Source organism: Pantherophis guttatus, chromosome 1 (assembly GCF_059756535.1).
Source record: "Pantherophis guttatus breed Tessera chromosome 1, ASM5975653v1, whole genome shotgun sequence".
Lineage (NCBI taxonomy): Eukaryota > Metazoa > Chordata > Lepidosauria > Squamata > Colubridae > Pantherophis > Pantherophis guttatus.
Window position 1 is genome coordinate 318268520 of NC_142063.1, and position 60948 is coordinate 318329467.

The following is a 60948-nucleotide window of genomic DNA, read 5'->3' on the forward strand; positions in this document are numbered from 1 at the left end:
TTTCCCTCTCTTAAGCAGGAGAAGGGGTCAAGCACTCTTAAAAGAAATCAGAGAACAAGGATGCAGTCTGAAAAATACTAAAGACTGGGGAGAAAGAGAGGAACATCTGAATTATCTTACCTACAGAATTTTAGGATTCTCTAGTTTCCTCATTCAGTGCTGTAGGAATGGTGAACTTTGGCTGTTCTGTTGGATATTTGTGTTTTGAACTATCTTGTGATTTGGCAGATAGACAAAAGGTTGGAAAGCATAATGGGATTCAATTACTAACTCACTCATTCAGTGGATCTACTGTAATTAAGGCTATGTTTGGATACAAAAATAAATATTTCAAAATATCAACAAGCTCTCACCTTCTCAATGTATGTGTTGCTTTCCATTTCTTTTGTTTATAAAATTGTCAATTGTTGATATTCTGTAGTTTATAGAGCAGGTGTTTTTCAGAGCAGATATTTATAGAATAGAATAGAATAGAATAGAATAGAATAGAATAGAATAGAATAGAATAGAATAGAATAGAATAGAATAGAATAGAATTCTTTATTGGCCAAGTGTGATTGAACACACAAGGTCTCAGTGTACATAAAAGAAAAGATACATTTGTCAAGAATCATAAGGTACAACACTTAATGTTATAGGATTTATTCTCATTTCTCTACTGTTCATTGTTCTGTTTCCTATAATTTCATTTGGTCATATCCTTTCACTCCGTATATTTTAAGATATGAAGAGAGCAGGATAATTTTTTACAATGTGTCCTAAAAACAGCCATAGAGTAACCTTCATCTGAAATTATTAAACTTAGCTGCTACAAAGTGCTTTCCAATTTAACAGCAGGATATTATTCAGAATTAATAACTAGAAGGAAAGCCCCCACACCTGTTTTTCTGATCAGGCACTGATGCTACATTGGCTCATTTGCAAAGGTGGGGCCTTATAAAGGATTGTAGAGGTCACTTTGGGAAAGATATGAAAGAGCTTTTAAAGAAAGGCTTGGATAAGAGGTTGAAGGAAGAGTAAAAAACTAAAAATAACCCCATCTTGATTTATTTTATTTATTTTGTTTTAGTGTGACATACACATATAAAAACATGAACAGGTTTTCAAGATTATGTTATGATACCATACAATAAAGTAGCATTCCTAAAATCTCTGATAGGTCTTTTTTTAAAAAAAAACTGTCTTAACCTGAAGGACTGACAAGTGTAGGGACACTTATGAAATAGTCTGTTCGTGAATTTGAACCCCCCCACTCCCTCCCCCCCACAAATGTCCTGGCCCAAGCTACCCATTGAGTCAGACAAAGCACAGTGGTAAAGAGATAATGGTAACAGTGACAGACATAGCTGGATTGAAAAAAAATCCATATGATCACAAAATGGCAGCAAACACAGGCATCTAATTCTTCACTGCCATCAAGTGATTTTATGAGTGAGATTTGTAATCTAAGATACAGTACTTCTACAGGAGAAGAAAAGGAAGCCTAGGAAATTTTTAAAAAGGAGGGGGGGAAAGCGAGTCCACCAGAAAATGGAAGTGGACTGAAGGCAAACTTTTTAAAAATCCAGAATGTCTGGCATAATTCTTAACATCTGGCTACTCTGGTTTCCAAGATGCAATGGCTGATTGCACATAGACTGCTTAGACCAGTGTTGGCGAACCTTTTTGGCACTGAGTGCCGAAATGGGGACACAAAGGCGCACGTGCTGGAAACCGGAAGAGCAGCAGCCCGGTGCACATGCATGCGCAGGGAAGATGATCTTCCTGTTTTTGGTGCATGCATGTGTACTGGCCACCTGGGCTTCTGGTTTCTGGCATGCGTACGTGCGTGAAGACCAGGTGGCCGGAGCACATGTGTGCACTGGAAACAGGAAGATCATCTTCCCAGCACACAAATATGCACCAGGCGGCTGCTCTTCTGGTTTCCAGTGCTCCCACGTGTGTGAAGACCAGCTGACCAGTGCGCCAGAACCCGGAAAAACAACGGACGACAGCTTGCGTGCCTGGAGAGATGGCTCTGTGTGCCACTTCCGGCACTCGTGCCATAGATTCACCATCATGGGCTTAGACAAATACTTGTGCAGTGTTACAGTAGCTGCTTTGACTTGTAATATTCTGAATGACTGTTCAAAACTGTACAACTTGGCACAGTTTAAATAAAGTATAAATAAAATTTAACAATAGCTCTGATTTGTTCTGTTATCGACAATTTAATGGGGATTGAATAATGAAGGGTATTATTAGGGTAGACGACCTGTAGAGGTACAAAGTAGTATTTTGGGGGAAAGTTGTGGGCCATTGTGTGTATGCCACATGCAATGACATCCCCAATTGACCTATGTGCTGGTATGGGCAGTGTTTCTCAAACTTGACAACTTTAAGATGTTAGCTGAAGAATTCTGGGTATTAAAGTTCACACATCTTAAAGTTGCAAAGGTTGAAAAACATTATTCCAGGGAGATGTTTGCAAATTCGATATGTTTGGATGTAGTTCTTTTTTTTTTTTTCAAAAAACTATACCTCCATTAAAAAAAAAAGTTCTGAAAACTATAAAAAAAATAGAATCTGGGCCATATGCATCCTATGAACTAATGGAACAAATTCTTGGTTAATGAGCATCATCCGTTTTATGTCTAGATTACCTAAAAGACAACTCAAACCATAACATTCACAAAATCCCAATCCAAACCCTAATCTGTGGGCCGGATCTGCGGGGCCTCCCTGGAAACAGCAAAGGACCAGTCCGCAGTTCCTCTGCCAGTGAAAATGGAGCCTAGGAAGGGCCGCATATGGCCCTCCCAAGCTCCATTTTCACTGGCAGAGGGCTGCAGGAGGCTGTCGCAGCCAAAAACGGAGCCCAGGTAGGCCGCATGTGGCCCTCACAAGGTCTGTTTTCACTGGCAGAGAGCTGCAGGAAGCTGTCGCAGGTGAAAATGGAGCCCAGGTGGGCCACACGTGGCCTTCACAAGCTCCGTTTTTACTGGAAGAGAGCTGCAAGAGGCTGCTGCAGTTGAAAACGGCCCTCACAAGCTCCATTTTCACTGGCAGAGGGCTGCAGGAGGCTGTTGCAGCCGAAAACGGAGCCTGGGTGGGCCACATGTGACCCTCACAAGCTCCATTTACACTGGCAGAGTGCTAGCAAAACAAATTACAGTACTAGCAAAAGTGGCATTTGATCATATGAGTGATGTCGAGATGGCCACGCCCACCCTGGCCATACCCCCCCCAGCCCCTCAAGGTCAAACACAACCCTGATGTGGCCCTGGTAGCGCAGCAGACTAAAGCACTGTTATTAACATCAGCTGCCTGCAATTACTGCAAGTTCAAATCTCACCAGGCTCAAGGTTGTCTCAGCCTTCCATCCTTTCTAAGGTAGGTAAAATGAGGACCCAGATTGTGGGGGCAATAAACTGACTTTGTATAAAATATACAAAAGTATGAAGGCTATTGCTTAATGCATTGTAAGCCACCCTGAGTCTCCGGAGAAGGGCGGCATATATATCATTTTTTTTAAAAAAAAAAAATGAAATCGAGTTTGACACTCCTGCCCTAAGGGATCAAATTAGCTTCCATCTGCCCAGAGCAGCAAGTGTCCCCCTATTACAAACCAGGCTTATTCTCTGTGCCCAATCAAGTAAAGACTGAATTCTCCTAATAATGCAGTTCTTCTTTCTATTATTGAAAAAGGGAAGCAGCATCAACAATGCAGTTGCTCAATCTAAAATTAGGATATCAGATACAGAGCAAAACCAGCAACCAGCCCCAGCTTTTTCCACATTACTGACTGTTTCTCCATTCAGTTTAATATCTGCATAGATCTGCAGCTGACACTGTTTATGGATTGGAGAGAAACCACCATCCAATGTGATTTGTCTGCCGTAGGTCCCCTGCCAAATTAAGTCACCTTGTCAAGAAATCATGTGATCCATAAGCAAGTTGACAGCAAAACCAATTTTTATAGAAGCACTAGATGCCAGGACAATTAACTAAAAAGACATGAGAGTTCAAAAGTTTTACTGTGTTTTAAAATCCAAATTCTGCTTTGCAGACATAGTCTAATTGATCTCTTGGGGATCTATCTTCCCTTGATCCTTTATCTAGAGCCCAATTAAACCCAGCCCATTTCTGCAGAAGTAGCTGGTAGGAACAGATGTTTGAAAGAAGAATAGAGATGACAAGACATTTACAAGAAGTCTTCAGATGTTGAAATGTTGATCCACTTCAACGTCTGCAGAATTCTTGTAAATATCTTGTCATTTCTATGACAATGAAATGTATGCTTGGATTATTATTTTCTTGGGCTGTTTCAGTTCATATGAGTAAAGAGATGAAAGTGGTCCTGTAGTCTTACTGCAGGCTAATCTCCTTCATTTTATCCAGTGAAATCACAGACCATTTTTGATACTTAGGATCCAATTTACATTCTTATATATTGGACAATTGTTAGCCATAGTCCAGGAGTTCATAAAAGTTGGCAACACAATATGAACAGTATGGAAATTTTTCACTCTTCCAGGGGAAATGACTCCAAAGCAAACTAAGAAAATGGGCCTGGTTCATACAAAAGACTAGATTTCCCAAGGAATGCCCCCCACCTCACTTTCTAGCCATGTTTTCTCAATTGGCCACCCCTCTGCCTAAAGTATCCACCACAAACTCCTCAAATCCCAAATATACCCGCTGTTAGGAAAGGCTGGACAGCGTCCATTAAGGGCTCACCCACACATCTGGCTTGCTGCAGTGAGAAGACAACTCTACCAATCATTTGACAAAGGCAAGACTTTTGACAATTGAGGGAACTGTCAAAGGCTCCATGTGACCAAGGCTCCCCCATCGTTCACACATTGTTACTTTCACCATGACAATTCTATTCTTCTGGGACTGAAAAATCACAGAATAGAATTTTAAAAGAAGATGACGTTCTTAGAAAACTAGACCTTTAAAAACATGATACAATTTCCAGACCCTGGAGGAAATGAAGGGACTATTTATTTCCCAGTCTAGGACTAGCCTGAGGATGGGGAAACACTCCACCAAGGGAGCTGCTTTTTCCCTTGGAGAAGAAGATATTCAGAGAGATAGCTCACCAGCTCACCATGTGGTATGTGGGTCCATCAGTTCAGAGGCTGTAAGCCTCCCTTTCCAGCAAAGCTGAAGACAACAATCTATCTAGTTGCAAAGTCTAGTTGCAAACAAAGGCAAAAAATAATGATGATGAACAGCCAACCCAACTCCACATTCAGTCAGGGAGTGATTGGCTATTCATCTTTCCACAAATAGATGACAAGGATGGGAGGGAAACCACAAATTATTGCCTTGAAGCTACTCCACATTATATGGAGTGAGGATCACAACAGCAGCAGAAAAATGTAGGTTATGGATTCAGTGCTGCTTATATCACTGTCTCATCTCAAAGATGGGAGGAAAGCACACTGAGGAGAGCAGAAAGTGTCACCCATCAAATGTGGCAGAATAAAGTCTCTTTTATTCATGTTATGGTTAGATGATGCCACAGGATACTACAAGTGCAGACAAGGCCTTGATTTCTTTGGTCACATAACCCAAGAATACCTGGGTTCACATAATACGCTAAGCCAAAACCAAATAGATAAAAGATGAGACCCTGCTCAGAACATGTACCTATTGACATATATACAGTATATGGGGTAAAAGATGCAATACTTTTAAAAAAGTTTGGATTAACTTTGCCTTCTCGTGGGAAACAGCTTTGCAAGCAACCAAAACATAATTTGTTTTCTGTTAGGAGTTCAAAAAGCAACCTATCAGCCATTCCTCATGAAATCATGCCAATGAGTTCCCATATACTAAACTTAGCTTTTGATATTGTGTGAAGCCATGATGTTCCTCATCTGAATAAACCACAATTGGCTGGCTTTATATAAAATCCTAAACTTTAATTCATTACCCTCCACATTGTAAAGTTAGAATTTGACAAGTTGATATGAGTTGCTAAGCGAGATCTAAATAAATCAAACTGTGACTTAATACCATTATTATCCAAACTTCTATTTAGAATTAAACCGTATTTCATTTTAAAAGATGCACTTCTTCAAGACTCTGGCTGCACCTGGATTTTGACAGGCATGCTGGTGACCTTATTACAAAATTTGTAATAAGAACAAAAAATCAGTACATTTTTTTTATTTAGTTCCATTTAAATTCAACAAAATACAATTCACATGATTATTCCCAGTTAAACAATTAAACTGTGTTTAATATACTTTTATTTCAGTCATATTAAACATTACAGCTCTTTAGCAAAGTTCTGGTTGGTTCAGCCTCTGGGGAATCATAATCAAAGTCAGGGATCTTGAGTCATGTGCCCTTTGACTTATATGTTTAAAAGATATGCTGCCTCACAAGGTGGCTGACATTGTAAAAGTATAAGAAGAAAAAGAAGAAGATAAGAAGAAACCAAGCAACACAATAGCATTTTTTTTAAAAAAAAGAATGAAGTAATTCCCAATCAAAACAAAGGCAGAATTGATTGAATCTGGATCTTAACAGTAGAAGAGGCATCAGGCAATGGACTGGGAGATAATATTACAAAATATTCAATCATGTTTTTCCTCAGACCCAGCTGAAGTATCATCAAAAAGATAGTATATTTACACACAGCTTTTGTATAGTCAAAAAAAAAAAAAAAGGTCATTGATTGAACAAAGCCAGAGTGTCCTTGTAGTTCAACACATTATGTAAACTAAAAGTAGACCTAAGTATTGAATGGCACAACAGGATACATTAACCAGGCTGGTGAGCAGGCATTGCTTGAAGTTCCCTAAACCTATAGCCAGATGCAGATGACAGGCTGAATAAATGTGTACAGGCTTTTTGTAGGCATCAGATTTACACCTAAGATTTTGGGACAAATGAACAATATCTGACTTTTTTTTTAAGTAATAATCTGGGAGCATTTCACTTATCTGTTAATTAACAAGCCAGTGACCACACTCCAAAAACTACGAGGAGCCAGAATATAGAAGTGGTTGTAGCTAGATTAAAAACGAATGTAAGTCTGTTTTAATTTAAAATGAATTTAATAGTTATTTTAATTATTGTCCCTTGCATTTAATAATTCCCTCCATGTATCTTAATTTTAAATGTGGCTTCTTTAGGAGACCCCTGGAATCTCAGGCAGGGCAATTTTGTTCTAGCCTTAAATAGAATTACAGATTCTCCTTGACTAGGCAGAATAGGCCGAAGTATAGAAAACTGCTCCTTATATTTTCAAAATATTGTACACTTCCCAGGTTTTCCTTCCCAAAAAACATGGTTGCAATAGAAGCTTTTGTTTAGGTCCTTGTAAAATCTCAGATCTCGGACAAGGAAATTGTGCAAGGAAAGCTTCACTTAGCAGTGATACAAACTGTGGTTGGAAAACATCCAGACTGACGAAGAAAGCTCTGAGTAGTTAGGGACTTTTCTTTTTCTTTTCTTTTCTATTTTCTTTTTGACATTTTGGTTAGTCTTAATAAGGAGGGCCTATGGACTCAAAAGTAAGTACTGGACACAGATTTAGAAACCCTCCAATAGCATTCAAAAAATTTAGGATCCAATTCTCTATTCAGCTGACACAACAGACAGGATTACCTTAGAACAGGGATGTCAAATTCAAGGCCCAGGGGCCAGATCTGGCCCATGGGGCCACCCTGAAAACAGTGAAGGACCAGCCCGCAATGCCTCTGTCAGTGAAAACGGAGCCATTTTCGCTGGCAGAGAGTTGCAGGAGGCTGTCACAGCCGAAACGGAGCTCGAGAGCCAGTTTTCGCTGGCAGAGCACTTGGGCCACCACAGGCACTCCCGACTCGAGTGATTATCGAACTGGCCACGCCCACCCTGGCCCCCCAAGGTCAAACACAACCTTGATGCGGCCCTCAATGAAATTGAGTTTGACACCTCTGCCTTAGAAAGTCCCAAAGGTGCTTTTTCAACAGGCAAGTGGACTTTCTGGTTTTTCTCTGAAGACGTTTCACTTCTCATCCATTCAGCCTCTTGGATGAGAAGTGAAACGTCTTCAGAGAAAAACCAGAAAGTCCACTTGCCTGTTGAAAAAGCACCTTTGGAACAATCATGACCTGGATGACTGAGAATCTCCATAGACATTTACTTTAGAAAACCATTGCCTCACACCCCAATTTTATAAGGTTGTTGTGAAACTAAAAAGGCAGTTCCAGCCATGTTTACCTGGGAATATATTACTATGAGAGTCCTTGGTGCTCTTTACCCTTGGTTGTTTTCTTGCAGACCTTGCAATTCTCAATCTAGTTTGGGTAATGAAATGTCTGCAAGACAACAACCAAGGTTAGAGAGCACCAAGGACTCCTCCTTTCAACCCTGAGCTACAAATATTCTCCTTTATATATTAAGGTAGGTTAAATTTAACTGCTACTATGTCTAAACTAATCTGCTTACAATTGCACTTTGACAAAAGAAAGAAAATTCAGGAAACAAATGATTCCTGGGAAAATATATATATATAGTACAAACAAATAAGAAAGTTTATGTATTTTTTGCAGGAAGGTAACACCGTGTATTTATCGAAGCAGTCTTGGAGGAACGGGGTTGTCAAGAAATGCAGGGATTGGAGCCATAGGATGGAATTGATGGGGCTGCATCACACACGGGGGGTTTTTCTTGCCTTCTTTTCATTAAGAGGTTTTTGAAAAACGTTCGTTGGGATGCTTACAATACCGAGTGTCTGTGGGCTGCGACTTTTGGCAACACGGCAACATTTGGCAGAAATCAGACAGCGCTTCTGGTGGTCGTACATATTTGTCGCTGCCGCTTAAAAGGGAAAATCCACAAATCCCGAAAGGTTAGGTAAGCATCGGGACAAAATTGGGTTTTTTCCCCCCTAAAAAATCCCAAAATTGCAAATCGGCTCACTCTTGGGTTTTGTTTTTTTTAAAAAAAAGAGACACTAAAAATCCTAGGCCGTCTTTTATTCCCGTGCAAACGTCGAGAGGATCGCAAAACGCAGAGAAAACCAGAAAGCCTGAAACTGCAGGAAGAGCTTTGCTTCCGAGTAAACCGGAGCCCGATCTCAGCCGCCGCATACCGGGACGCCCTGCCCAGGGCAACGGGACTGACCTCTAGATTTGCATCGGTCCCAACCATGGCAAGGTGGAAAGCACCACGGTCGTCCACCCCCACCCTCCCCTCCGCTCCACCCCACCCCCGGCGAACCACCCGAAAACAGATTTGCTGGGGGAAACGGATCAGGTGATTCAGGGGAGTGGGAGGGAATCACGTGCCCCGGGATCAGGCGCTGCGGTTGCAGCTGGCGGAGCGGAGCGGCCACGTGGGGTGAGTCAGCGCGGGGAGGAGCGGCGGAGGGCAGGGCTGCGGAGACGCGGCTTTCGGGGTGGTGGTTGGGGACCGTAGATAAGGCGGGCAGAGCCGGCGGGCGAGCTGCTGAGGCCTTTGGTGACTCCGCCAGTGCTGCTTCAGGTAAGGAAGGGCTTTGTTTTTACGGGAAACCGTAATCCAAGGTTAAACGGGAGCTAAGGGTCTCACACTTTTAGGAAAGAGAGAGAGGGCACAGCCGATTCGGTGGCTTCCCCCCCCCACCACACCAATCTGCCCCTTAGATAAATTGGGGGGGGGGGGGAATGGAGCCCGTTGTCATCCAGAGCCAGTCGTTGTCGACGCTGATTTTTCAAAGGTGGCCAAAGGGATGGGCCGGCTGCGCATGTCACGTTTCCCTTGACTTTTAAAATTTGTTGTTATTATTCTCACCATCGACTCCGCTAAGAGGACTTTGGTTTGCACGACACTCGCGGCTAAAAATGAATAGCTGTCTTTGCCCGAATAGAGCTATTTTCTGGGTGATTTGCTCGAAAAGGAAGTTCTTTGATTTCTGCTTAAAGAGGAACAGAGGAATTACGAAAAGATTTCCTGCTCCTAAGCCAGCTGTGACGAAAGAGTCTGCTTGAACTGCGGATGAGATCGATTGTGGATCTTGCAAAATCATGGTCAGAATCTTGGAAACAGCCTGTTTTTGTGAAGGGGGGGGGATTTTGCATAGTTGCCCACCAATTTTGCCCCAGATTCCACTTCATCATGGGCCTTGGCTGTGGGTTTATGTTTGTGGGTGTGAGCTTTGAAGTTGCTTCCTTTCTACCCTGTTCAGATTATTTCAACCATATGGATTGACTCATGGAAAGGATTTCAGTTCAGGATAACCATCCCCCATCCTGACCTCTTCAGATGGGAGTAGAACTCCTGTAGTCCCAAATCAGCACAGTAATTGGGTGTGGGGAATGGATGAGGAACAAGTTCATTGCTATGATGGACTCAAAATTGAAATCAAAACCAGCCAAGATTACTTGTAAGGAAATCCCCAGTGACATTTATATGCTGGTAAAGTAGCTTACATTGAATTAGCTGAAAAATGTAAGATGCCTCATTTATCCAAAAGGTTCTGGATTTTTGGGGGATCAGAAGTACAAAGGGGGAAGGGGAGATTGCATCACTTCTTCATGGTATTTCAGAAAGAACTGACCCCATTTGTGGGGAAGCTTTCATGCATCCTTAAACTGGCAAAAAACTATATTGGGGGGAGAATTTGCTTCCTCACTTATCCTGCTTGGTGCCAATGGGATCATCCTTATTTACTATATGTGCAGAACAGATTTAAAAAAACCATAAATGGCCGCCATGGCTTTGCTTCCCTCTCCTCCCCTCCCATCAAGTGCTACCAGCCAATGTGAAACCATACATCAGCTGACCAGCTCAGTTGGGGGGAGGGAGACCTGGCTTTAGAGCAACCAAAGGTTGAGGGCTGGTCAGCTACTGTTCAGTTTATTTCTGAGTCAGATTTGGTGCAGAGAGTGAGTCTGGTTTACAAGAGTTTCCTGCCCTAAGGACTGCTAATTGGAAGTTGGATTGATTCCACCACCCCATCTAGGGATCATCTGACTGCTGTTGACAAAGCAGAGAAGTGTGTCAGTTTGTATTAGGTGTAAACACTATTAGGAGAACAGTGGGTAATATTACTTCAACACTGGAGCAACTTAACCCTTCAAGTGTGAGTTAAGGATTAGATGGGCAATGCCAGATGGATGTGCAGGGAAAAAAGCTGCTCAGGCATGCTTGTGTTTTGGTTAGGTGCAAGTAGCAAGTAGTAAAAGGAAAAGTCCTTAGGATGACTCTGATAACAGAAAGAGACTCTTGTGTTTTGCTTTTCTATAGAGACTTGAATTAGAAATGGAATTGGTGCTTTGCCATGTAAGCACATTCTAATGCAATTTCCCTAAAACAAGAGGCTCAACAACAACAGGAAGACAGGCTGGATGGATGTTTTAACAAAAGTTCCTTGTTGAAGTAATTTCCTATTAATTTATGCAAATGTGTTATTGCTTTAAAATGAATAATTACTTCTATATTTTTCAGTTTTTATTTATTTATTTATTTTATTTTATTCGGCTTATATGCTGCCCTATCTCACAATGGACTCAGGGTGGCTCACAACAATAAAACACAAGCCACAATAAAAATAAAGACTAAAATCTAAAAAATTTAAAATTAACCCATTAAAACCCTTAAAACCCCATCATCAGACCAGGTCAAGGGATTTGAAAAGCCAAGTTTTTAATTCCTGGCGGGAATTTTGTGGACGCTAGAATATGTAGAAGTTATGGATGTCCTACTGAATGGGGAAATAAAGGGAAATTGAGTTAGGTGCAGTGGTGGGATTCAAGTAATTTAATAACCGGTTCTCTGCCCTAATGATCTTTCAGTAAGTAAGTGTACTACAGTGATGAATGCGTTGCATGCCATAACTGGTGCATGGAGCCATGTCTGATTACAGTTGGCAAGAAACAGGTGGCATTTCCCTCCCCCCTTTCTTTTTTTGAAGTAAAATAAATACAACAGGAGGGATTCTGTAATAGTTTGCAGAATTGTTAGGCCCATTTTCTGCTGTTTTTAACAAGTTAAAGGGCTTACAATAGCATCTAGTTTCCTTTCATGTTCCCTCTCCACTCAACACCCACTTCATTGTGTTTTGAATCATTGGGTCTATCTTTAAAGAATTCAAGCAACAAGAATAAGTAGAAATTGACATTTCACCTACAAAAGAAGAAGTGAAGGAAGTAAGCATTGTAGCAGCATTGTAGCATTTTCCAGTTTGTTACCCATGACTTGTTTACTTAACTGTTGGCAGGATTTTATTTTAGGACAGTTTGGGTATAGTTTGTTTTTTGTATCAGCTGACACAAAATCAATAAATTTCAATATCTTGAAATGCAGGAATTTGGTAGAGGGTTTCATGACAAGTTTCTGAATCAAAGAGTTGATATAGTTGTTTGAAATTCTACAAGAGAAATGAAAAGCAAATATTGGGAACATTTTTCTCCCAGCAGTAAGATTTTGTGTTGAACAGAATAGAGTTGTTTAAAATAGCTTGAGGATCAGCCAAATCGTATTTGTTTTCTGAAACAGGCTGCCTACTTCAGAGAGAGCTAAAACTTGGACCATATGTTGTACAAGTGAAGACTGATATAGCAATACTTATAATGCCCTGATGCTACAGGTAGACCTTGACTTACAACATTTCATTTAGTTACAACGGCATTGAAAAAAGTTACATAAGGCCATTTTTCACACTTATGACCATTGCAGCATCCCCATAGTCATGTGATCAAAATTCAGAACTTGGCAACTGGTTCATATTTATGATGGTTGCAGTGTCCCGAGGATCATATGATCCCTTTTTGTGACCTTCTGACAAGCAAAGTCAATGGGGAAGCCTGATTCACTTAACAGCCATGTTACTGATTTAACAACTGCAGTGATTCACTTAACAACTGTGGCAAGAAAGGTTGTAAAATGGGGCAAAATTCACTTAACAAATGTCTCACTTAGCAACAGAAGTTTTAGGCTCAATTGTGATCGTACGTTGAAGACAACCTATATAATGCAATATTTAGACATGATATGTAGCATGCAAAGCCATAACCTAAATAACCTTTATTTACTGAGAAAGACTACAAATGTCTGTACTTTCATGGCGTGCAAAACCATGAGTCATAGTTTTACAATGTGCACTGACCCGGTATGTGCAACTTATAAGCCTCAAAATGCCAAGTTTGGTTTCACAGTTTGAATAAGATGCAACATTCAGTAAGTTCTTGGTGCACTGCCATAGTGTGAATGTTCCATCTTCCTGGAGTAAAAATCATTCTCATTGATTTCCGGGGGGGGCGGGGGCGGGTGTCATCAAATTGCTGCTATATGTTGCACAATTCTGTTTCAAATTCTGTAGTTTCAGCCTGGAAAGGAATAGGTATACATTTCTCTCTATCCTGAGTCATATCAAGAGTGAATGTAGCAATTTTTCTTTTATGTCTAATTATTCTTTATTTCCTGGTTGTGCGGATGTTTAGCTGATACATTGGTAAGATGGGCAGAATATAAATTAAATAAATAAATATATTGCATTTCCATCTTGGCTACGTTTTTCCCATTGGGTTGTATTCAACAGTGTTTTTCTAAGCTTGTGGGCAGTCCAAATTTCTATACTGAATCTGAACCAGGGGAAGAGAGGACAGGGCCTCCACCACCTAGCTTTTAGGATGCAGATTTAAAGCATTGGACCTTCTGGCAGTTGAAAATGGGGTGGGATATCTTTCATTATGAACTCTAGAGTAAATTGGAATTGGAATTGGACACTTCCATGAGTTCACAGCCTTTTGTGTATTTGTGGAGTATAACATTAGACAAACAGACATAGATTGGTTCATTCTGTGCTGAAAACCTGGCAATTTTCTTGTTCATATAGACATGGCAGTGCTTGCACAGAGCTGGATTTGAAGAGCACATAGTGTTTGTCAGGAATATATCAAGTCAGATAGATATATATTTCCTCAGAACCAACTGCCAGTCATAGACGGCAACTGCAGAAGCCCAGGAAAAAACATGACTGCTTTATTCATGTTCCAAATTTGGATCTCTGTATAGGACTAATTTTGTCAACAATGCAACTGTGTAAGCTATTAATCTCTGTTTTCCAGGTAGCATTTTAAGCATCCATTATCAAAATGTGGTGCCCTGTGGTAATTCTCAGCCTGTTTGTGGTCCTCACAAGTGCCCGTAATGTTCCATACTTCCCTCCTCTCTCTCCTGACTTAGTGAACTATATCAATAAACTCAATACCACATGGAAGGTGAGTAAAGTTTGGGGTAAGGTCCAGCTATGCAGGGTGGTGGGAATTGGTAGCTGTCTGTCTTCCGAGTTACAGCTTGGCAAATTTAATATTAATGGACTGATTTCACTTACAAAGGCCATTTCACTTACAATTTGTTGACCTAGCATGAAATAGATAAGTTGTTGCATTTTCCTTTCTGGGCGATTTTATTAACTCCCCACCCCTCACCATCCTACAGTTGTAGAAGCAAGACCCTAGTTGAGCTGGTACAGTACAGATGCAGCTTGCTGGGTTGCTATTCTGTGGTCAACTTCTTAGGAAACTATCTCTTGGCCTTGAAACTTCAGTTTCTATATGGCCAGTAGCCTTTTGTTAGAGCAAGATTTTTAAACTGCAAGTTGGCTGGCAAATACTATATTTCCCCCCGACTCCAATGTGCCAGCTGGCAGGGGACTAGAAGATGGGCCTTTTCACAGTAGTCCCTGCTCTGCTGAATATTCTCCCCTCAGAGATTAGGAGGGCCTTTCATAAGGTTTTAAAATGGGTATCTAACCTTTGTAGACTTCAAGTCCCAAAATTCCAGGGGCAGCCATGTCCATAAGTCTTAAAACTGCCAAGGCTGAACATCCCTGCTTTAAAAACTTAGCTATCTACTTAAGTTTAGGGCTCTGAATATATTAAGGACCCCTTTTTTGGCTTTACTGTTAATTATCTCAGTTGCTGTATATATATTTATTTGGTATATATTTAAATGCTTTTTTAAATTATTTTTATAGTTTTAGAATTGTAAGCTGCCCAGAGTCATTGGTTATGGCCAGTTGTAGAAATTGAATGAATGAATGATTAAATAACAGATTACTCTGAAATTAAGGCAAGTCCCAAATTAATTAAGGAAAAAATTGAAAGCAATGTTTAATAAAGATTTGATTTGATTTAATATTTAGAGCCAGTTTGGTCTATCTAGCAGGTAAGGCAGAAACTGGAAGACTAGAAGCCAGGAAACTGAGTTCTAGTCTCATCTTTCTTAGACATGGAAGCTGGCTGGGTGACTTTAGGCCAGTCACCCAGCCCAACTCTCCTCATAAGTGGTGGGCATGGGGAAAATAGGAGAAAGGCATATTAAGTATGTTCACTGCCTTGTGTTATTTATTAAAAGTAAACCAGCAGGGGCAGGGAGAGATAGTCTTTCATCCAAGTAAAGGCAGTATTTACTGACGCATTTATCAGACGTATATTTTATCTCTGCCTGCCATAAAGAAATAGTATAAGTATGCAGATTGTGGAACCATGAGTTCATTTTTAGGCACATGTATAGTTATGTTTTTAATTAGTAAAAGATAGTTGTGTTTGGCATGAAAGGTCTAGATTATACGGTATTTTATTGTTATTTTTACTTTTTTTTAAAGGCTGGACACAACTTTGCCAATGCTGACATGAGTTATGTGAAGACGTTGTGTGGCACCTTCTTGCATGGCCCCAAACTGCCAGAGAGGTGGGATATTTATCTGCTCTGTTTCTAATCCTGCTGCATATGTGTTCTTGAACTTTTGGACTCTGCAGATAATGACTATCTTGCCTTCTGATCTCGGGAATGGTTTCCTGGTAACAGTTTTATTAAAGTTACTATTGGCCATGAAAGAAAGAGCTTAATTTAATGATGAACAACTGTTTTTATGCAGAAAGCTTAATAGCTTGTTGGGATTGGGAGACACCACTGCTGAATTTCTGAACTGTTGTTACTACTTTTATATTTAAATATTGATGTAGTTGAAGGCCAGTTTGGTGTAGTGGTTGAAGCATCACACTAGAAACTAGGAGACCTTGAGTTCTACTCCTGCCTTAGGCACAAAGCTAGTGGATGACCTTGTGTCAGTTACTCTCAGCGCTAGAAGGAGGCAATGGCAAACCAGTTCTTGCCAAGAAAACTGAAGGGACTTACCCAGGCAGTCTTCAGGTATCAGATACAATTGAACAGGGAGAAAAAAATTGAGCTAAATAGATCCAGCAGTGTGAGTTGATATTAGAGAGCTTTCCTATGTTTTTATTATTTAAAAATAAAAGACCCAGGAAATGAGATGTCTCACATTAAAAAAAAAAAAAGTAGTTGGCATTTATATACAGGCAATCATTTTCAGAACCTGAATTCTACAGTAATGATCTGTTGATAGTCTTGCTTCCTAGTGGAATGAATCAATCTGGACAGAAGTAGTTCCAGGTCAAAATATTAATACATTCACGAGGGCTAAACTTTGAAGTTATTAAATAGATTCCATTTATATACAGTGTGAACTCTGAATCATATGCATGCTAGTATTTTGTCAACATGCTGGAAGCAAAATTGAAGCTCTGACATAAGAGATTAAATCCAAAGACTTTGACTGACAAAGACATTACTTAATTAGAGCATGGTTCAGTCTCTGTTTCACTCAACTTCTTCCCTATTGCTTGAAAGGTTTGAATTTGCTGGTGAGTTGGTCTTGCCACAAAACTTTGACTCAAGGCAACAATGGTCAAACTGCCCAACCATTCGTGAAATCAGAGACCAAGGCTCTTGTGGTTCCTGCTGGGTAAGTAGAGAAGTGGTATACCCATATTACCTTTGCCATAGGCCAGAATTCAGCAGATCTGGTAGTTCATACCCAGTTCTCCATCTTTAATAGAAGCTTCCAATACATGAAAAAAATGCACATTGGCTAAATTCATGCATAGCACTACTATATTTTTCTGAGTATAAGATGTACCTTTTCCCCCCAAAAAAGAGGGTGAAAATCTGGGTGTGTCTTATACTCCGAATGTAGCCCCGTCCAGCTTCTCAAATGGAGGTTTCAGAGGCTGAAAAAAGCATCAGAAATGAAGCTTCAGAAAAGAATCCCCCAAACAGAGCTTCAGAGGCTTTTTTTCTGAAACTCTGTTTCGGAAGTTTCAGAGGCAGAAAAAAAGCAAAAAAAAAAAAAAAAAAGCAAGGTACAGAGCTCACAACCAAGGAACCTATTGCTAAAATTCACCTCTGGGAACAGCTGATTGGATGTATTCCTGGAGGCTGATCCACCTGCCAATCAGCTTTTTTTTTATTTTCCTCCCCAAAAACTAAGGTGTGTCTTATACTCTGAAAAATACGGTAATTTATGCATGGCATGAACTGGTTCATTATGGCTTATATGTGATCTTAGTTATTGTGGCATACTCAGTAAATTACAATTAGGAGAAATCATCTCTTAAGTTAACACAATGCATATATGAGTTCTTATTCAACCCTATGACTCTACTTGTGTTGGAACCACCTATCCATTATAAAGCATCAGTGTACATATCCCCAAAGAAGTCCAGAAGAGTTTTCAATGAGAAAGAGAGAATGATGTAGTAGAGTGGTAGTAGTAGTGGGGGCGGCAGCAACAATACTTTTGCTTGGTGGTGGTTGGACCGGGGGTTAGGACAGTCTACAGATCTCAACAGTGCCACTGACAGAACTTTTGGATTGTCTTTTGTAGGCTTTTGGTGCAGTTGAAGCCATGTCAGATCGGGTTTGTGTCCATACTAATGGCAAAGTGAATGTGGAAATTTCTGCTGAAGATCTGCTCTCTTGCTGTGGGTTTGAATGTGGGATGGGGTAAGTTACTTCCTACCTTGTCAATTGTCTTTTCTGTGAATAGCTTTTTCTCCTGCTAGATAGGTTCACATATTCAGGAATGACACCAGAAAGTTCACACACATACAGTATGTTGAGATCAGAAGTCTTTTTGTTCTGGAAGATTGATTTCTAAGAAAGCCCTCAGACCACTCCAGAATGGCTGGAATAAGGTCGTCTGAGAGTAAAAAGAAATGTCTAATATTTTCAGATCGTTCTATTCTCAACACAATTTGTCTTCTACTTCATGGTAGCCAAGTAGTCACTAATCAGGAGTCAAGCTCAACTTGAAAGTTTTTTTTTCTTCTGAGACTGTATGATACCATGAGTACAAGATCACCACGAACACTTTACTTGGTGCATGTCAAATTTCTTCCCTATTTCCTTAAAAAAAATCCTTTAATTAAAAACATTGCAGAAAGCTGTTTTGCCTTCTAGTTTTAACTTTTAGCATTATTTTTATTTTAGGAATGCTTCCAGGCCCTATAGAAAATTTAAAAAGTGGGTGCCTGCTGTACAGTACTTTATGGAGAAATCATTGTAGAACAAAAAGTTGCCTTTCCCATCTCTGTTAAGTACTTCTTTGGGTATCACAAAGAATAATCATGTGAAAAGACTCTTCAGTCTTTCAGATTGTAACCCTCAGTTAAAATGTATTTCCCCTAAAGAGTTCTTTTGTGATAGTTGTGCATCATTTTCTTGCAGTTGTAATGGAGGTTATCCTTCAGGAGCATGGAGATACTGGACTGAAAAGGGCTTGGTGTCTGGTGGCCTTTACGACTCACATGTTGGTGAGTTTTCTTCTGAGCAAGATGCCCGTGACCAGCAATGAAGGGTGAAAATCCCTCTTGAGTGGCATATTGCCCTTGACTTCCCCTTGCAATTAGGTTGCTCACTTGGATTCCATCATTATTTCTATTTACACACAACCTGGATTTATTCAAAAGATCTTCACTAGAATAATAAGAAAGGGGAGCTTGATGACAGATGGAAGAATTGGAAGTAGCAGGAAGACAACTTGGGGGTTGGACATGGGAATCCCTGTGAAATACAGGTAGCCTCAACTTATGACTTTCAAAGTTACAAGAGAGTCCTCTAAAGCTAGTTATGACCAGGTTTTGAAGTCCTGACAGTGCCTTCCCTTCCTCACATCATATTTTGGGTGTTCAGCAGTCAGCCCCCATTTACAGCTATTTGCAGCACTTCATGGTCATGTGACTGTGATTTATGACAGTTTTGCTGGGACCTGGCATTTACTTCGGGTTTCCAGTAAACCCAGCCCAGAGGGAACAATGTGTTCACTTTATGATTGTTATATTTGCTTTATGAGTATCACAAACTGCTCATAAAATTGGGCCAGTTGCATGATAACTCATTTTACAGCTGTCATGACTTAGAACTGTGGTTGCCAGGCTCAGTTATTCATAAGTTAAGGATTACCTGCATATTAGTTCATATTTTGGACTGAATGCAGAGAGCCTGGTTCAAATTCCCAATCAACCATGATACTGACAGGTGACTTTGGGCAGGTCACCGGTTCTTGCAATATATTTGATCCCAAAAGGTCACTGTGAAGATAAAATGGGTGATAGAAATGGGAGTTCTCAAGGGAAAAGCAAGATGAGCTGTTATCTGAATTAGTGGTTTATAATGTACAAGTGCAGGGAACTACAGAATGAAATATTTTTGCATGTAAAGTGAAATTCTGTAGCTTAGTATGATTTATTTTGATTTGAGCTTAGACTAGGGACTTTAGCCAACTGCCTCTTAAAAGATTCTTTTCTGCATTGTATCCAATAGGCTGTAGACCATACTCTATTCCACCCTGTGAACATCATGTCAATGGGACTCGGCCCCCATGCACTGGAGAAGGTGGTGACACCCCTGAATGCGTCAAAACATGTGAAGCTGGTTATTCTCCTTCATACAAGAAAGACAAACATTATGGTAATGCGTATATTAAACTGCATATTCTGGTTTATAGGAAACTCACAGGCTTTTAAGTTCAAAATATTGAAATGATAAAAGTTTAATATTCTGTTTTAGATACAATAGATTTCCAAATGCAGTCAAAGATTAGAAATGTAACTTAAAAATTAGCAATGCAAACAATAGGATCAGGATGAAATGTTATTATTATGGTTGGCTACACAGGCAGCTACATATTATTTATAAGAGGAAACAAAGAATTAAATTATCTTCTGTTGTGGGGAGAAGAGGCATAGCTTGGCATGTAGGCTTGCATATGGATATTTTGAGTAAAGTCTGCAGCCAGGATGTAAACCCTTTTCCAAGCTAAGTGTTGCATTTGATTTTTCAATAGCACAAGTAGGCAGGACTAAAATTATTTCTCCTTTTGTACACTTAGAAAATAAAATAATTTGTACATTTTTATTTTAAGTACCTCCACAGGGACTTAGTAATTTCCCTTCTGTCACATTGTTACAGTTCTGTAACTTTTTGAAGATCTCTGCCCAGGAATATACTCAAGGCTTTAATGGATGGTTATTAGGCTGAAAGCTGTGAAGCCGTGACGGGGGGGCTGTACGTGTTTATAACTAGCTAAAATTTTATAGCCAAGTTAAAGATTCCCTATTGCCACCCTAGGTTGGTGTAGGAGAGATGGGTGGCATATAAATTTAATAAATAAATTGCAAATCAGTATATCTACAAAAATCAGCTGTAGCATAAAAAGTACAATGTGCTTTACAGGCTGGATTCATATATGGCACTGCCAAAATTGGTAAACCAGGGTTTCTTAAGTGGCAGTTGACTTTCAGAAAACTTGGATCACTTTACATAATACACTAATTTAAATCAGACAAATTATATTCTTGTCATAAATTATTTTAAACCTGTTCTTCTCCGATTCACTGAATGACGGTTAGCATCATATTTGAATTTTGTGGAAACATGCTTGTAATCTTTGTAATGAAAGAAACTAAAGAATGCATGTTAGAATACGCAGCAGATGCATTGCTTCTCAGTTATAGTCAGGAGTAACAGAGGATCATAATAAAAATAATGTGGTGAAAACTCATCAAGTTTTGAAATAAGCAATTGGAATACTTTCTAACTTAAAGATCACTTCCCATTCCCCCTGGCCAGGAATAACTTCCTATAGCGTCCCTGGAAATGAGAAAGAAATAATGGCTGAGATTTACAAAAATGGACCAGTGGAGGCAGCCTTTACAGTTTATTCTGACTTCCTCATGTACAAATCAGGTAAGTGTTTTTTTCTGTAACTTCTTTTTTTTTTTTTAATTTGATTTATATGCCGCCCTTCTCCGGAGACTCAGGGTGGCTTACAATGCGTTAAGCAATAGCCTTCATACTTTTGTATATTTATACAAAGTCAGTTTATTGCCCCCACACACTGGGTCCTCAATTTAACTACCTTAGAAAGGATGGAAGGCTGAGTCAAGCTTGAGCCTAGTGAGATTCGAACTTATAGTAATTGCAGACAGCTGGTGTTAATCACAATGCTTTTAGTCTGCTAAGCCACCAGGCCCTAAACTTCTTTAAAAAGACATCTTTTTTTAAAAGAGCAATTTTCATTGTTTAAACTCTTGAATAGCTAAGTAAATTACAATTGTATGGTTTTGTTTTGATTTCCATTATAATGGTTTGATCTGATAGAACTGACATCATTTCTGATTAAATGTGATATTTGGAAGGTTTCAGGCATAAAAAGTTGCTTGAATTTAGCTTATGTTTGCAAGACTTAAAGCTTCAAAATACGCTTGAGATCTCAAGTATTCCCAAAGTTGACATTCAGAGTGGGATTTGGGAAAAGACCTCAAAATATGTGTGCGTATTATGTATGTATATACATATATATATTACAAACTATTCTAAAAATACGAGTTCCAGGTATATATATGTATATATTAAGTGTTTTTCTATCGAGACACCTGGTCGTCTTGCTTATTTCTTTATCAGCGAAATACAAATTATATATAGATAGATATAGATAGATATAGATATAGATATATAGATATAGATATCATAATGGAAATATCAGCAACATTATGTCATTGGTGAGTGAAGCCCAGCTTACCTTTGTTAAGGTTCTTCTTAGATCATGTCCTCAGAATGTGTTAAGTTTATCTTTAGTAGGTATTTGTTGAATTCACATTTTCCCCTTCATAGAATTCTAGAGTTGGAATGGATCTGGGAGATTAATTAATCCAATAATTTGGAACAGAATTATTCTAAGACTATTGGACAGATGAGTCCAATAGTCTTCTGTTTGAGGACCTTCAGTGAAGGACAAAACGATTAGTCCTCATAATTGGGAGTGGAACTTTTGTTATGTGAGACAGTCAGTTGCACCCAATGTTATGATTATTTACACAGCGGTTATTAAGTATATCACAATTAAGTGAATCATGCAATTGTTAAATCTATCCGGCTTCTCCCATTGACTTTGTTTGTCATGAGCCAGCTGAGGAGGTTGCAAATGGCGATCATGTAACCCCTGCAATTGTTGTAAATTCATGGCAGTTTCAAAGTGAATTTTGATCATGTGACTGCAGTGTTGCTGCAACTGGCTGTAGGTGCAATGACCACTTTTGACGTGGGGCCTAATCAAGGCAAAGTAGAGGTAGTCCCCAATTTACAACAGTTCATTTAGTGACTCTTCAAAGTTAGAAAGGCATTGAAAAAAGTGACTTATGGCTATTTTTTGCACTTATGATAGTTGCAGCATCCCCATGGTCATGTGATGAAAAGTCACACTCTTGGCAATTGACTCATATTTCTGACGATTGCAGTGTCCTGGAGTCATGTGATCTCCTTTTGCGACCTTCTGACAAGCAAAGTCAATGGGGAAGTCAAATTCACTTAATAGCTGCGTTATTAATCTAATAACTGCAGTGATTCATTTAACTGTGGCAAGAAAGGTTGTAAAATGGGGCAAAATTCATTTAACAAATGTTTCACTTAGCCACATTTTTGCTCAATTGTGGTTGTAAGTTGAAGACTATCTGTAGAGTAGACAGTTACTTCCTGTGAGTCTAACTCTGTTCCTCAACACATCCCCAAGTTGCATTTGCCTTCTTAGCTGCATGAATCCTTTTCATGATATTCCTATGACTCTGTAAAAGCTAGGAATATGAAATGAAACGAAAATCCATTATTTTGAATTCAGAATAGATTTAACAATTCCTGAATTTTTCAAGCTTAAATTGGCTCCATTTTGAAGCAGCCCATTCTGCACCTGAAATATATATTTTTGAGCTGCCCTTCACCGGCTACAGCTCTAGTCTGAAATGTGAACGTTGGGATTCAAATAAAGTTGCTAAGCAAGACACGCTCACAAGCCATGATATCTATGGTTTCTTCACAAGTTTAAATTCCAAGCAGAATATTAACTGAGTGGTGATCTTAACAGGGAAATCACAGCGTTTATATTTGGGCATAGTTAACAGTTTTTCTCCTGCAGGTGTCTATCAGCACGTCTCTGGTGAATCAGTTGGTGGCCATGCAATCCGAATTCTTGGCTGGGGTGTTGACAATGGCACGCCTTACTGGTTGATAGCTAATTCCTGGAACACAGACTGGGGTGAAAATGGTAGGTGATCTCTCTTCCTTTAGTGCAGGGGTCTCCAACCTTGGCAACTTTAAGACTTGTGGACTTCAACTCCCAGAAAGCTGGCTGAGGAATTCTGGGAGTTGAAGTCCACAAGTCTTAAAGTTGCCAAGGTTGGAGACCCTTGCTTTAGGGGTCAATTATCTTTCAGGGATGCCTTTGCTGTAGAACTGCCAGGAGCTGTGGTTGAGTAACATCTGGAGGTCTAACATGCTCCTTTCTGGTTGACATGTGACATCATGTTCTTTGTCATGCATATCAGTACAGGTAATCCTCGAGTTACAAATGTAATAGAGCCTGCCAATTACATTCGTAACTTGAGGATTCGTTAATTGGATCACCTTAAATGAATGCGATCCCTCCCTGCTTTCCCCAATGCATTTGTTGATCGAATGCTGTTTGTTAAATGCACATGAGGTATCTCAGGGTGGGGATGACTATGGGGGAGGGGTAGTGCTGGAATAGGCCACCTACTTCTGACCACCCAAGGCCTCCCACCCACCCACTGAAATATCTCATGCTACGCTTACAACCCCTTGGGGTTCCCATAGTTGCTTTCCCCCTACTCATCCTGCCCGCCGGGTCTCCACAGGCACTGGGCCTGCTTTGCTAGCCCCCGCCCCCCCCAAAGATTACACTTGCTTCTTCCCACCCCATTTCCAATCACTCACTTACCTTTCAAAGATCTCCAGAGTTCAGAACAGGTTGATCCACGTGGCAGAAAAGAAGCCATCTGGTGAAGCTATAAGAATGCAAGATCCAAGGAAAACGGCTTCCCCAGCATCTGAGTAAAAGATGGCAGCTTTTCTGGCATCCTTGCATCTCTGGCCGGCAACACAGGCACCTTCTGCTTGTTGCTGGGGAGCTGGTTTGAATGAGCAGCTTCAAGTATTGGAGCATTGAGGTGACCACCAATCAACCTGGAGCTCATTTCCTTTGTCTCATTGCCCAATGAAATCCTCCAACTGCAAGCCCAATGAGACAAAGGAAAGCAGCTCTACATTGATTGGCCACCCGTTCTACTTTCACGCTCCTGTCCCTGAAGCCGCTCATTTTCTGCTATATGGGTCAGCATGTTCAGGAACTGTGGAGATTACTTTGAAAAGTAATCAAGCAATTGGAAACAGGATGGGGAGGAGCAAGTATAATCCTGAGGGCTAGCAAAGCAGGGCCAGTTCCTAGGGAGACCCAGTGAGGTAAAATGAAGAGTGGGGGGAATAGGCAGAGGGCACATTGCAATGTCTCTAAAGGCTACCATAAGGGTGAACCAGCATTGTGGTGCTGCAACATACGTAACTTTGGAAACAGGTTGTAAGTATATTTTTTGGGGAGGTGTCGTAATTTTGAACCATTGCTAAGTGAACTGTCATAAATTGAAGAATACTTGTACACACACACACACACGGCTAGGGGACAAGCCGGTTGGGCTAGGTTTGTTTCATTTTGTTTAGTATTGAGAATTTTTTGCAATATTTTTCTCTCAATATCTTCTAGGCTATTTCCGAATCCTCCGTGGGCAAGATCACTGTGGAATTGAGTCTGAGGTTGTAGCTGGTATCCCTCGCACAAGCCAGTACTGGAAGCAGCTGTGATCATCCTGCCAGCTGAATGGCACATAATCATACTTATAAAGATAGAAGACATGGTGGCAATCCTTTGCTCTAAGACATTTTAGACATCAGGATTTTTTTTTAAGCCTTTAACATTTTTTTTAAAAACAATACAATACAGATGTCTCTAGCAGGCTCTCTTTGTGTCTAAAGCATGAGGCTTTCTAATTTTCGCTCAGCAATTTTTCATGACTGGCAAAACAGAATGGCAAGGAAGTTGAGATGAAACTGTCTGTTTTAAATGAAATACCTCTAAAGGAATCAAAGTACATTTCACCAACAGAAGGCATGATTAGAAACAACCAACTCCTGATTAAGATGTTGAGGTTGCAGTTTGCAGTGGTATTTTAACTTTACCTTCCACATATTGATGGCACCACCCATCAGATAAGAGTGTAGGATCATGGAATCTCAGGGTTGGATTGTTTTGAGTTTAATCCTTAGTAAACATTATTGTGCAAAGTGGTACAGAGGATTCCCCCTCCCTCTTCTTTTTCACACACACACTCACTTTCAGAAAATAGAAAGGCTAAAATAGGCCCTTATTTACTATATGGATGGTTGAGGTCTATGCCTATATTTCAAAGAAATTTTAAGAGGATGTCCTCATGGTAGCGGCAGTCCTAATTCTTCTTTTCATAAATTCTCAATGTCAATAAATGCCTCAATAGTGAAAAGATAAGAAGTAGAGGGAGAGTCCTTCTGAAACTTGACCAAATAGTCAAAACAGACAAAACTCCCGAATCTGTTGTAACTCTATGCATTGAACTTCAGTTCCTTGATAAACTTGGCTAGGTGAGATTATGGGACCATGAAATTTCAAGTTAAATTTAAATTAAATTGAATGTTAAATAGTTGCAGAAGCAGGAACACACATGCAAATAGTTGCAGAAGCAGAAACACATGCAAATAGTTGCAGAAGCAGAAACACACGCGTACACATAGAGGTTTTGTGTGTGCCTGTCATTTAAGCTTGATTCCTGAAACTATATGGACAATTGCACTAACTGGTCCTGCACATACGCATGAATTATTTCATTTTTTATAATTGTAAATAATGAGGACACATAAGCAGCAAGCATAAAAATTGTGCACGTAAAGGGGCTATAAAAATGGTTCAACACTAAATCAATCTCAAATTAAAGGAACTTCAGTTTGCTACCATTAGTCTTACTGAGTTCGGTGGGTCTAGCCTAGACATGATTGAACTGGATTTGCTGTTATTAGAAGCCATAAAATGGTTTGCTTTGCCTAGGTAGGTGACCAGTCTGTTTCAACAAACTATTTAAAACAAACCATGGGTTAGATGAACCCAACCTAAAATTGAATCTGACCTATAGGCTTTATGTGATTGGTTGCTGGCTTCAAATACAAAGTTATTGTTAAATGCAGAATATTTTATACACTTAAGACTTATGACCAGAATTTCATCAGTGTACTTCCAATTCCTATCTCTAGTAAAGTCTCTCTCTCTTTTCTACAATGTATGCGTTCATTCTTCCCCCTGGTGGACAGAAAGGATTTTATTTCTGGTTTCTTCTATTGGGGTAGTGGGAGGCAAAACACATTTGAGTCGGTATGTTTTATAGCATATCTTCAATACAACTGCCTGCTTCAGTTTGGAAAATAGACCCAATGCATGTTGTGCCATAGCTAACTGATAAAATTTTAGCAGGTGACTCTTTCACACACCAATACATTTTATTGATCTTTGAGGTTCTGGTTCTGTATTCGAATTCATGAGGATAATATGGGTTGCTGAGATTAAATGTAATGGCTTTGATATAAAGCCTCCCTCCCACCCCCACAACTCCAGTGGTGGGATTCAGCCAGCTCATACCACTTTGGGAGAACCGGTTGTTAACTTTCTGAGCAGTTTGGCAAACTGGTTGTTGGAAGAAATCATTAGGGCAGAGAACCAGTTGTTAAATTACTTGAATCCCACCTGTGCCCCCCTCCCTCTATATATGTGGGGGGGGGGGGTGTGTGAGAGAGAGAGAGAGAATGGATGGTGTGTGGATCTTGTGCTACAGTATCTTCACTATGTACCTTGAACATTTGATTTGAAGCAATAATGGCTTTATGCACGTCACAAGGTTTTAATCCACATGTTACAGTGACACTAGGAGTAGAGCTCAACTTGGATGTATTATCAGAATTTGCGAAAGCTCTACATCAGGCCTCATAACTATTCCTTACTACCATGGACATATACTTTTCTAGATTGATTTCTTCATTTTTGAGATTTAACCTCATGAATCTCATTCTAAACCAGAGATGTCAAACTATTTCATGGAGGATGGATGTGGCCAGCTCAATGTCACTTTTATCGGGGGCACCTGTGGTGGCCTGAGAGCTCTGCCAGCGAAAACAGACTCCCGAGCTCAGTTTTCGGCTACATTGGCCTCCTGCAACCCTCTGCCAGCGAAAACGGAGCTCCGGAGGGCTGCACCTGGCCCTCCCGAACTCCATTTTCATAGGCTGAGGCACCGCAGGCGAGTCCTTTGCTGTTTCCAGGTCGGCCCCGCGGACCAGATCTAAGCACCCCACAGGCTGGATCCAGCCCACGGGCCTTGAGTTTGACATTCCCTGTTCTAAATCATTTGAACAGATACTTTTTTAAAGCTCCCTCCTTGGGCTTCTTTGGGACGTGGCATTACGGTTTGCATGGAGACAACAGATCTGATGGGAGAGCCAGCAAAACAAAATTGCAGGCCACCTGCTTAGGCAGGTACCTGGGATGAATCTGCAAAAGGAAGCTGCTATGTGAAGATATTGGAAGGATGTTTTGGCCTGCACCTTCCAAAATTCTCACAACCTTACTTTGCAACACAAACTAGAACTTCTCCAAGGCTACAGAAGATGTTAAAAATATTCTGATTCTCAGTGCTGATCTCTGCTTCAGGAGTGTAGAAGAAGAAGAGCTGTAGAAGAGCCAGTTTTGCCCTATCTCAGATTTATACAACTTCCCTCTCTATTGGCTCCCAAAATCCCCTGCATATTACAATATAGAAACCTTTTCCAAGAGGCACAATAACATTTATGGAAAAGAAAAAAATAACCATGTAATAAAGATAACTATCTCCAAAGTTAATTCCTAAATTAATGCAACGTAAGACATAGTACAAGGCTTTGGAAGTTTTTTTGAACAGAAAATGCAGTGCCTGAATTACAGCAGGACATAGAGAAGTGGTTTTATCACCACATTTTTTACTGTCAAAATTCACAAACACTTTGAAACATCAGAGTTAAAAAACACCCTACATCAAAAACAAATGCAGAGCCAACCGCAGAAAAGAAAATATTAAGTAAGACTCAAAACAAAATTGACTGTAGCTAGTTTAGCTGGGGAAAAAAAGGAAATGTCTCCATGGGAAACTGTTAGAGGCTTCAAAACCAGCAGCAGATGCTTTTAACTGAAGGCTTCCAGTTTAGTCAGCTTGCAGTGAAACATTCACAGTCCTGTTCCTTACATTCCTGGGACTCCAAAAAGTTCTCCCATTTCAAAATATTCCCCTTCCAAATGCAGCACAAGAGATCTCCGCCCTCACTTCTCACCAGTGTGCACATATTCCTCTGCTGCTTTTGAAACAGTGTTCAGATACTGCCAGCTCAAGGCAGCTAAAATCATAATGCAGGAAAAATAGAAGGGTGAATAATGGGTCCGGGAGACCAGGGTACCACTGGGTGAGCTCATGGATTGGACAGTGTTGATGATCTGTTGAGTTTTGGCAGAGGAAGGGTCTGTGCTTGGGACCTTCTGGTAGATCTAATGAGACAGACAGAAATCATTTAACATACCATAGCTAAAGAAAGATAATAGAAATCACAGATAAAATAGACTAATTGGTAAGTTAAAAGAAGTATTAACTTCAGCAAGACCTCAGTCGTTACAAATACAGTCATTACAAATACCACATTACAGATTGATGGAACGATTCCATGTGGCTTTTCTACTAAAAAGATATTTATGGATCGTTTGACTTTCTGCCAGTTGATGCCATCTCACAATCTAATTTGTAATACAATATTATATTTGGGCTTTTTAGATCATCATTAGAGCCCCATTTTTTGTTTCCATAGGATGAGCTTGGCATATCTGTAATTTTGTTAAAGAGAAGAAAAGGAAATTGCACTACTAGATAAAGAAGGGCTCTGTGAATTTGTGGTACTCTGTAGTTTTTTGTCAAGCCAGAGCTTTTGCTGTGTTTCCATTACACACCCGTGAAACAGTCACTCCCCTCTCTTTCTTACAAACAATTCCCATGAGAAACCAGCAACCCTTTTCCATTCCTTTCTTTTTTCTCTTCCTCTCCTTATTAGCTAGTGAAAAATATGAGAAGCCGCATCTGGAAGGAAAGGACAGATAGCATGGAGGGGATTCATGGGAGAAAGGACTTCATTATACCAGTTCAGTCCTTTCTGCTCGATGACTTTTCCAAATCCCTTGTGCTCTACATGTTGAAATATTACACATTTTAGTTTTTCTTTTGAAGGAATTCATAGCAACAAATATATAGAATATATAGATGGTCCTTGCTTAATGACTACTTGTCAGCACTATTCAAACATATAATGGGGCTAAACAAATGGTGGTTCTTAGCCATCTTCATACTTATGTTGGTAGCAGAGTCCCTGCAGTCACATAATTGCCATTTGCAATCTTTGCCAGCTTCTTACAAGCAAAAGACGGTGAGGAAGCTGGCAGGAGGTCACAATAATGGCGACTACATGACTCCTTAATTATCTGCAATGATGTGCTTAATGACGGCAACTGCAAATGCTCAAATTTCCATTTACAACCATGTTGAGTTATTTTCCCCTACCCTAGATTCAGTCTTAGCATGTTTTTGAAGCAAAGCCATCTCCTGGATATCAAAGCCAGATTATCCTAGACTAAATCCAACCTCCGAAGCTTTACATCATGCTGTGCAAAATTTGCTCTCCCACTTTACAGAGTTTCAAAGTGAAAAGGCAAATGCTGGTGACTGCCATATATCTGTACAGGAATTCATGCTAACTCAACAATGTTTTCCCACTAAAAGGCATTTATTTATTTATTATTCAAATTTCTATACCGCCCTTCTCCTTTCGGACTCAGGGCGGTGAACAGCCAAGATAAAAACATCTATACAAACATCACAGTTAAAAATAAAGTTATAATAATTCATAAATTTGGCCCATAATTTAAAACTTGTCAATTAAAATCAATATTAAAATTTTAAAACTAACCCTAAAATCAAGACAGACCGGCTAACTGAAAAAAATAAGTTTTTAGGGCCCGACGAAAGATCCGAAGGTCGGAGATCACTCGTATCTCTGGGGGTAGATTGTTCCATAGGGTAGGTGCCACCACAGAGAAGGCTCTCCTCCTGGGGGTCGCCAGCCGGCATTGTCTGGCCGACGGCACCCTGAGGAGGCCCTCTCTGTGGGAGCGAACCGGCCGGTGGGAGGCTATTGGTGGCAGAAGGCGGTCCCGTAAGTACCCTGGCCCTAAGCCATGGAGCGCTTTGAAGGTGATCACCAACACCTTGAAGCGCACCCGGAAGTCCACCGGAAGCCAATGCAGCTCACGCAGGAGAGGAGTCACATGGGAGCATTCCCCACATGGGATTTACATCAGGAACTGAATATCAAGGCTCTCCCAACTCACCTCTTCCATATATTGGTTCATGATGGTTTTGACAGCATGTATGTTAGTAGCATCCATCATCAATGTGACTGCTTGTCCTTTTCGAATCTTCACCACACCTTTGAAGATCTGTTGGTTGTTGTAAGCGGCTGCCAAGGTGGCTATAGCCATCACCTGGGCAGGAAAGAGGAGATAAAGGGTTTATGATCAAGCGCAGCAGGTGTTCGTGCAGTTATGCACAACCAGACTCCAAAGAAAAACACAGAGCTATTTTTTAAAAAGTAGATTGTTATTTATGAAGATTAATATGCTGATTAAAGGCTTTGAGTTTTATAAAATAATCTAGAAAGTCACATATGTGAGAAGGGCAGCTATATAAATGTGGTAAGTTTTTTCCCTTCTGTCCAGTTGTGTCCAATTGTTGAAGATTGCCTGGACAAGTCCCTGTAATTTTCTTGGCAAAGTTTTTCAGAAGTGGTTTGCCATTGCCTCCTTCCTGGGGCTGAGAGAAAATGACTGGTCCAAGATCATCCAGCTGGCTTTGTGCCTAAGGTGGGAGTAGAACTCAGTCTCCTGGTTTCTAGCCTGATACCTTAACCATTACAACAAATTGGCTCTCTATATACATACATACATACATACATACATACATACATACATACATACACCCAATAGCCATGGCCAAAGAACAGTGAATGAATAATATAGTGTTCACCGCTACCACCTACAGAAAGGAGTGCTATGTTCCGGGACAGATTCCTTAGGGCCTACATGGACATCATCATCAAGTGTCTCAAGAGGAATGCACCTTCTTACAAGAAGTCTTAGTGTTTAAGGTTGTTTTGATATAACTTCCTAAGTAAGGCAAAACCAAGCGTTTTTCTTCATGTTGGAGGAGTCTAGCCACTTTTTTAGCAAGTTACATGAATCAAGTGTTACATTATACCGTAAGTACATTTAGGCCTAAAAGGTTTATATACACAGCAGCTATTTTTAGTTATCTTTACAAGGGTAATCCAAGCAATAGTTAAAAGCAGAAAAGATAATCTACAAGTGCCATACAAAAACATATACACAATGACTTTTTCCATCCTTTTTCATTTTTTTTAGACTTAGAATGACAAATGAATAACCCAATGTTTTTTTTGTCATACCGCTATGACAATGGGTACCCATCACATGATGAATGTCATCGGGGTAGGTTCTACTTACTTTTACTACCGGTTCGCAACAGGAGCGTGCACACTTCTGCGCATGCACAGATCACCCGTGATGACATCGTGGCGGGTGGGCGAAGCCTCCCACTGGTTTTACTACCGGTTCTATAGAACCGGATCGAACCAGGGGCAACCCACCATTGAATGTCATTTATCCAAGTCTATTTTAAAATAGCCTAATTAAACTTCTAATCCAGTGATGAACAAGTTCATTATCTACTTCATGTATGCTTATCAGAGTTAAAATTATTTACTGCCTTTTTCCAGGATATTTTCTAGTCTACAACCCTAACCTTTCTAGCAATCTCTCAACCAAAATATATTAAATTTGAAGTTCAAAGCTTTTTAAGATCTTCCAGGTTAGGCTTGATCAGGCATTCTAGGAGGGATTGTTGACTGGGGCTCACTCATTTGAAAATCAGATCAGTCCCCTTTTTTATTGATGATCCAGAAGATGGTTAAGACAGAGTTCTTCCAAAAGGCATTTAGTAATTAACTTTGCTATTACTCCTAATTATTATTTTATTTACTGTGAATGTTTTAACTGAGTTTTTGAACTATGGTTGCTTTGTTAATTGCAAACTTCCAGGAATCCTTGATAGATTTGGCAGGATGTAAATGTAATAAGTACACAAAAGTAAAAAGGCAACTCAATTTACCTGTGGAATAGCACAGAAATTGAACACGCTTTGATTCTTCAAGCGGGACAAATATGTCAAGACATCAGGAACATGATGTAAGGCATTGGTAATGAGCTCATTCAAACACTGGACGGCTTTGTCAATGTTCTCTGGTTTAGCCAGATCTGACAGCTTCTTCACATACTTGCTCCAAACCTAGGAACACCAAGAGATCAAGGTTGTTGAGGCTACTTTTGCAGAATTTCAAAATTACTGAGCAGCTGAGATTTGCTGGTTTTCACACATTAGTTTTGCAGGGATTACACTTAGCCAACATGTCTTGTCCTGAAGGCTGTTTCAGCAAATCACCGATGCCTCCAACTAGCAATGAAGATTTCCAATGATGTCCCACCATTATGTAAAGTACAAGATTAGATCATAGCAACACAAAACCATCCTTGTCATGTCTAATTAGCTATTCCACTCAATTAAGCTCAAAATGCTATGCTTTATCCAAGAGCAAAGTTACTGAATCTTTTGTTTACCCTCTAAAGCTTGCATGTTCTGAGTCAGGGATCCCCAATCCCTGGTCCCCAGTCCATTGGGAACCTGGCCATGTAAGTGGCGGGCGAGTGCACGAAGCTGCATTTGTGCAAGCTAAGTGTATGCATGCAAATCATCCCCTTTTCCCACCCACCCCTTCCACCGTTGTTCCCAGAGCCTGAAAGGTTGGGGACCACTGTTCCAAGTCAATATTTCACAATTTCTTCAACTTTGAAATGTGTGGATTTCGCTGGCTGGGGAATTTTGGAAGTTGAAGTCTACACATCTTAAAGTTGCTGAGACTGAGAAATACTGTATCAAGTTGTTATCTTCCCCTGGTAACTGAACCATCAGTAAGCAGTCCTTTCTTTATATTTTAAAATAAGAATGCCAATTCATATTTCTCCCCACTTGTTTCCATATGCCAGACTGCTCATTATTTTTCTTCCCTTTGATCTTTAAAATATAGATAGTCCTCAACTTCTGACCACAATTGGGATCGGAATCTTGATCACAAAGCAGCTGTTAAGCAAGATGTTCAAGTGACCACGTGGCTCAGCAACTGCAATCTCGGCTCTTTCTGTTATGGTCATTAAGTGATTGCATGGGGGTACCTCAGGGGCTGCAAGAGGCTCTGGGAGGCTTGTAAAAATTTGGCTGGTGCATAGAAATTTGCCATGAGCCAGAAGGCCTTGACTGGCCACAAGGTCCACTGTTGCATGAAAACCTACCAGGGGCTTGGAAGCATAGGCCTTCTCCCCACCCCACTACATGTGGGAAATCTTGTTCACTAGCTTTCTAGTTATCCCTCTCATTGATTGAATCCAGGTGTGCCGGGGGGCAGGGGAGTTGGGGGAGAGGACTTCCAGCCATGGGGGACAGGGAGAAGCAACCACTAGGAAGGCAAAGACTCTAGGACCAAGGCAGCTTAGCAAGCCCTGGTAGCCCAGGTGAAACGGCAGAGATGAGGGGGAGAAATAGGTGTCCGTGTGTGGGGTGTGGAATTACAGCACCCTTAGTCATAAGGGTGGGTGTGTTGCCAAGTGCCCAAATTTTTATAAAGTGACCGCAGGGATGTTGCAATGGCCATATCTTCGGGCAGATGCCATAATTCTCTTCATTCAGCACCATTGTAATTTAATCAGTCACTAAACAAATAGTCATAAGTCAAGGACCATCTAAATTAGTAGCCAGTCTGGGAGGTATTAGGAGACTATGATCAATCACTGAGTTTTCACAAAGTGGCTGCTAGAAGAGCTTCTGAAAAAGGTTTCTCTGACCCTCTGACTGTTAGAGAAGGCTCTATGATCTATCAGACTGTCAAAGTAGCAGTCGGTATGCCCATCTCAAGGACTATAGTACAGAAGCCTATTAGCAGCCATAATTTAGCAACAAAAACAGCAATAACAATAGTCATAAAGAGAGACAGAGGATATTTCCCTGCTGCAAATAGCAGTAGGGAAGCATTAGCTCTGATTGCAAGAGACAGAATTCAATCTTACTCCACCAATCTTAGGGACAATGGGAACACCTTAGATGTGAATGAGACCACTTTATGTGTAGATATATGCAGCCTCAAATCCACAAGCTATCACTGCATAGGATCCCTGGGCAGAAAAATTGCCCACATATTCTACATCAAACAGCATAAATCAGGATGGAACTAACAGTTTTTGCATGTTGTACACATTCATACCATTGAGTTAAAAGTAATCTTCCTCATATCTATCATGCTTTTTTCTTTTACCTCTTTGGGCCAGAATTCTCTGCCACCAAGTTGGTCCTCCAGATAGTCCCGAATGATGTTGGTTTTCTGCAGAAAGAGTCCCATGGAGTTGGCCAGTTCTACTTCGTGGCCAACAGAAGAATCTTCTAATTCTGAGGCAGAGAAGAGCTGGGAGAGGCCAATCCCCACCAGGCCAGCAGCATAGTGGCAATACTGTAGGTTGGAACATTCAGAGCTTTATTGAGATGTTTTGAAAAATCTAATTCAGTCCATAAAAGCTGCAGCTGCCAAACTTTACAATTTCACTCTGTTTGCAATGTAAACTGCTAGGAACATTCGTATAGCAACCGTTACAAATGGTGTTGTTTTGGAGTGAGTTTAAGAGCCAAAAGTTCAGCCTTTAAAACCCCAGAACCTTGCCAATATAATTTTTAGGACTGTTCGTTTTAAGAGGATGAGGTCATGTGTCACTCAAAGGCTGCAACGGATCTTGGGTGATGAAAGTTATTTATGCCAGCTTTATGGTAATGAGTGAACTAAATCCATATTGAAGACCAACTCCACTTCCAAGACACCTAAACTGCAGGGATCATCTCCTTTGATCTAAAGAAACATTTCCCAACATCAGTCTGAGTACCACTTTTCCCTTGTCCTATAGAAGCTATTCACTTTTATTGTTTCTCCTTAAATGTTCTGTTCCCATGCTCATGGGAACTGTACATAAAAAGCCTCACTGAATAGAAGACTTTGATGGTCTCTGTATTGTAAGCTTAATGGTAATAGCTAACATACAGGTCTGCTAGGAGAATTCATACTCCCCCTCCCAACTCACTCACCTTGTCCCACTCTTCATTAGAATTCACCTTCTTTTCCAAAAACTCTGCCAAACCAAGACCCATCTTGTGACAAACGTCAGCAATCACATCTTGATAGACTTTTGCCAAATTCCGGAACTCCAGGGAAATCTAAAGGCAAGAAAAGAAATGGGATCATAAAAAATTATACATGTGTCTCTTCCTGCCCCCCCCTAAAAAAAACCCGCCTGAATTGATAAGGAGCTCAAAAATGTTAGCTCATTTTAGGTTCCATGCATGTAAAATTAAAAATATTTCAGCAGTCCTTTAATCTTGAATTTACAACAATCATATATATTTCCTCTGAGCAATACAGGAAATATGCTTAGAAAAAAGATGCTTGGGCAAGTTACAGTATTTCTATCCAGGAGGACCAAAATCAATGCACTCAAATTTAAAGCAGATCATACTACTTCCAAAGAAATAATGGCAAAATGATTTTTCTTACTTATATAATTAGTTCTGCAAACTTCATTAGCAAGGATACATAACTATTTGAAAGCTATTCCTTAATTGTTGCTGCTTCCTTTCCTCTTGAGCGCAACAGCTACAAAAGGCTCCAATTATTTAAAAAGAATACTTGTTTTGGAAATTAAATCAGTGTCAGAGTTTAATTTACACAGATTACATTACACACCATGTTTCTGGCACTGTGCCATGAAAGTAAGTAACTGGCAGCATCAGACTAAAAACCCATCCAGTGACCAACCACAAATATTCAGGAAGCTCCTAAGTATAAACATGTACTTCAATTGTTGCCTCCTAGCAGTTGTTATTTAACATTTACCTGGGATTCTGAGGCTGGCAATAACCATTAGACCAGGGGTGTTAAAACTCATGGCCCACGGGCGGGATGCTGGCCACGCCCACGTCCAGTTTAGAGAAGGGGGAAAAGTCGCAATACGTCACATGACGATGCCATCACAATGCGAGTTTGACAACCCTTCATTAGACTAAAACCAGTGCTAGCCCAATTCTTCATCAATTTATCCTATTTACTTATAAACTGATAATCCTACTACAGCAGTGGTATAAATAGCCACCTAAATCCTGTGATGAAATATCTCTCTCTTGTGAATTCTTATGGATAATTCTTTTTTAAAGAATTTAAGATTTTTAAAATGATTTTTCAGGCATCATAGTAATGATAACACAGAAATATACAGACATATTTTGGGAAAAACCTTAAGTTTAATTTGTATTGTGCCTATCCAAAGGTTTGTTTTGTTGTTTTCTACCAAAATTTGGCTTGAAATGAAAAGGAAGCACTTGTAATTTGCCATAAAATTTCTCAGCAGAATCTTAAGCAGAATCTTAAGCAATCCTGATAGCCACCAAAAAAACTATCTGGGAGGCCACTTACTTACTCAGATTATTAACTCTGCTCCACATTAATGTTTATTTATTTTATTTTATTTATTTTAATTTGATTTATATGCCGCCCTTCTCCGGAGACTCAGGGCGGCTTACAATGCGCTAAACAATAGCCTTCATACTTTTTGTATATTTATATAAAGTCAGCTTATTGCCCCCACAAACTAGGTCCTCAATTTACCTACCTTAGAAAGGATGGAAGGCTGAGTCAACCTTGAGCCTGGCGAGATTCGATCTTACTTTAATTGCAGACAGCTGGTGTTAAATTAGAGCTCTGTCTGTTGAGCTATCCAGGATGTGAAAATACATCCTCAATGCATGTGAACTCAAAGGAAAAACTTATTAAATGTACTCAGTTATGTATGCGAAGGGTCTGCACCAGTGCCAACACATCTAACAGAGTACCATGAAATGCAAATGTACATATAAAGACAACTATGTAGTGGACAGTTCTGATTTCATTTTTTCTGAAAGGGCACCTCTAAAGTTCCAGGACAGGGAACTTTCACATTTCCAAACAGATACTAATATATCTGATTTTACTAAAGTCAGGGGGAAAAGAGCCTTAGAACAGGGATATTTTAACTGCATAAATCCATGAGAGGCACCACTCACGGTTGGAAAGTCTTCCAGCACTTGTCTGTCCTTCTCTCTGCTGTCCATAAATTTCCAGTCTGGCTGATATAAGTAGGAGTGAAAATTGTGTAAGATGGGGATCTTATCTTCAAGACTGATAGTCATGTCATCTTCTATAGTATCCAGAGCTCGGAGAACCAAATATAAGATGCACACTGAATGGCTACAGAGAAAAGGAAAAGGATTGTTTGTGACTTAGATGCCAGACGAAAGAGAAAAATAATTTGTCCTGTTCAACTTTAATCAGTATAAAACTCCATGTCTCATTTGTTAGAAGAAAAAAAGCACAACATACTTGTACGGAATAACAGGATCAATTCCCACTTAAGTCTGATGCAATTCAAAACAACTGCATTCAGTTTAAAGCCATACATTGAGCATTTAACCTGACGCAACAGAACAGTTTGTGATGATGTTATTGTTAGTTGTGAAAATAACCGTTTGTGATAGCTGAATCTTATTTTTCCAGGCACCCACAAAGGATTAATAGTAAGCATATGTTCTTCCAAGTCAAAGTACCAGGTACGAAGAAAAACAAAGAAACAACCTGCTAGGATTTGGCTCTGATCCAATTAACTGTTGACCTTCGAACCGCCACACCCCGCCGCAGGGAGGCGGAACTGATGAGGTGGTTCCGCCCCAGGCGCCTGATGGACCCGGATAGGTTCCAGACGGAGCTTGGGCCATTTCCTGAGGCTCTGGCACACGGCTCGACTGAAGACCTAGTGGCTGCCTGGGATAGGGCGGCCGCTGGAGCTTTGGACCGGGTCGTGCCTTTGCGGCCTCTAACTCGGCGTCGATCTCACCTGGCTCCCTAGTTCACCGAGGAGCTGAAGGAGATGAAATGCCGGAAAAGACGCCTGGAGAGCAGTTGGAGGGCCAACCGTTCTGAATCTGACCGAACACTGGTAAGGTCTCATATTAAGACCTACCTGGTGGCAATAAAAGCGGCAAAGTGTAACTATTTTTCCGCTCTTATTGCGTCATCAGATAATCGCCCGGCCGCCCTGTTTAGGGTGACCCGCTCCCTGCTCCACCAGGAAGGAAGACCCCTTGGAGGGTAGAGCCGAGGACTTTGTACAATATCTGTATGACAAAATTGCTCAGATTTGGGAAAATTTGGACTCTGACTGGGTAGATTCGGGAGGGAGGATGGAGGCAAGTCTTGAGAATATTACCTGGGAAGAGTTTGATTCTGTGACTCCGGAAAACGTGGACAAGATACTGGGCAGACTGAGCGCGGCCACATGTTTATTGGACCCGTGTCCCTCCTGGCTGGTGCTGGCCTCTCGGGAGGTTACACGAGGCTGGCTCCAGGGGATTATAAATGCTTCCTTGAGAGAGGGTGCCTTCCCCGCCACCTTTAAAGAGGCGGTGGTGAAGACTCTCCTCAAGAAGCCTTCCCTAGACCCAGCAGTGTTGGCTAATTACCGTCCAGTCTCCAACCTTCGCTTCGTTGCGAAGATTGTTGAGAGTGTGGTAGCGCGACAGCTTCCTCAGTACTTGGATGAATCAGCTTATCTAGATCCATTCCAGTCAGGCTTCAGGCCTGGATACAGCACAGAAACGGCATTGGTCGCATTGGTAGATGATCTCTGGAGGGCCCGGGACAGGGGTTGCTCCTCTGTCCTGGTCCTATTAGACCTCTCAGCAGCTTTTGATACCATGGTATCATGCTGCACCGGTTGGAAGAGTTAGGGGTGGGGGGCACCGTGTTGCGGTGGTTCTTCTCCTTTCTCTCTGATCGGTCGCAGTCTGTGTTGACAGGGGGGCAGAGGTCGACCCCGAAGCCCCTTGTATGTGGGGTGCCAGAGGGGTCGGTTCTCTCACCCCTTCTGTTCAACATTTATGTAAAGCCGCTGGGTGAGATCATCCGTGGTTTTGGGGTGAAGTATCATCAGTATGCTGATGATACTCAGCTATACATCTCCACCCCGGACCACCCCAATGATGCCCTTAAAGTGATGTCCCGGTGCCTGGAGGCTGTATGGTTCTGGATGGGGAGGAACAGACTCAGGATCAACCCATCCAAGACCGAGTGGCTGTGGTTTCCGACGTCCCGATATAGTCAATTGGTGCCATCACTGACTATTGGGGATGAGTCATTGCCCCCCACGGAGAGGGTTCACAACTTAGGCGTCCTCTTGGACTCACGGCTGTCTTTAGAAGAACACTTGACGGCTGTGGCCGGGAGGTCTTTTTATCAGGTTCGCCTGATTCGCCAGTTGCGTCCCTTTCTGGATCAGGACTCGTTAAATACTGTCACTCATGCCCTCGTCACTTCACACCTGGACTACTGTAATGCTCTCTACATGGGGCTCCCCTTGAGGAGTACCCAGAGGCTCCAGCTGGTCCAGAATGCGGCCGCGCGGGTAGTTATGGGAGCAGCATGGCGTTCCCATGTGGCTCCCCTCCTGCGCGAGCTGCACTGGCTCCCTGTGGTCTTCCGGGTGCGCTTTAAGGTCTTAGTTACCACCTTTAGAGTGCTCCATGGCTTAGGACCGGGGTACTTACGAGACCGCCTTCTGCCACCAATAGCCTCTCACCGCCCAGTACGCTCCCATAGAGGGGTTTCTCAGGGTGCCGTCAGCCAAACAGTGTCGACTGGTGGCCCCCAGGGGGAGAGCCTTTTCTGTGAGGGCACCCACCATCTGGAACGAGCTCCCCCCAGAGATACAGAGGATTCCGGATCTGCGCACTTTCCGCCGTGCCCTCAAAACATTCCTGTTTCAGCAGGCCGGCCTGGCCTAACTTTCTCTTTATATTGCTTTTGATTTTATTTTAAACTGGGATGTCTTGAATTATCTAGGACCAGAGTGTTTAGTATATTTTAATTGGTTTTTTTAACGTTTGTATTACATGTATTTTTATCGTTCGCTGTTCACCGCCCTGAGTCCCTCAGGAATAGGGCGGTATATAAATTTAATAAATAAATAAATAAATAAACTGTTGACTTCAGCTAGCAAACCCGGGGATGTCCTAAAATTCTAAAAGGCTTTTCTTCTTATGTGTAGGATTAAGAGATAATAAACTAATTTATTTTACAGCCTATGTAAAATAAAGCTTAAAGTCAATGGATAATAACTGCAGCCAGAGCTAACTTCAGTTTAACTTATGTTTCTGACTTCTATCCTAGGCAAGCGCTCTAGCGTCTCCCGTTGAAGCTAAGCCAACACCAGTCAGCAAAAACAAAGCTGGTGCAAATCTGCAGAGTCTGATCTTGTAAAATGTAGAGTAATCAGCAGCCCTTCCCTATCACAGTTGAAACTTTTCAAGTCGTTTTCAAAACTGCAACTGGTTTCGTTTTCCTCCTCCTCCTCCTCAGCCGGGAATTAGAAGTGATGAAGATCCTCAGTATCAGATTGGCGAATATTGCCCAAAACTTCCCAAAGTCATTCCGTTATTCCCTTTTCCCAGCAAGGAAATAAGAATCACCACCACCAAAAAAAAAAAAAAAAAACACCAACTACTCACCGCAACTCCCCCTCCAGAGCTTGGATGACGGCGGCGAAGCTGCGGCTGGTTTGGTTCAAGTACTTGTAACACACCCGGAGGCTGTCGCTGAGCGAGTCCTGCAAAAGGAGCAGAGGCGGAGGGGCCGCCTGAGCGATCAGAAAGCGGGGCCGCGAGCGCTGCGGGAGACTGGGGGTGCCGCCGCAGGTGCGCAACCGGCCACCGCCAGTCAGGCAGGAACTCGACCCGCCGCCGCCTGCACGCGGTGGAGAAAAGGCCAAAGTGCGCTTGAAAAGGGACGTGGCGGCTTTGGAGCTGCAGCTGGCCATGGAAAAGGCATACAAGGCCGGAGAGGCACACGGCTAGCGGGCCACCCCCCTACGTCCCTCGAGCCTGGGGGCTACGGAGTATCGAAGTGGTTCCGGGGCGCCCCGAAGCGAGACACGCCCACCGCGCCCCCCCCCCGCCATTTCAGATTTGGAATGTTTGTTTGTTTTCTTCTTCTAGCGCACAGGCCCCGCCCACCAGGCAGGGCGAAGGGGGAAGTGCCGCGAAATATCTGCATGGAGCGGGGCCGCCTTCCAGGCCGCGGGAGCGAATGCTGTTATCGGCACATCGGGAGGGGAGGCTCGAAGCGCGCTTTTTGTCCAACCCTTCTTTCGGGGCAAAACAAAATCTCGCTAAATTCAAAGAGCCTCCGCGTCGGGAAAACAGACCTTGCCTCCTGCCGAGTTCGCATTACATATAGGCTTATTTAATACCGCAGTGTTTTGTTTTTTTTAATTGAATAAATCCAACCAGCAAGGTTGTTTTTTTTTTAAATCATAAATCATGGTTTGCAAACATGCCAGCCCTTATGATGAATTCTGGAATTCCACATCATGCTAGCTAAACCATCATATTCTTTGTTGCAGTACTCGGTGTGGGGGGGGGGGTGAAGCTAACCATTGATGGCCTTTCCAGCCATGAATTGAAACAAACGTATCTTAGCAGTGTTTGTGAACTGATCAGCAAGCCTATGGCAGAGCTATGGTCCTTGAAGAATTGCTTGTAAAGGTGAAAACTAGGGCATGCAAGTAACAGTTGAAAAGGCTGCCATGTGCAAGGGGATGAGCTGTTTTCTGTTGAAACTGACAACAGAATAAAATGCAATGTGTTGAAATTAAAGTATATTACCACTGACTTTGGGAGAAATTTTCAGAACGCTTAACAGATAAGTCATGGAATGAAGCTACCTGAAGCAGTGATAGTTTCTCCTCTCCCTTGATGGAAATTTTCAAATTGGGTCTGGATAGTCACCTAATGGGATAGCTCGGTAGATCCCTATATTGAACAAAATTGTACTAAAAGACCTATTGCTCCCAACTCATGCACTTTATGATTTTATGCTAGCACCCAAGCACTCACTGGGTCCCCTTATCCAAGTACTGCTGACTCAAGGGGTTCCTGTAACATGTTTAACAAAGGCAAGCAAATGCATTTCTACAACACATTAAGCATGGTTAACCTTGACCAGCAAATTATAGATTAAGTAACTCAGAAAAACTAATAAGAAGTGCACTGTGGGAACATGGCTTGGAAGTGAACATTCTATTGTTATCATCCTACTTCCTTGGCCACTTTTTCCTAGCAGCAGTATAGTTGCTGAATCTGAAAACAAACAAAACCACTAACTTTCCTACAATACTGTGGCAGAAGAGATTATTTGTAGCTCAGGGTTGAACTATGGTGTCTCTGGTGGTCTCTGAAGTTGATTGTTTTCTTGCAGATGTTTCATTACTCAAACTAGTCAACATTATCAGTTTCTGGGCAACTATAAATGGCATAAATCGTAATCCACAGAACCTATAATGTATGCTAAAATTGATTTGCAAATCTAAAGTGTCTTATTGTTTTGGCTTCCCCAATCATCTGGGGAGGAAAATTCAGTAAACATCCATCCTCTAATTTTCTGTAATGTGTCATTTCCTTAGATCTAATTAGAGAAACATAATAGACCAAAACAACAGCAACCATCTCTAATAGAGATTTAATCAACTTTCATTTTAAAAACTACATTTATTTCTTCTTCTGAATATCATCATTGGGTACTTAGCCAGTGCTTTAATCAGAGGCATGAATGAATTGGACAAGAAGAATTAGATCTCATTTTCTTCTATGACTTTTATTCTTCTTTCCTTTAGCTACTTTTTTTAAGCAAAAATAAAAATTACATTGGGAACCCAGCTTCACGTAATTCTTAATGAAAGCAGATACACACACATACACACACACACACACACACTCCACACAAGGATAAACAAAGTTGTCTAATATTTGTTTCCTATAAAATGTTTTGAAAGACATTGACAAGCAAATGAACTTTTGATAAGAACAATTCAAGAGTGCTAAAAGCTAATCACCTAATAAATAATGAATGCTATCAATATTTTATGGCAAAATTTTCACACATTTTATTTCCTTATTTATAAAAGTATAAACAGATGACATTGTATATACCTTGTTGCAGGTAATGATGTGTTCATTTCTATGTTCATTTCAGTGATTCTATTTTAGAAAAATCATTTATAATAGAATGTATCCTCTAAACACATCTAAAATAATATTCCAAGTCAGTGTATTCATATACTGAAAGCATTTTCATCATCTCATTTCCTCCAGTATTATTTAATATTTATGAAGAGTAATGACCCTGCTATGGAATTATTTTAATAAGATATATATTATAAAGCAATGGTTGCATGAGAGCGGAGGGACTCTTTCCCTTCTCATGCAACCATTGCTTTATAATCCATTATCATTCTGCATTATTTTTTTCTTTTCTCCAGCTGCCTTATCCATTAAAAAAAAGAAAACCTCTTGTTCTTGTGCCTCAGCAGAAAACAAAGAATAAATAATAATAATAATAATAATAATAATAATAATAATAATAATAATAATAATAATAATAATAATATCAACAACCAAAGGAATAAAATATGTAGTAAGAAGCCCCACTCACTTGGTCCAACTTGGGCATCACTGTCTTGTATCCACCCATTTTAAACTTCATTAGATTGTAGATCTCCTCTGGGTAACCCAACCATCTCTTTAGCAGCTCCATTGACTTTCTGCGTTGACCTGGCAAGGCAGGGATAGTGTTGCTGTTGAAGAAAGACTTTCAAGAGCAGAAGATTCCTTCTCTCCTTCTCTTGCCCCCCCCCTTTTTTTCTAACTGCGCCACCTGCCTTTTGCTTTTCCAATAATTCCTACCCCTAGTCCCTAGTTCTAATTTCCGACGTCACCGTCCCCCCTCAATTTTTTCCTCTCTCTCTCTCTTCATTTGGCTGCTCCTGTTTTTCTTTTCCCCCGTTAGGGGTTTCCAGAAGCGAGGTAATTCCTCCCCCCCTCCCTCCGCTACAAGCCACCTACAATTCTATTCCACTTCTCCGGTCGTGGGGACGCTTCAATCCAAAGGCATCTTCCAACCCACACTGGTTGCGGTATGTTGCCTGTCTGCTTGCGTTAGTCCCCTAGCAGCAACCAATCAGCAGGCAGCGCCCCCGACTCGGTAGGTTGATAGGATGCTCAGTAGCCGCGCGGTCATCGCACCAGGAAGACGGCAGCCAATGACACCATTTCGGGCTGGTGTGACGATCCGTCGCTTTCTCTTGGTTGGTCAGTGCTCGGCCATAGGCAGCCTAAAAAAAAACATGGCAGGATTGATTTCGAGGTCGCCGGGTTTCTTAAAGGAGCCGGACGATGTTTTTCTTTTGTGCACGGAAGCTCTTAAGAGATGTCGGCGTCCTACGAATCCGGTTTGGTTACTCCTGTTGTAGTAATAGCGGTGATTACTCAAGGCGGTAAAGATAAAGCTCAAGGTTTTTGCAGTCCAGATTTACATACTACGTGGAACAAGAATTTCCAGATATACAAGGAACCTTCAGTAGAGGCAGGACCCCAGAGTTCATATTGCAAACATCAGATGGAAAATCAAATAAGCAAGGTCATGCCACAAAGGTGTGGGGGTTTTTTCTTCCCCTGTATCGTTTTTCTTTGTGGAAAGACCTCAAAATGTGGATGTATATCGAGCCACTTCATGTGTCTACCGAAGAATTTGCATAATGGGCAGAAAGAAGTCGCAGAATGGAATCTGGAGCAATTAAGTGGTCCAACATTAGGCTAAGATTGATTATGTGCCATCAGATCACTTTGGACTCCTAGCAACTGCCTAGATTTTCTCTCTGATGAAAGATTGATTGCCGCCACTTCATTTATTACAAGTGGAATATATAATGAGAAACGTTAGACTAGAAGACTGGAAATTACAATTAAAATTACTGGGAAAAATAGCAATCACCACAAATGTTCTGATGACACGTTGACGAAGGGAAAATGTGAGGAATAGATTAGAACATTGCAAGTATGCTAAGGAAATGCAAAAAGTGGCTTGCTCTGCTCCATATTCAAATACTCCCTGTGTCAAAAGGCAATGCCAATTCAATGCAAGTAGATGAAAAAGTTGAGAGAGAGAGAGAGAGAGCGAGCCTTGGTAGTACAGTGGTCTAAAGCACCCTGTTATTAAGACCAGCTGCCTGCAATTACTGCAGGTTCGAATCTCACCAGGCTCAAGGTTGACTCAGCCTTCCATCCTTTCTAAGGTAGGTAAATTGAGGACCCAGTTGTGGGGGCAATAAGCTGACTTTGTATAAATATACAAAAAGGACGAAGGCTATTGCTTAGCGCATTGTAAGCCGCCCTGAGTCTCCGGAGAAGGGCGGCATATAAATCAAATTAAAAAAAAAAATACCATCAGACTCTTATAGTTTCTGGAATTAGCTTTTGGATGAATAATGAAAAAAATTCATGGGAGTAAATTCTATTCAATTCAATGACAGAAATCTCACTCAGCCATTTGTTTTAACCAAGGCTTGTTATTCAATTATCAGTTACCATTAATTATTTATAAACATGCAATGTTATGATTTAGCATAAAATAAACCCATCTACTCATCCATACCCTTATTTGTAAATTTGCTACTTGAGGTCCCCAATTTGGTGTCCTCCAGATCAGTTGGCCTATAATTTTCAGCAAGCTTGGTGTTTGAGGATGATAGTGCTCATGAAAACTGAAGGAATCCAGATTTTGGCAGATGCTGTTTTGACACTCTTCCCATGACCAGAATGATGGACTCACCCTCACGTACAAGCAGCCTCAGTCATTGATCGACTTTTTTTTAAAAAAAGTAATTTAATACACTTTATCACTTGCCAATTTATTGTCTATTTATTTTACAAACATTGCTTAGCTGTTGTTTTTTTGCCATGGTTACTGTTGCTTATAGGTACTTGATTTCACTGTGCGAGCATTTATAAATGTAGAGAATTAGAGCTGCAGCAAATATATTTGAGAAACAAAACACAACAAATGGACTTTCGTGATCCATGACTTCTGTGTGCTTTTGAGCAAATGCTAATCAATTAATGACTTCATTTAGTTTTGATTAAGCAGTATGTGATATTTGGATTTATAAGAAATTTGTGGGAAGAGAATATTCTATGATTTTTACACAACTCTGAAATTAATTGTGTGCATTTTAAAAGACTGGAAGTTCCTTGCTCTGGGGGAGGTGCAAGCTATAGTAATGATACAACTTTCAAAGTTACTAGTTCTCACTACATAAAGTTAGAATGCTTTTGATGACTCAGTTGTTTCAAAGAAGCTTTGAAACAAAGCTTTACCCACATTTTGATATTTTTAACAAATTTCAGTGGTATAATCAGAGTCAATACTATGGCTGATAAGACTTCTTGACACTTCTTTTCTTACTTCTTTTAGCATCTGCCCCTTTAGGACCACAGGAGGATGAAAGCCAAAGGAACCAAAGAGCACCCAGAGAAACATTGTTTTCAAGGATCTATTCTAGGGTTTCATCTCAGTTACAGTACTCAAAAGAATTAATGAATCAGAAAGTTCAATAATCCAGAAGTGAGTGGCTATATAGAATTGATAAATTTTTCTGCCAAGTTTAGTTATTTGAAGGTAAATTTAACTCCTTCAGACTTTTGACAATTGACCCTGTTTTGATTACACAATAATTTTTCAATGGCCCAGTTATATATGTGTTGTGAGAAAAAGTGAACATTGCAGCAAAAAAGTTTTTATTTATTTAATGGTATGTATTTATTTATTACATTTCTGTAGCTACCATCATAATCCAAATGACTCTGTGAAAACCTGATTTGAAATCAGGTTTTCACAGAATCAGTTGGATCAAGATGGTGGCTGTAGAACTGTAATAAATAAATACATTCAAAACCACTCGAAGGATTTTGAATGAGAGGACCAAAACTTTACTTTGGATTTTATACTCAAATGACATTGGGTATACTTTGGATTTTATACCATTTCCAAAACTATCTGATATCCGGCAGAATATATGTCAATTTATGTCATTTAAGGACAGTTTCAATAACATTGCTTTATAAACTTGTATTTTGGCCACAAGCCAGTAGAGCAATGGATAACTGGACCTGTTAGACTACATTCTTTATCTCATACCTACAAGGTTTAGGTTTCCAGTAGTACCAAGATATTTCATAAGTAGTTATGAAAGAGGCTTAGAAGGGAAAACATTTTCCTTTGCTGTTTTCCATTAATTGGTTTCAGTGACATTCTGTGGTTGAAGATGGAAGTTCCCCATTAGAGCCCACAATAGATTGCCCCTCTACTAAAGCCTTCCTCAATTCAGACCACACCAGGCTGAAGAGAGCAACACTTTTGTAAGGATGCAAAAACAGATAGTGCTCTACAACATCATCTTTTAGTACAGGTATGAGGCTGCTGATTATGATAAAACAGGTTGGATTCACCCTAAATTATAATGTGGTTTGCTTGTTTGTGGACAATATTATATGAACCTAAGCAATTGTGGTTTATACAGCAAACTATAGCTAAGCAAGCACAGCTTAATGAAATTTGTGAATCCAATTGCAGACAACCTTCGTTTTATCTCTACCTCTGGAAGTTGGATATGTTGTCCCCTCTCCCATTTCAAAGAGCTATTTAGAATTTCTTTCAGACACCCAATTCTTACCACTGAACATTTAGAAAAAATAAATATAATTGTCAAGAAAAATAAACTTAATGAAGAGCCCCAGTTCTTCAAGGAGTTCTTGTGTTTGGCAGAAACACATTAGGCAGACTACCTCCTCTTTTGTAGTCATTGAAAAGCCTTTCCCTAAATGCCCACTAGAAAGGGGATCTTGATTTCACAGAAAAGAGAAATCTTTTTCCTAAAAATATGCTGGAATCACCTAATGTCAGTTTGTTCCTCAGGACAATATCTTTAAAGACTTAGTTACATCCTTATAGCCTCACTCACAAATTCCCCTTCTTCAAACCATTTGACCTCTACGTGGGAGATAGCAACAGGTTCTACATTCCTTTGTAGACTTTCTTCACTTTTTTTTTTTACCCTGTGCCCAAATTCAGCCCATTCCATCATTCACCGAAGTTCTGTTTACTTCCTAGCCAAAAATAAAACCGACATCAAATATCTGCCTACTATGCTGCAGTAAATGAAGAGACCAGAAGTATGCAACTGTAGCATTTTCCTTACCACTGAAATAATGAAATGAGATGGGGTTCTTCCCAATTTCTGCATTTGTCTGTTGCCAGGCTTCGTGTAACATTTGTTTAACAGACAAAAAGATTCCGATGAGTGACTCCTGCTGACTTTGTGGACATATCACAGTCTTCTTGCCAACAATAAGAAAGTGGTTGCCATTATTTTCTCCCTGGATTTTTTTTTTCAATGTCCGCGTCTAGTTTGGTTTCCTATGATTCTCTGATAGTTTCCCATTCTGATGTTAACCAGACCTAATACTGTTTAGTTTCCAATCCCATAATAGGGTCAGTGTTGTCATTTGTTGAAACTTCTGCCAGTCAAGCCATGGTGAAAAGCAGAATAGAGCAACGTGTACAAAAATATATGTAGTGGCATGAATACCCTAAGCTCCTAAGAGAAAGATGGTAGAGACAAAAGGATAGGAAATACACAATAAAAATTAAGAAATAGGGGCTCTTGTCAGCCTCTCCTAGAAATCTGAAATCACTTTACAAAAAACTCCTGGTTTTCCATCCCATTACTTTCTTCAGCAAACTTCTAAACATGGGGTCTGACTTCTAAGTTACTATTTTGATTCAATATGTCTTCCAGAGACCAATAGCTTTCCTGCACACTAATGGCAGATGCAAATATAAAAGCAAAACACTGTAATTTTTTTTTTTACTTTTTGAAAATTGCCAAATCTTACTGGGTTTTGGTTTTATGATTTAAAATTTCATAGTTTCAGGTAAGAGAATAAAAATCTGGCGAGATTTAGAAATCCCACCAGATTTTGGCTATTGTAATTTCAGATTTGGGGATCCTATTGTGTGATGGGGACATACTGTAGATATGCATACTCCCAAATACTTCTTTGGTTCATGCTTCATGATCTTAAGTCTCCTTAAGTTGGAAGAAAAGTTTCCAACACCATCTCCTCGGGTATGGGTTCCCCACAGGGCTGTGTCTGGAGTCCACTACTGTTCACCTTGATGAGCCACAATTGCTGTGCCAAATCTGCTACAAATCATATTGTGAAGTATGCGGATGACCCAGCAGTGGGGGTCTTATAGGGAAGAGGTGAAGGCTCTGTTGGACTGGTGCAATAAAAGTAACCTGGTTCTAATTGTTAATAAAACAAAAGATCATTGTAGATTTTAGAAAGAGCCAGCATAGTCACACTCCACTCAGTATCAAGTATCAAGGATGCAGCTCTAGAGGTGGTCAACAGTATTAAGTATCTGGGGGTGCAGATAACTTACAATCTGAACTGATCTCTTCACACCTCATCCTTAGTGAAGCGTACAAACGAGCGTCTGCATTTCCTATGTCGGATGAGAACACATCTTTCTCCTTCTGTCCTGGCCACTTTTTACAGAGACACAATTGAGAGTGTTTTAACAAACTGCATCACTGTTTGGTTTGGTGGCAGCAGTGCCTCAGATAGAAAGTCCATTCAGAGAGTGGTAAGGACAGCCGAGATTATAGGAAACTCACTTCCTGTTATTCAGAATACTGCTTATAAGCACTATATGCTTAGAGCTCAAAGCATTGTTAGAGACCCCACACACCCACTTTATGGTCTGTGTCTATTTGTCCCCCTCTGGGAGGAGATTTCGAAGTATTTCTAGCAGGACCTCCAGATTCTGTAACAGCTTTGTTCACTATGCCATTTGTCTGGTAAACTTGCAAGATTCGTTTTTCTCGCCATGTAGACTAGACTCTCTTGTTTCTATCTGTAATATTATTTGTTTATTTATTGAATTTATATTGCCACCTATTTGCCCATGGCGACTCAGAATATAAGACATTTAAAATAATAAAAACTAACAAAAAGAATCAAATAAATTAATATAGTACAATATAACAAAATCACCTCCCACCTCTTGCCCCAGTGACAGCAGTTCACACGAGCCATTTAATGGATTCCACCCCACTCTGGGTTCCCCAGGCACACTGGCAGAACGAGGACTTCAGCACCTTCCGGAAGAGTATTAGAGTGGGGACCATTCTAATCTCTGGGGGAATGATGTTCCAGAGAGGGAGCCACCGTGGAGAAGGCCCTTCTTCTGGATCCCACCAGGTGTATCTCCCTTGGGGATGGGACCCACAACATTCCCTGCCTCCCCCCTCTGATCCGGTAGATGTGACTGGCAAGAGACGGTCCCTGAGATAACCTGGTCCCAAGCCACGAAGGGCTTTAAAGGTGACAACCAGCACCTTGAATTGCACCCGGAAGCAAATCAGCAACTGCAGGAGAGGTGATATCTGTGTACACTGGGGTCTGCAAGTACAATATTTATTTATTTTTTATTTTATTTTATTTCGAATTTATATACCGCACCTTCTCCCAAGGGACTCAGGGCGGTGTTCAGCCAGATAAAAAACATACAATACAAACATTAAAAACAATTAAAAAGATATATATTAATTTGGCCCCAATTTAAAATAACAAACCAATTAAAAATATTTAAAAAATATATTAAGCCAGTCCGGCTTGCTGAAAAAAGAAAGGTTTAAGGGCACAGCGGAAGGCACCGAGGTCTTGGATTCTCCTTATCTCAGGGGGCAGCTGGTTCCAGAGGGTAGGTGCCCCCACAGAGAAGGCCCTCCCCCTGGGGGTCACCAGCCTACATTGTTTGGCTGATGGCACCCCGAGGAGGCCCTCTCTGTGGGAGCGCACAGGTCGGTGGGAGGTCATCGGTAGCAGCAGGCGGTCTCCAAGATAACTAGGTCCTATGCCATGGAGCGCTTTAAAGGTGGTAACCAACACCTTGAAGCGCACCCGGAAGACCACTGGGAGCCAGTGCAGCTCGCGCAGGAGCGGTGTTATGTGGAAGCGCCAGGCGGCTCCCGTGATTACCCACGCGGCCGCATTGTGGACCAGTTGCTCCTCAAGGGGAGCCCCATGTAGAGAGTGTTGCAGTAGTCCAGGCGCGAGGTGACGAGGGCGTGAGTGACTGTGCACAAGGAATCCCGATCAAGAAAGGGCCGCAACTGGCGAATCAGGCGGACCTGACAGAAGGTCCCCCTGGCTACAGCCGTCAGATGTTCCTCCAAGGACAGCTGCGTATCCAGGAGGACTCCCAGATTGCGCGCCCTCTCCGTGGGGGCCAAAGACTCGCCCCCGATAGTCAATGATGGAGTCAACTGACTATATCGGGATGCCGGGAACCACAGCCACTCAGTCTTGGAAGGGTTGAGTTTGAGCCTGTTCCTCCCCATCCAGAATAATATGTGGGTATATGCATAATTTTGTATTTATTTACTTATTTTGTCATGTTTATGTAGTGTATATTGGAGGTGGTGACCCTTTCAGAGCTGTATGCAACAAAATTTCATTTTAACATATGCTAATTAGTGTACATTCAAAGTGACAAAGTTATTCTAAGTTCTACTCCAATCATGTAAAAATCAGCACAAGAAATGTTTCATTCAAACCAACAAGTCATATTTTAATAAAATTCAGGAGCTTCCATGTATAAGAGAGCGTTCAGCTTTCAAATAAACAAGATTCTAAGCCTCTTCTCCTTACTATATCAAGATTTAAATTGAGTAACTGAGAAAGTGGAGCTTTCAAAATACCATCTGTGTTATTAATAACTACAAATATTTAGTTTGTTTGATCTTAACATTAAGCATATTCAAATTCTAGTATAGGGTTGCACCTTCTTATTCCTCACAGCCAAATCCCATGTCTTTGTTTTAATGGCTTACCAATATTTCAGGTCAACTATAAATGGATTCCTCATTTACAAATCGAAACTAATTTGCATAATTTTGATCCTTAATACCTCAGAAAATTAAATATGATGCAGTCTTACGTAATTGCAATGGTGATTATAAAGAATTGTTTTGACATGAGTCATTCCTATAATATTGGAATATTGGAATGAGAATCTGAAAAAAAGTTTGACTTTGTGTAAATCCAAGACAAGCATGGTCCAAGCATAGAGAGTATTCCTGATATTATAGGTGAACGGGAACCATTCCCCCTCCCTCCAAATAGCTTCATCATTGATAGCAAGCAGGGCCGGATTTTCCTATAGGCTAACTAGGCTTCAGCCTAGGGTCTCAAGATCAAGAGGGGCCTACATTCAAATTGTTAGCAAAATTAAAATTACACTTTCACTATAGGTGAAAGGGCCTCATAAGTGGAATAGCCTAGGGCCTCTTTTCATCTAAATCCGGCCCTGATAGCAAGCCTCATTTTGCATGCTGCATTTGCAGATCTTGAATCATTTTCATTAACCTCAAATCTCCAGGTACTACATATTTGGACTGTAGAAAGTGATGGCTCAATCCACACGGTATGTAAATCTTAAATCCCTTTAAGGGACACCTGGGCTTTTACATTCTCTTTTGAATCATGAACTTGTTCCCTGATTTCCACATTATCTCTTGAAATCATACAACCAAAGAGATTGTGCAAATCAGGTACCTTGTACAAGAGGCATATCCATCTCTTCAGGTGGCACTTGAGGCTGGCATTGTGGACACCACCACGTAAGTCTTTTCAACCCATCTGGTGGTCCAAATGTTGCCTTCTTTACCTCATGCCCTTTGGGGCATTTATCTTTCATGTAAATCTGTAGCTGCAATCTTTGTCTTCCCAGCTTGTTGTGGAGCCACGCCAAGCTGAACTGGACAACATGATCAAGCAAAGATTTGAGATCTGTGGATTCCAAAGAAGAGCCAAGGGACAATGGATGGATCCTTGCTAAATACAGGGCCTCATTTTTAATGATATTTCCTGGAAGAGAGAAGAGTTCAGGAGAAAGTGAACACTGGAGAGCCTATAAAGAAAGTGAAATGAAAAAAGTTTTCCTTATGCCAAGGATTAGCCTTTCCAAACTGGAGTCCTTAAAGGAGTCTTGGGAAATAATCCCCATCATTCCTAACAAATTATCAGGGTGGTTGGGAATCACAGGAATTATAAATATTAAGAAAGGTTGCTGGAAGGCAGAGTGAAAACTTAAAACTAGAAAGTTCAGGTTCGGATCTGAACTCTTGTCATTAATCTTCATGGCTAATCTTGAATCAGTCATTCTGTTTAGCCTGTCCTATCTCGCAGGGGATATCAAGTGGATAACACGAATATGTTCCTTGTTCTCATTTTGTTTAGGAGGATATACAGATAGATACAATAAAAACATATCCTGCTGTCAGTTATTTAGGGAACTGCAGAGCAGTTAGAAAACACTTTAGTCAGTGAGCATTATGCGATTTCACACATTCCTGTTAGAGGTTTTATGAAATTATAATTTCTTTTAATTGTACCATGGTTGATTTAATTTTACTGTAAGCCAGAATTATCAGATTGTAGTGGGACATAAGCTTAATAAATTCATTCATTAGAGCTGTGGTGGCACAGTAGTTCGAATGCAGCACTGCAGGCTACTTCTGCTGACTGCAATTTGGCAATTCGAATCTCACCAGGCTCGAGGTTGACTCAGCCTTCCATCCTTCCGAGGTTGGTAAAATGAGGACCCAAATCATTGGGGGCAATATGCTGACTCTGTAAACCGCTTAGAGAGGGCTGTAAAAGCACTGTGAAGAGGTATATAAGTGCTATTGCTATTATTCTGGATGTAAACATGTCATTGTCATATTTTTAAAATGGCAGAGAGATGGGTGTTATGGACCCTGTTCCATTATTGGCCCTCAATATAATGTTTAAATAGATGTCAAAGATCCCTTTTTAAGTCCATTCATTTGCAAAATTCAATCTTCAATAGAATTGCTGCCCTAGTAGGTTACAACCTCTACATATTTTGCAACAACTCCCATTATAAATCCCAAAATTACGCAAGTACGTACACGTTTTATCTTGGTATCAATTTTGAACCTACCTATTCCTGAGAAATAACTTTGGTTCAGGAGCATGTAGCACACAGGAGTATCTTTTGCAAGGACCTCCAAAGCCCGCTCCCGGTCAAACTCCAGGCTTAGGATATCAGTTGCTGGATCAGTGCTAGGAGAAGAGCACTGCTGAATGCGGCAGTTATAAAATACCAGAAAGCTCCCAGCATCAAAATGGAGAACCAGCCTAAATATCCAAAATGAAATCAAACACCGATTAATTTAGAGCAGATGAGCTGAGCCTGAATTTCATGGGCCATACGTGACCCTGAAAAACATGACAGATTATCTCTTCAAAACCTTTTTTAAATTGTAGGTTTTAATGTGACTGAAGAGGAAAAATGGTGAATGCATGATGGATAATCTTGATTTCTTAATAACTTAAAATGTAACTGATTGACTAAATGCAAAGAAAATCTAGCTGACTTTTTTTTCCTGGCCCCAGCATACCGTTTAAAATAAAATGCACTTCTTGGCCAAGAAAAGTACATATTTCTTGTAAAAAAAAAAGAACTAGTCCAGTTACGAGTAGTCCTCAATTTACAACTGGTCATTTAGCGACTGTTTGACATTATGACAGACAACCCCCCTCCCCAAAAGCTACTTACAACCTGATTTTGAAATTATACCATCAGCCCCACCTGGTGGCCATATGACATTAGGGTGCAATCAGCCCACATTTACAGCTGTTTGCAATACCACTTAGTCACGTGACCATAATTAATTATGGTTTTTCTGGAAACCGGAGTTTACTTCTGATTTCTAGCAAAAAAAACCCACCCGATTGCAAATTGTTGGAAAATCAGGTCCAGTCATGTAGTAACCTACTATATGACCATCATGATTTATGACCATAATTGCAAGGTTCAATTACTGTCATAACTCAAGGACTATCTGCATAGCAGTATGGTAAAACTCCCTTTGTAAACCTCAAAATGCTAACCTGGGAATTGGATCTTTCCAGTCGCCTCTTTTGTTAGCTTTATTTGCCCTTGCAAACTCATTGGCTCGCATGCTTCCATACAGACCAAAGTGGAAGCGGAGCCATTTCCAACTCTGCCCATTATTATTATCCATATCAGATGCCAAGCAGCTTGCTGACTCTTCTTGTGGATAGCATTCAGGATTGCATATTTCAACTTCATTTTCTTTCTGGCCCTGGAAAAAGGAACTACTTCCAAGCATTTCCAATCTCTGTTCAGACAAATCCGAGGATATGCTGTCATGGCTGGGCTTTAATTTCTCTTTGGTGCCAAAAGCCAAAAATAAGTTCTTCCCATGGACCTGGAAAAAATCATTTTAAAAATCTCACATTCTATTACATCTTCTCCATTTTAGTAACCCTGGCAGCGCTCCTTCTTTTTTATTCCTCCTCCTCTTCTTTGTTTTGTTTATATAACTTTTCTAATATTTAGTAAAAGTGCAGGGGGGGTGGGGGAGAGAGAAACAGATGAGCCTGTTAACTAACAGAAGTATCTGGACAAGTCTTTAGCTATGAAGCAGGAATTCAGGCTAGGAGAATTACCTATTAGAACTCCCATAAAATAAGCCCAAAATAGAATTCTTATTAGGATTTTTTAATCCTAAAGCCAGCAACATGGTAACCAAAAGCAGCAGAATGTATGTAGCCATCCCATATGGCAGCCTTGGACAAAGTTACTGTATTTTTAAAATTACATTTCAGAAATATCTGGCACCAAAGCACCAAATCTATTGGGATTTACATATTCCAACATGAAATCTTGAACACAGGTATCAAAATGTTGTCAAGACTTGGTTCATTTTTTTTTTAATTGGGAGATGCAGTCTCCAAAAGGTGGCCGATTGTTACATTGCCAAAAACCATACATGAAGTGCAGGGATAATAATCAAATCTCTAATTTGCCTGGAGCAAAACGCTATCTTCTGTATCTTTCTTGGACTGTAGTATTTTCTACCGTATATGTTAATGATGTCATCTGCTACATACATTTTTAACAATGATAATGTTGGCAAAACAGGATTAATACAAGCCAAGGTTTCTATAAAAAAAGAGTTAAATGTTTATTATACAGCAAGACTTACTTGGATATCCCACAGTGTCAGAGTTTTCAAATCATCTGGATTGATCTGTCTAGTGCTTCCTCCCACCTTGGATACCATCTTCCCTACATAGGGAGAACACAGAAGCTGGAACTTCTTTACAGAGGGGCCTTCTGGCATTGCTGCAAGAGCACAAAAACTGGGGATGATAGCCGAGTTCCTGAGACTCCAGACAATTAAGTTCAAGGCTGAAAAAGTGTTGGGGGAAAAATGGTTAAAAATGCCATTCTGTGCAATAAAATGTCTATTCCCAGGATGGCCTCCAAGCTTCTAGCCTGAAAAACAATATCAAATATACACTAAGACTTGCAGTAGAATGGCAGCCCCTAACATAACAGCATTAACCTTTTTAAAAAGCCTATTATAATCAGTTGGATTTCCTTTCAGTAAGTCCCATGAATTTGTACTGATCAACTTTTAAGTATGATTAAGACTGTAACTAACTTGCACAATTGTGTGATTTTTTTTTCAGTTTGGGACAAGCACTTTTCAAGAGGGGAAGCCACGTTGTTAACTCTTTAGTGAGACCTCTGGGGAGGCAGAAATATCAATTTTTTTGGTACCCTATCTCCCTAGTTCTTTGTTTTCTAACATTTAGTAAAGTACACTCTGCCAGGGAAGACTGTTAAGAAGATAAAACTGAAAATACCACTGATACATTTGCAGCATCCCCATGCTCATGTGATCAAAATTCAGATGCTTGGCAACTGGTTCATACTTATGACCACTGCAGTGTCCCAGAGACTAGCAAAGTCCATGTGGAAGCCAGATTCCTTCCTTCCTTCCTTCCTTCCTTCCTTCCTTCCTTCATTTATTATTTCAATTTTTATACCGCCCTTCTCCCACGGGACTCAGGACGGTGTACAGCCATAGTAAAAAACAACATATAATACAAAATTTAAAAACAATTTTAAATGTATTAAATAGTTTGGCCCAAATTTAAAACTCCCAATTAAAACACCCCTTAACAACCAGTTTACTAACTTATCAACTGCAGCGATTCACTTAATTGTGGCAAGAAAGATAAGAAAATGGGGCAAAACTCCCTTAACAAATGTCTCACTTAATAAATTTTGGTCGTAAGTCAAGGACTACCTGGACAAGAATGGTACCACACCCCACCTCCAAACACGGCAAACGTCTGGTTTTGATGTTGCTCTTACCATATTTAAAAGCAATGTGTCCCAGCCCCTAATACAGACCATCCTAGGTTGCTTGTCGCCAGTTATTTGTAAGTATTTGCATGCTTCTGATACCACAGATTTTTTTTTTCTTTATCAACCAATAGCAGTTTGAAAAAACAAACGGAATGTATAGTCCATTTACAATAGATATTTGGAGCATTTATAGGGAAAGACGTGTGTCTGCAACACAAATCGAAATACATACATCTTACATTGGAGGCTCCTGGAAGTTGTAGTAATAGAAAACTGAAGATGTATACACGCGCACTAGTCGGAAGAAAATGAAATGCAGATGGTACGATCAATGATTTTTTTTTAAAAAAAAATAAAGTTATTTTCCTCTGTAAAATATAAATAGTGGGACCTGAAGCCACCAAAGCTTTCTCTTTTCAGATCGCTTCTTCCCTTCTTTCCATTTCCAGCGGGAGTTTCTTGCTCCCGCTTCGCCTATTTCCCTTCTGAAAGGAACTATCTGGGCAGACCTTTTCAATCGAGAACCGAACGGCCCCTCTCCATCGATCTCCGCGCAGCCCATCCTATCCTGCGAAGAGTGAAGTAATTGGGGCTGGAGGAGAGCCTTGGAAAGCCACTTGCGCCTTCCAGTTCTGCCTTTCGCTGTTTGTACTTTGAAAAAGTGAGGCATAGATGCAATCAATCTAATCGTGCACCGTTGTGTTCCCACAACTCGCTAAAAGAGGCGAAGTGCAAAAGCGTTTGCACAAAAAGCAAGATTTGGCTAAGCATTAACTTTGGATAGTTTTGCAGTTTGCGTGAATGTAGCCGCAGTGAGAGAATAAGGCATCCTTTTTCAATAAAGGAGAATATTTGTAGCTCACGGTTGAAGTGAAGGGGTCCTTGATGCTCTCTGAGCTTGGTTGTTTTCTTGCAAACGTTTCATTACTCAAACTAGGCAACATTATCAGTTTCTGGGTAAGATCTGTTTAACTTGTACATCTCTTAATCTTGTATTTTATATTTTTAAATTTATGTCATATAGTATGCCTTATTTTAATTGTGCTTCTGACAGGAAAAAAACCTAGTTTTGGGTAATGAAACGTCTGCAAGGAAACCACCAAGCTCAAAGAGAGCACCAAAAGACCTCTTATGTCCTTTTTCCTTGGTTGGTAACCTTTATTTTCAAACATTTTGGCAGCTCGGGTAGAATTTCTGATTTGCAATCTATTTTCTCCATAAAAAGGGGCAAAAAGTTTTTTGTAATGCTTATTTATGAGCTTGTACAGATTTTTTCTCACAGGAAGCTTTAAAAAAAAAAGTTTTCAGGGAACGTACAATGTACCCATGCTAAAGTGCCTTAAAAACAACACAAGTTTTGGAAAGTGCATCCTGGAGAAGGCTCCTAGTACTGGACAGGCAACAAAATAGGCTCAACAAAGTCATAAATTACTAGGCTTAAATTGTCCTACTTTGTACATATTATCAAATAGTCTTTAATGCTTAGAAAGGTGGAAAAGGACAGCCAGCAGCAAGAGGGATGGACTCAAGTTACAATAGTGATAAGTGCACCATTGGAAGATCTGAAAGACCAGATTAAGGATAGATCAACGTCTTCTTAGATTACACTCAATTCTCTTGCAGTACAAATAATGGTAGAATTAGCTTCCACTACAGCAAACCGCAGGTTTCACCTCCAATACCAACATCCTACATTCAGAAGCCAGTTGCTTTCTGCTCAGTCGGGCTTACTCCCTAATAAATCAACTTAATATAACCCAGTAGGAGTTTTTTGATGTTTTGTGAACAAATCAGAGACATCAGATGACTCAGAAATAAACATATTTCAGGTGTGTGTAATTAATTTTATTCTTGCTAATGCCAGGTGGAACTAAAACACAGGTGCTGATTATCAACCTCACCTATTCCTGGCATGGCAAGCATTGGGAAATGTTTACTGAAACTTGGCAATGTTTGCTGGGTTTAAGGTGAAAACAAAACCATACAACTTAGAGATACACTTGCTCCTTCCTTTCCCAAATCAGTACTGTGTACAAGCTAGCACAAAGTAAGATAATTTATGTAGGTGTATTGCATGTGCAAATTGGGCAGTCCAATTGGAAGGGATTGCTGAGCTGTATGTTTTAATTAAATTTGTATGCTTATTAGATAATAATGTAATATTCAATCCTGAAAATATTGTTCAGAGACAAAACTGTTAATACTAATGTTGCTTTCTTCTGCCTGCTGCTGGGGCCTTGCTACTACAACTAGGACTCAACGTTTAAACATTTTAATTGAAGCAACATTCAGTATGGCTGAACTTCACATATTACATCAAACTCAGAGGCTACCGCTGCCCCTAATTAAGGGAGCACAACCTATCAGCGCCAAAACTCATTGTGTTTACCAATTTGTTTGTAATTGTGGAGACAATTACAATTACAGAACTGATAGGTGTTTGGCTTTCAGAATAAAGGAGCATCTTCCGAAATGGGTCCAAACAGCCTTGAGTAATCTAACCACAACAGCAAATCATGGCCATAAAATGCCTTCTTTGGCCATTGCGAGACACTTACTATCTACTGGTCACAAGGTGGATCAAAACTCTGTGTTTAAAGTTCTACTGTGCCACAGGAACTCTTGTTTCCTGCGTTTTGCTGAGGTGGTTGCCATTAACCATCTGAAGCTCCCCCTTGTGAATGCAGAAATGGCTTTATGTCAATCTACGTCTCCCATGGGCGTAAGGCTTGCTATTGGTTGCTTTCCCGCATACGTTATATACTTAATTAATGCTCTTGCTAGATCTTATATTTGAGGCTGATTTTAAGCATGTTATTGTAATGTAGATACTGATGAGTCAATTCGAAATGCTTGCATTTACCTCTGTTCGTCTTTTGGCCATATTGTTTAAATTATTAAAAGGGACTAATTGTTTTAAACAACTAGGATAACTAAAAGCAGAATATACGTGCGTATTTTGAATAGAATAGTGCCAGAATGTGTACATGAACATTTCACAGTAAAACTACATTGATAGTTTAAAATAAAAATGTTTAAATGTCTGAAATTGCACTGATCCAAAGACTTGCTACATCTTGCAAAGAATAGGGATTTAACAAATGCCCTACACTGGTAACCTCTTTCACTAAATAAAAATCAAGGGATAGATAAGCTACGCTGATTCTAATTTTCAGAGATATTTACCTGAATCAGGAACTACTA

At 40.5% G+C, this 60948-nt stretch overlaps 3 protein-coding genes across 9 annotated transcripts; 1 reads left to right on the top strand and 2 right to left on the bottom strand.

Moving 5' to 3' along the window:
• Nucleotides 1-8978: 8978 nt before the first annotated feature.
• CTSB (cathepsin B) lies at nucleotides 8979-26482 on the top strand. Of its 3 annotated transcripts, none has more exons than XM_087883306.1 (10): nucleotides 8979-9327; nucleotides 14037-14189; nucleotides 15578-15663; nucleotides 16624-16738; nucleotides 17660-17778; nucleotides 18502-18587; nucleotides 19597-19743; nucleotides 20905-21021; nucleotides 23243-23371; nucleotides 24884-26482. In XM_087883306.1, the coding sequence occupies exons 2-10, from the start codon at nucleotides 14064-14066 to the stop codon at nucleotides 24979-24981; spliced, it is 1023 nt and encodes a 340-aa protein (XP_087739432.1). In that variant the 5' UTR covers nucleotides 8979-9327; nucleotides 14037-14063; the 3' UTR covers nucleotides 24982-26482. The 3 variants fall into 3 exon arrangements, with proteins under 3 accessions (XP_087739432.1, XP_034277226.1, XP_087739433.1); XM_034421335.3 differs by having other exon boundaries at nucleotides 9116-9471; XM_087883307.1 differs by lacking the exon at nucleotides 8979-9327 and adding an exon at nucleotides 11213-11346.
• Nucleotides 26483-28016: 1534 nt separating this feature from the next.
• FDFT1 (farnesyl-diphosphate farnesyltransferase 1) lies at nucleotides 28017-44623 on the bottom strand. 3 transcript variants are annotated; one of them, XM_034421333.2, is made up of 9 exons: nucleotides 44466-44623; nucleotides 44056-44174; nucleotides 41076-41173; nucleotides 37581-37764; nucleotides 35574-35702; nucleotides 34759-34950; nucleotides 32508-32684; nucleotides 30653-30805; nucleotides 28017-28768 (listed from the first exon to the last, which is right to left on the bottom strand). In XM_034421333.2, the coding sequence occupies exons 2-9, from the start codon at nucleotides 44155-44157 to the stop codon at nucleotides 28547-28549; spliced, it is 1257 nt and encodes a 418-aa protein (XP_034277224.1). In that variant the 5' UTR covers nucleotides 44158-44174; nucleotides 44466-44623; the 3' UTR covers nucleotides 28017-28546. The 3 variants fall into 3 exon arrangements, with proteins under 3 accessions (XP_034277224.1, XP_034277225.1, XP_087739431.1); XM_034421334.3 differs by having other exon boundaries at nucleotides 44462-44574; XM_087883305.1 differs by lacking the exons at nucleotides 44056-44174; nucleotides 44466-44623 and having other exon boundaries at nucleotides 41076-41674.
• A 7449-nt stretch (nucleotides 44624-52072) lies between these two features.
• On the bottom strand, nucleotides 52073-58477 carry NEIL2 (nei like DNA glycosylase 2). 3 transcript variants are annotated; one of them, XM_034421331.3, is made up of 5 exons: nucleotides 57977-58477; nucleotides 56570-56862; nucleotides 55449-55789; nucleotides 54496-54692; nucleotides 52073-53396 (listed from the first exon to the last, which is right to left on the bottom strand). In XM_034421331.3, the coding sequence occupies exons 2-5, from the start codon at nucleotides 56705-56707 to the stop codon at nucleotides 53077-53079; spliced, it is 996 nt and encodes a 331-aa protein (XP_034277222.2). In that variant the 5' UTR covers nucleotides 56708-56862; nucleotides 57977-58477; the 3' UTR covers nucleotides 52073-53076. The 3 variants fall into 3 exon arrangements, with proteins under 3 accessions (XP_034277222.2, XP_034277223.2, XP_034277221.2); XM_034421332.3 differs by having other exon boundaries at nucleotides 57751-58259; XM_034421330.3 differs by having other exon boundaries at nucleotides 56570-56775; nucleotides 57977-58258.
• Between the last annotated feature and the right edge of the window lie 2471 nt (nucleotides 58478-60948).

What these genes read in the sequence shown, in the direction of transcription:
- CTSB (XM_087883306.1), top strand. Translation starts at nt 14,064, where the DNA reads ATGTGGTGCCCTGTGGTAATTCTCAGCCTGTTTGTGGTCCTCACAAGT. An exon ending in AACTCAATACCACATGGAAG is followed by an intron (nt 14,190 to 15,577) that starts GTGAGTAAAGTT and finishes TTTTTTTTAAAG; the next exon opens with GCTGGACACAACTTTGCCAA. An exon ending in GGCCCCAAACTGCCAGAGAG is followed by an intron (nt 15,664 to 16,623) that starts GTGGGATATTTA and finishes ATTGCTTGAAAG; the next exon opens with GTTTGAATTTGCTGGTGAGT.
- FDFT1 (XM_087883305.1), bottom strand. Translation starts at nt 41,383, where the DNA reads ATGGCCAGCTGCAGCTCCAAAGCCGCCACGTCCCTTTTCAAGCGCACT. An exon ending in TGCTGGAAGACTTTCCAACC is followed by an intron (nt 35,703 to 37,580) that starts GTGAGTGGTGCC and finishes TCTTGCCTTTAG; the next exon opens with ATTTCCCTGGAGTTCCGGAA. An exon ending in ATTTCTGTGCTATTCCACAG is followed by an intron (nt 30,806 to 32,507) that starts GTAAATTGAGTT and finishes TTTCCTGCCCAG; the next exon opens with GTGATGGCTATAGCCACCTT.
- NEIL2 (XM_034421331.3), bottom strand. Translation starts at nt 56,707, where the DNA reads ATGCCAGAAGGCCCCTCTGTAAAGAAGTTCCAGCTTCTGTGTTCTCCC. An exon ending in TGACACTGTGGGATATCCAA is followed by an intron (nt 55,790 to 56,569) that starts GTAAGTCTTGCT and finishes GATTTTTTCCAG; the next exon opens with GTCCATGGGAAGAACTTATT. An exon ending in AAGTTATTTCTCAGGAATAG is followed by an intron (nt 53,397 to 54,495) that starts GTAGGTTCAAAA and finishes TCTCTCTTCCAG; the next exon opens with GAAATATCATTAAAAATGAG.